Source organism: Pinus tabuliformis, chromosome J (assembly GCF_031772625.1).
Source record: "Pinus tabuliformis cultivar Carrire ecotype Pingquan chromosome J, CPIR1, whole genome shotgun sequence".
NCBI classification, from domain to species: domain Eukaryota; kingdom Viridiplantae; phylum Streptophyta; class Pinopsida; order Pinales; family Pinaceae; genus Pinus; species Pinus tabuliformis.
The window spans coordinates 407,178,268-407,250,356 of NC_142295.1; the positions used below are offsets into that span (position 1 = coordinate 407,178,268).

The 72,089-nt window shown below is 39.0% G+C and overlaps 1 protein-coding gene across 1 annotated transcript; it reads left to right on the top strand.

Annotated features, from left to right (window-relative positions):
- The first annotated feature begins 4,481 nt into the window (after positions 1-4,481).
- LOC149227547 (Outer membrane OMP85 family protein) lies at positions 4,482-43,988 on the top strand. Its single transcript, XM_089377814.1, has 4 exons — positions 4,482-5,235; positions 42,199-42,684; positions 43,052-43,567; positions 43,746-43,988. Exons 1-4 carry the CDS (start codon positions 4,792-4,794, stop codon positions 43,821-43,823), a joined length of 1,524 nt encoding a protein of 507 aa, XP_089233940.1. The 5' UTR covers positions 4,482-4,791; the 3' UTR covers positions 43,824-43,988.
- The last annotated feature ends 28,101 nt before the right edge of the window (positions 43,989-72,089 follow it).

Here is a 72,089-nt window from a genome sequence, read left to right on the forward strand (position 1 = left end):
TTTTTATTAATTTACCATACCTCTTTTACAAATGTGGTATTTTTACAAATATGGTATTTGGCCCATAGGATTCACTTAAATAAAACTTCTTTTTTGAGCGTTCATAAGTAGAAAGAGGGTTATGGACTAAATATAAAAAGAGGTTTTATTTATTTACCATAAGTCTAGTTTATTTATATTTTTATTTATTTACCATACCCTTTGAGTAAGTATAAAAAGACGTTTTATTTATTTACCATACCTCCACTTTATTTATATTTTTATTTGTTTACACCCATGCATGTATATAAGGTGACTTATGGAGTAAATATAAAAAATGTTTTATTTATTTGCCATACCTCTCATTTATTTATATTTTTATTAATTTACAATATGGTATTTGGCCCATAGGATTCACTTAAATAAAACCTATTCTTGAAAATTAGGGTGAATAGAAGGTTGTAACTCCTAATTTCAAGGGTTAAATTTACCTTTTTTACCCTCTCCCTTAAAATAAGGTGGGCTAACCTCCATACCTAATTTTTTTTATAAAATAAATTTGAGGTGATTGGTAAAAATGTACTATGATACAAAAATTTTCCATGCATGAATTGTGATTTTGAAAGGATGTGTGATGAGTGTGTCATGATATTCAAGTGGATACATAAATGTCCCAACATTTGAACTTAATTATACATCACTTTAGAGAGATCTTGACCAAAGAACTAATGTTAGAAACCATGGCTTCAATTTATTGGTGCTCAACGGGCATATCTTGGTTTCCCATGCTTTCCACGTTGTGAGTATGGAACCACCTAAGAGTTTTTCAAAATTATTCTCAATTCATCTCACTACAATCAATGGCTTGCAAGGAGTTTTTTTAGATGATCAACAAATATTGTATTGTTAGGTCCATGTGAAAAGGGTTATTAGACAGGTAGACCCATGCGATCAACACGATGCAAGGAACGTTTTGAGATAGGTATCTCATTATGGTGTTGTCATAACCAAACTATTATTTTATTATTATTATTATTATTTATTTAATTATTATTATTTTATTTATTTATACGTTGGTGGGAGTATTACCCCCTATTGAATATTATTATGTTGATAGATTTTCAAATTCATTCAGAATGTAAATATGTAGGAATTTTGTTGGAAACTACATCGGCTAGGGTTAGGGGAATGTCAAGTGCTATAGCTCTTTGATATATTGAAGGGTTTCCAACAATAGTATTTGGTGAGTCTTTCATGATACTCACTAAAAAAGGATTGAACGTACCCATCGTATTGTTAATCAATACCATGTTATTCAAGAGTGATCTTTCCAAGTGTTGTTCTCAATGTGCTATAGCAATAAGACAATTACAAGTTTATGTAAGGTTGGTTTTGGTTGTGCCTTAAGGGATTTTGATACACTTTGAGGTACATGTAAAACAAATCCATATATATGCGTTCTCTTATGCAATACTACTAGAAGGGATGTCAATAGAGGTTACAAGGGTGTCCATCTAGGTGACATGACTGGCATTTTTTATGTGTATTCTTCCTTAGCCATAATTTTACCTATTAAATGATAGATCAATATGTTATTTAAAGACATCAGAACATGTCCCTAGCCTAAAAAAAATTATGCTAAAATATGAACATGTGTTGGCTCAAGAAAGAGTTTTGATACCACTTGTACACTTCCTTAACCCTTAGCTTTGAAACACAACCCATGTATAGAGTGATTATGTATGTAGAAAACTAGATACAAGTGACAAATAATATCAAATATGGGGAATGTACCCTTGTATTATCATAGTCAAAATAAAGAAAGTGTTGTTCACTTTTAAGGTGGGATGACATTTCATTTAGCAAAGCTCCAATTAAAATAATACTCAATAAGACATTCCCTAGCTTCCTATCTCTTTATATATATATTTTCAATAGTAGAACCCTAACTACTTGTGGTCCCATAATTAATGAGTACAAACTACCTAGCGGGTCTTCTGAGGTGGACCCTTTTACATCAAATAATCATCCACTATTGTCTAATTGGTTTACTCAAAGAGGATGGTTGCATACATAAATTGACTAACTCTTAAGTAGCGGGAGATTAGGGTAGGGCCCTAACAAGCACACACATTATTTCACATTGTGCATGTTTACAATGCTTAGCAAAATAGGTACATAACCTCTAATGGACATAATAATCTCCAATGTTTTATCTTGCCAAATTGTATGTCTCCTAGTGATGCAGGCTTGACTTGCTGAATCAATCTCGCCTCCCAACCACATGTCTATATGTGCTAACATTTATATATCAAGATTCCTTGATAGTTATAGTGGCTACTATTGAAGTAACCAACACATATTTTTCTTCATGCTTTAGTGTATCCTTCTTCTATGTAACATTATGTGAATGCTTCTTTCTCTATTCTTGCCTATGGTTGAAACATTCTTTCATGTAATATCCCAACTTGTCAAAATAATAACAAATAACATATTTTTATGTAAGATTTTTTTTAATACTTTACTTATAACTATTTGGTTCACTTGTTTCATTTGTTCTCATATGATTTCACTATAAATGTTCAATATATATTCTTCTTCTATCTAACTTTATATATGCATTACTATTCTTGTAGTAGCATGCAACCAAACTCACTCTATGCCAATCTTGTCACTCCATCAATGATATCTGGATTTGGTCAAAAACATGTTGAAAAATTTCAACCAATCCATTGTTGGGTTACAACATGAGATCCTTAGCCTCTATATTGTTAATAATTCACACCTTGTATTTGTGTCGTATAATTATCGACATCTCATACAATTCATCTTTAGTGCATATGATTGATTCTTCAAATAGAGTATCTCTACTATTATCCTATTACAAGGGATTTCAAATATGCATGAACTAGTCAAAGCTCTAATAGGAGGAACAATATGATCAACAATACGGGAGTATAATGTTCATCTTCATCATATGTCTCAAGCTTAATCAACACAACAACATCAATGGGAGTTGTTTCTTTCATTTCCATAATCTTTAACGATTGTTTTATCCAACTTAATAGCAAGAAAATGGATGCTTAATGGAAAACCATCTCCCATGCATTGCAAGTTCCTTCAAAATTATATTAACATTACTTAAACCAAACACAAATTATTATATTATGCTAGATTCAAGATATTCAGGACCAAAACAACCATAACATTGTAAGTAATGAACTTGGTTATGATACCACATGATAAAGTGTTAATGAACCTAAAGTTCATTACTTGCACATTAAACTTTCGAGGGAAAAAGCATTCTACATGTAGATAAGCACACCCAAACTTTATTAGCTTGAATATCACTTTAGTATCAAGGAAACTCAAAAACCTTTTAAGTTAGCCAATATGACACACCATGCTCGTTTTTTAGAGAATAATAATAACATTGTTACATACTAGAGCCTAATAATCAATGCTCTAAAAATGACAACATTGCATTGTGGCACTGATTGTTTTAATTAAGTTCAAGATAATTTAAGATGATAAGAACAATAGTGCACGTAATGTAATGCTTAACAACTCTACAAAATTGATAGCTTTGGTAACATAGCAATTGCAATATACAATGAAGCTATATAGAATCACAACTTAGCCTTTAATGGCTTCAATATCAAATTATATGGCCTAAAGGTCCTACACAACAATAACTTACTATTTTAATGGTTCATCATGCTTCTATAATTTTAGCTTCTCACAACCTAGGGTTCACAAAACACAATCTTTTTACTCAACATATTGATCTTTCATGCTTTGATACAAGAAGTTTTAGAACCCTTTTACATTTTCTCATCCTTTTTTAAGAGATAATTGTAACAATGAAGGGTCATGTGTAATATTTAGGTATTTTACTAATCATTTTTTAATTAGTGACCATCCTTCATAATCGTGAATTTTGTGTTTGAAGATAATCACATAAACTCATTGAAATCTAATAATCAACTTTGTTTTGCCTGACGAACTTTGCAGTTAATTACGTCACTACTTTAATAACATCTTTATGTTTGAAGCTAATCACATTACTGCTTTAATAACATCCCTATCAACATAATATACTTATTTCTAGTATCACACCATATAAACCTATGTAGTTCAATACTGAGTACTCTTACTCTTCTTGCCTCTTAACTTCGTATTGCACAACCTTATCCGTATTATTAATTTTTCCAACAAAACTTGACATCCATCACTGTACCTCGCCTATAAGGAAGTCACATGGTCAAATATTCTCGAGACCCTTAGGATTAGGCCTTGCTAATTTGGCCAACAAGTAGATCCCTTCGAATCGATCCATTTTATACTCTATGTAAAAAGCAAATGCTCCCTTAAAAATCATTTTAATCAAATAAATAATATAATTAGAACTTCATAGCAAGCATTATCCATCATAGTGGTCTTCATGTACAAATGAATAAGGGTTCCAACCTACCCGTGCATAATTCCATGCAATTTCGAGCAACGTTCTTTAAGATTGTGCATGGTGCTAAGGGTTGCTGATTCCATGAACAGTGGGGAATAACCATGGATACATGCATAAATTTTTTAATTGGATGGGAAATGAGAAGACTGAGTAAATAAAAAAAAGCCTTTTTCGATAAATGTGTTTCTGCTATGCAATTTTTCTAGCAGTGAGTCGATGTTGCTCAATCGATTCACAGCAGCGTTTGATCGCTGGGAGATTGAATTGGACTTCGAGAAGAAGCAGAAGACTGAAAGCTAAAATCTAGGGCTTGTCTGCTTTTCATTTGTAATAGTCGTTCCTCCAAAATGCCTGGGAATCCTCCATTTTCCCAGCCGGATTCTGCAGAAGACCATGAAGAAGATGAGGAGGAGGAGGAAGAAATCAAAGACGAGAAAGTGCGGGAAGCAAAGGGGCAAATAAAGCAAGTGCAGAAGCTGGTCAAGCGTTTATCGGGCGAGCAAGTGCAGATACGCGTCCATGACGTGAAGATCAAAGGGAATACAAGAACGAAGGATTCGGTGATAGAAGCGGAGGTGGAAGAAGTGAAGGATGCAAAGACAATGCAGGAACTAGTGCAGGCCGCTGCCAAGGCCAATGCGCGTCTCCAGAGCTTGGGGATATTCGAGTCAGCCACCATTACTTTGGACGCTGGCCCTCCGGAGCTCCCAGACACTGCCAATGTCATCGTGGAGGTCCAAGAATCTGACAAACCCTTTTCTGGTGACATCGGCATTTTCTCAAAACCTGAGGTATAATAGTATGCTTATTTTCGTACTTAAAGTAAGTTCCAACATTTGTTCACTGATTTTGCACAGCCGATTCACTTTTGACTAAAGCATTCGCTTAATCTTAGACCATGTAATATTCTTTCGGGAATTTAACTAGAATTTCATGTCATATGCAGCGTATGTTAATTAGGGTTCATAATGCCTGATAACAGAGGCAAAACTATTTTTAGACATTACTAAAGTAAAAACAAAATATCTTTATTTAGTGTAGATAACGAGGCAGTGTAAGATACTGTCACAGACTGTAACTTTTTGTTCTCTAGTTTTCTTCTCAATACCAGTTCAGAGATAATTTCCCAGGGTGTGGGACAACATCACCCCTTTCACAATTAACTTTTAGGGCCATCGATCTGCTTCTTTTGCTGGCAGGAGGCGGAGACCATCTCATACCTTATCCTTAATTGCAGATATAAACTCATTTTGCAGATAATTTTTCATCCACTTTCCCATTCTGAAATTTCTCACATTTGAGTTTCTTCGATGTTCCTTGCCTTTACTTAAGGGATTCAAACAGCAAGCCAGGCTTGGGAAATTATCTGAACATCCTGCTTGAAACGTGTCTGACTAGAAATAAGCTCATATATCAAGGCAAGCAGTGTGATCCTCAGAATGTGGCAATCAAGGCCATCCGACTCAACTGTTTGCTGAGACATACACACCTCGATAAAGATGAAAAAAGGTGGCCCAATGGATGGTCTATTTCTATCTCTGAAGAAACATTGTTTTATCAAAATCTAATATTGAAGGCCACCTGAGTGGACACAGAATGGGTCTGCACTTTGCTTTGATGGAGCGTCTAAAGTGAATTTGGGAGCAACAGATGCCAGTGTAGTGATTTACAGACGAGGATATATAAGATAAGATAATTATATTAATGTCCAATGAATGACCACAAAAGTAGGTCAATGGATCTCAAAAGTACATCTAGATTAAAGAATGACCACAAAAGTAGGTCAATGGATCTCAAAAGTACACCTAGAGTAAATTTAAGAGAGAGGGAGCACAGAAGCATATCCTAATGCTATATTGTCAAAGAGTAGATGTTAAGGTGTGCTGAAATGATAAACAAAGGTTGAATGCGGGGAGAGAGAAGAATGCTCCTTAGCCTAGTCATCAGTCACTGGAAAGAGGCTGATGCACTATCTGTTGATGTTGCTTGGAGAATATCTTGGGCCAAGGGTTCTTGTGTAAGCCTGGGAGGAGCCATGAATTGAATAGGTCCATTTCTTTTAACATCCATTGCCAAAGGGAAAAACCTTAAATGGAAATTGGCTGTTCAAACAGACCTAGAGAATAGTGCTTTGTGTGAAACTAGCCCAACTTTAAGACCTCCAAGAGATGATTGTTTGCAAGTCTGTTAATGTTTCCCCTGGGGTCTACAACCAAAACTCCTTAGAAGTCCAATGGAGGTTGGTTGTCCTATTGGGGTGGGAGGCTCAAGAGGAGACCCAAGCTCTCATTGATATTAAATTTGAAATGGTGTGGGCCTCTACTTGTTGTTTGTTGCCTTGAGCAAATTGAACGACAAGGAACAAAAAGTTGTTCCTCTTGATTGTTAAATTTCCATGAAACTCTGCAACTACTTAGATGAATATCTGAAAATTGAAAACTAGTTTACTTTCACCAAGATACAGAGTCTCTTGACAATTCATAAGCAATGGAATAAAAACACAGAGATAAAAACACATGCACAAATTGACACAGTTATTTTCTCAGGAAAACCAATAGGGAAAACTTGTTTGCTTGATGGGGCTATTTTATTAATTGTTCTTTGTTAATTTTAGGTATGTTCTATGCGAAGAGCAAATTTACTTCAATTTTCCATATTAGCTCAATATCAATTCCAGATTAGCAATCACATTTAGCATGATGGTAAAATGCAGATAGAACATAAACATAAATCACAGAAAACAAGCCAAGACAAGAGGACACAAGATGTGGCGCTAGCAGGGACAAACCCCAATGTGGGGAAACCCTTGATGAATTCTTCTTATGTATTCTTCAATAGTTCAACAAAGAGAGAGATAGTACATATACATTAGAAGTCAACACTTTGACTTGACAAGATAAGAGCAAAGATCTTCACCATGAAGATAACATAATGAAGTAGCTGATCTGATCATAGGTGAAGACATACTGCTTCAATTGAACCTCCAAGGTGACTCCATCACCATGCTGCATCCATCACTGTGCTACACCTTATCATCATGTTGCACTTGACACTGTGCTGCACCCAATCACTGAGTTGCTCTCATCACTATGCTGCTCCCATCACTGAGCAGTACCACATCATCATGTTGTACTCATCATCAACTAGCTGCTGCAATGCATCGAGTTGCTGCTATATCTACATGCCCATCATCACCATGTTGTACCATTGTGCTGCACTGTACTGCATCCATGCTGCCCACAACAGTCACTGCATTTATCATGCTGCATCCATCCAAGTATGCTGCATCTAAACATACTGTCAATACAACCATGCTGATGTTGACAATACAACCATGTTGCATCTTATTACATCATGTGCTGCACCATACTGTCCATTGTGCTGCACTGTACTTCCATTGTGTTCAGTCCTCTATGCTGCTGGCTATGGCCTGCGGCCTAGCCCAACAGCAAGTAAGGTTGAGTTATCTTTACCCTTGAACAACAATGTCTTCCTCTTATTGCTGCACAGTCATGAGGGTTGAGACAGGCCTCTCCATGGACTGTGTTATGCCCCTTCTTTCTCTGCTGTTATGACACCACTAGGACAGTGTTTAGGCAACGTCTAGTTACACTCTTTGACAGCTAGAGATCCCCTAGGACTGCGGCCAATTCTTCTCATTATCTGCGGCTAGGTAAAGACTATGGTCCTCCCAATAGGACTGCAGCTAGGGCTTGCACTCACAACAGTTAGGGCACATGAAAAACCCTCCTCAAACTGCGGCCTAGAACAATGTATGAGGGATCTCTTTTAGGGCCTAGATAAGGCAACGTGTAGATATTTTATGGACAGCGTTTAGGTCTTCACCATGACTGTGTTTAGGTCTTCACCATGACTGTGTTTAGGACAGTTCACCATGACTGCGTTTAGGACAACTTCACCATGACTGCGTTTTAGGACAGCTCCATTAATTGCGTTTATTAGGGCAGCGTTAGAAGCCAGGTCATCTTCTTTTAGGGCTACGTAGATCATTCTTTCCTATGGCAGCTTTCAGATCTAGGGCATCTCTTCATTAGGGCAACGTTGTCTCCTAGTATTTCTCCTCCCACCAAAACCCAAAGACAAGTGGAGAGGAAGAGATCACAAGCAGATTGCGTTCAAATGACTAGCAAGCCACCTTTTTTTATACTAAAACGTTGAGCACAAATGGGGACAATTTGGTTGCTGGCCTACCTTGACGAATTGTCCCATAACACAAATAAATTCATATCTCCATGAATACTTATCGGAATCGGATGATCTTTAGATCAATCCTACATCTCTCGACGAGAGGAATCCAAGAAAAATACGAGCTGCCATGAATAAGTATACCCACATGGAGTTTGGCCCTAGTTGCCAATTTTAACATTCTTGAACACTTGGATCTATTACAAAGCAATCTGTCTCTTTGAGAAAACGTTCTGCTTCTCTCTCAAATCTTAGCTGATACAGTTGATCTTGGCTGTCCTTGATCCTTCCTGATCTTGACCCTTCTAGCACATAGTTGTTCCTCTACTGCCTCCTTGACTTGCTCTGCAAAACCTGCTCTCTTCTACTTAATATTTGTGCACTAGAGGCTTCTTAATCCTTGTGCACTAGATCCTTATTTCCTAGCACACTTGAGCCCCTATTCTCTAGCACAGATCAACTCCTATTTTATAGGTAAAATCCCAATTTCCTAGTGCACTTGGCAACCCTATTTCTTAGGAACCAACTCCTCTTCTCTGCGCACAACCAACTCTTAAATCCTAATGCACTTGTTCCTCCTATTTCTTAGGAAACAATTCTTGTGCTCGCCACAATCGAGGCTCTCTCACAAACTCATGAGCTTTGTCTTGTCACACGAACCTTTGTGCACAAAACAATTAATATTCCTTGTGCCTTTGTCCTTCCTTTATAGGCCCAATTTGAACATGCAAGGAGATCCAGTTCAAATTTATAACTCGAGTTCTGATTGTCAAGTTAACTGAGAGTCCAACTGATTCTCTCTCCAATCAACCTTGAAGTTCTTAATTCGTCCTTCAATCAAGACTAAAGACTAACTCGCTGTAACTGAAGTTCTAACTGCCACCTCTTTCTGTAGTCAAACTGATGAGAACTCCTCTTTAACTAAAGCTCCAACTCTACGCATGCTAACTTGATAATTATTCCAGTAAACTCGAAATAACTCATCCTAATTGAATTCTAACTCATGATGACTTTTTGAGGTCTTCACTGGCTAAGGTACAAGCCAAATGACCTTGTTCGCTACATCTTCAACATTGATAGGCTTTGGTTGGATTGGCCCATGCATGGTCTTGTCCTATGTTTGAAAATCTCCCTCATAAAAAGAGCTAGGGCTCTCTAGTATGGATCAAGATTAGTTGGGAGCGGGAAGCGACATTTTCAAAAGCTCCCCGGTCAGGAGCGAATCAGGAGCGACTTTTTTATAATATATATTTTTATATATTTTGATGAATATATGTCAACAAGATCATGTAGAATGATGAATTAGATATAAAAAGCATAAAAACATGGATTAAACCATATAACGTCAATCATCTAGAAGTTATAATTTTCATCAACCACGCCCACAAGTTACAAGTTCTCATTTATATAACATGTAATGGTGCACATAACCAAAACAACATCGAGTGCAATCCATCTCTAAACTGAAAATACATCAACAAATAGGCTCTAGATGGCCTATAACATCCAAAAAAATCATGCTATAACAAATAGCTACATATCATCAAAATCATTGCCTATCTTGGGATCTTTGTCATTAATATCACCCTCTAAGCAATTAACATAAAATAGAAAAAATGTAGCATTTCAAGTCAAGATTTTGTTTGAGCGATGGGCACATTTTTAGTAGGGTCATGATAGAGGAGTTCGACAACCAATGTCACTAACATCAAGGTACATAGAGGGCTTGGTGCTCTTGATTAAATACGAGTCCCATATCCTAGTACATGACAAGATCTAATGGAAAAATTGCAATCCCCCCAATCCTGAAAAACTGATAAGTTTGCTGGATTTTGAGTGAGATCTAAAATTCTACTTTTTTCCATATGAAATCTAACAAGTTCGAAACCACTGTCAAACATCCCGAGTCATTTCATGGTAATGTTAAAAATTTAAGTAAAAGGATGAAAATGAAAGATAAAGAAGAATGCCACTCTTGTTTCTTTGAAAAAAAATTGTGTTTGGAACATCTTTGTGACAATTTTTTTGTGAAAAAACAAGGGAGCGATTTTCTTTTTTTGCGGGGGTGCGTTCCCGATTCGCTCTCGCTTGGAGCGCGCTTCGAGTGGGGGGGGGCTGCTCCCCTGCAACCCTGGTATGGATAATAGAAAAATGTGGAGAGGGAGTCTTTCAAGTCCTAACAAAAGTACTAAAACCTTCCAATAACTTTATAGTAGATGGGACATTTGAAAATAAGGTGCTCCTTCTAGTTTTATCGGAATCGGTGGAACCAATTTTTTTTTAAATTTAATTAAATTTGGTGGGGTGGCCCACCTCTAAAACAACCGTAGGTCCCCCTAAAGCTCTTTAAAGGCACCTCCCTTCGTTTTCACTCGCAACTTGGAGCTTTTGAAATTCTTGAGTTGAGTTCTTGAGGGGGTTTGGAGAGATTTTGTAGGGCTGTTTTGAGGGAGTTCATGGGCAGATTTGGAGAGCTTTTGTGCTAAGTTTCTAAAGGAGATTTGAAGCTGCTTCAAGGGTTTTTCCCAAGGATCTTGGGCTATGTTTGAGTTGTTTTTGGAGGTGATTGAAGGGGCCATTTTCAGATTCTTGGGGACTGCTAGAGAACTGTTCTTCATTGTTTTGAGCTTCTCTTCTTCTCAACATTTGCAAAGCTTCTTAGAGTATGTCAAGGGATTCATTCTTCTTCTATTTTTCTCTATTTTTTTCCTAGAAATATAAATATTAAGGTTTTGTATGCAAATATTTATTTGTTGCTATAAAAGTTACCATGGCCCCTAAAAACAAGAATGATCCAACATGGGTTCATTACCATTTAGATGAACAAGGGGTAAAAATATGCAATTGTTGTGGGAGGCACGTTAAAGGTGGAGGGATCATAGGATTAAAGAATACCTAGCACATTGGCGAGGTCAAGTAAAACCTTGTAAACAAGTTTCAGATGAGTTTAAAGCAGAGATGCTAGGTTTCATTCAAGCCTTCCAAGCAAAGAAGGGCAAAAAGGTTGTGGGAGGCACGTTAAAGGTCGAGGGATTCATAGGATTAAAGAATACCTAGCACATTGGTGAGGTCAAGTAAAACCTTGTAAACAGGTTTCAGATGAGTTTAAAGCAGAGATGCTAGGTTTCATTGAAGCCTTCCAAGCAAAGAAGGGCAAAAAGGAGAATTAAAAAAGACATAGCCAAAAGTAAAAAGGATGATGCTTGTTTTAGTGACCTGGATTTTGAAGGATGTATGCTTAGTTTTGAAGAATCCTCTTGTTTTTTCATTAGAATTGGAGATGAACTTGCTTCTAGCTATAGTTCATCTAGTTTGAAGAGGGCACATAAAGTAATTGGCTCTTTCTTTGTGTCCCGCACCACTCCTGGTGCTTAACCCACTGTTGATGCTAAATGGAAGAAGATAGAGAAGGAAGTTGCATGGGAATGCATTGCTAGATGATGGTATGATGTAGACATGCCTTCCAATGCCACTAATTCTACATATTATCAATCTATGATTGATTTTATAGCTTCATGTGGTCTGGACTTGAAAGGCCCTAGTTTTCATGATATTAGGGTGCCACTCCTACAAAATGAGTTCCAAAGAATAGATGAGTACCTCATATAGTTCAAACAATCATGGACCGAAACAGGGTGCACAAATATGTGTGATGGATGGATTAATGGCAGATCTTGCATCATTTCAAATTTCTTAATTGCTTGCCCAAAAGGTATCGTGTTTTTCAAATCTGTGGATGCAACTAATTAGGTGAAGGATGCTAAAATTGGCAACTAGGGCCAAACTCCATGTGGGTCACCTTATTTATGACAACTGATATTTTTCTTGGATTCCTCTCTCCGAGAGATGTAGGATTGATCTAAAGATCATGCGATTTCGACATGTAAAAATAAAGATATGAATTTATTTGTTTTATTGACAAATTGTTAAGGTCGGCCAGCAAGCAAAACAAGCACTTTAACCTCCAGCTCATCCTCAACGTTGAATATAAATAGAGGAGACCTCAAATCATTTTAGGTGCACATCATCTCATGATCTCTCTCTCCACTTGTTTGGGTATGTCTTCTCAAAAGGAGGAATTGGTGGGGAGAAGGGTCTCAAGCCCTAGCTGCAGCAAAGGAGAAGCCCTATCCACAACAAGAAGGAGCCCTAAGACAACGTGAAAGGAGCCTAGAAGGACAACGTGGAAATCTCTGTGTGTTGTAGATGACAACGTGATGAATAAGGTAGTTCTAGGGCATGGATTAAGGACTGTTTGCAAGGCAGGGAAGTCACAACCACATGGAGCAACAATTCGTTGAAGACAGGTCAGCGTAGGGTTGGATATGCTTGCAGTTGGGTGTGGGCAAGTGCAATAAGCTAGGTCGAGTTCATGAGGAAGACAACGCTGCTGTTTGGGATTGTTTGGGTAACATTTATGAAGGTCGAAAGCTACAACAAGCTGTTGTGCTAGGCTGCAAGCCGTAACACACAACTGGAGGTTGTGTTAAGGGTTGTCATGGGTGGACAACACCTTTAGGAGGTAGCGTGGTATGAGAGGAGGGTCTCCAAGGTGAACCACAACCCTACAAGGGCTTGTTTGCTGATTGTGTGGTGGAACTAGGGCTGCAGGACATGGCCTAACCAGGAGTGCAGCAAACAACAATATTGCAGCAGTATTTTATGGAGGGCTGCTGGATTGATGAACTCCTCAAGGGTATGCCACAACTCTCTTAGGGACTGTTTGGAAATTGTCAAGGGAGTTTAGGGCTGTTGTAAGTGCCCTAACTAGAACAATAATCATTAGTGGAATGAAATCAGAATTATGAGCAGTGTTTGGGCTGATTGAGCTAACTGTTGGAGGCCGAAGTTCACTAGGTTTGATCGAGCTACTTAGAGGAGCGATTCTGCCCTGTTTGACCAGCGTTGACTTTTCTGGTCAAGGCTTTTACTGCTGCTGTCGTAAATTATCAGATTTGTAAATTTTGTACTATCTCTTTCTGCTGAACTATTGAATAATGTAAGAAGAATTGATCAAGGGTTTTCCCACATTGTGGTTTGTCCTTGGCTGGTGCCACAACTTGTGTCCTCTTGTCTTGGCTTGTCTTCTATTGTTTATGTTTATGTTCTTTCTGCATTTTACTATCATGCTGATGTGATTGCTGAACTGGATATTGATATTGGGCTAGTTAAGAAATTGAAGTAAATTTCTCTTAAGCATAGAACATACCAAATTTAACAAGTATGCACAATTATTATTTCATCTTTTGGATTAAGTGGTTGTGGTGGTAGGAGTAGATAATGTTGTATAGGTGATCATAGCTAATGCCTAACTATGTTGTAGTTGGAAGGATGTGGGAGGAAAAACACCCCACCATTTGGCAGATTCCATGTGCAACCCATTGTTTGTACCTCATGCTTGATGATATTGACAAAATTAAGTGGGTGAAGAAGTGTGTGGAAGAAGCAAAATCCATAACTAGGTACATCTACAACCACTCATGGATTTTGAATCTGTTGACGGTGCTGAATCCGCCAACATTCAGGGGATCTCCCCAGTATGAAGTCCCAACTAGACCTCACACCGTTTGGTGTAGGAGTTCCATCCGGTATGATGGCTTGGTTGCCATTATCTTAAATGTATGCCTCAGCTCTTGCTTGTTAGCGCATGAGAGTGGTTTACCTAGTCTTCGAACAACGAGGTTCGCGTGCTTGGTGAGTGCTTAGTGTCGCTTGTGTCAAGGTTTTTTCACTGCAGAGGGAGAGGGTGAAGGTGATTCTCAAGTCGAAAGGGAATAGTCCCAACTCTGTTAGAGACACACAACACAACATGACATCCGTAGCTTCTAGCGGAGTAGTCCACACATATGCAGCAGTCACAAACACAAAGTGAACAGATAACACGTACAACACCCAACAGAATAGTCCACACGAGTGCGACGGTTGTTATAACAAGATTACGAGAATGAATCTGTCGAGTGTTTGGCAGAATAATCCACATGGGCGAGACATCGTTAACAACTGATACAACACATTTCCAACAACATATGTACTAAAACAACTGAATTAGTTCAACTGTCTTAATACAGGTTAAAGCAACATGCATTACAAGTGTCCAAAGAATAGTCTTACAAACGAATACAATACATGCATGAAAACGTGTTGGCCTGTCAATAGGCTTCTGAATTAAGCGAAGGTTCCAAGACACATCCGTACACCATTACATCACTAACCACTACTCACTCCTCAAAGAAAAGATTACAGATTCTCTAGGCTATGTGGGAGGAGCCAAGGTGAAAAGTCCTTTGCATGTACAAATGAGGGGTATATATAGGCAAGGGTCAAATTGACCCTTGTGATTGTTCAACTTCCCTCATGACTGTTTGAATTACATGACTCTTCAACTTTACATGTGGGTCTCTTGGACTTCTACGTTACATTACATTGATTACAACAGTATGGCCCACAATAGTGATGTGGCTGAGATGACTTGACATGACAGTGCTGGTATGTTCTTGCTGATGGTGGTGTCCAGGTCGAGTTGCAATGCTGCTAAGTGATGAGTGTGCTCTTGGTGTATCATAGCTTCACCTCCGCATGGCAAGGTGTCCGGAGTCTTCGATGGTATTGGTGTTCCCTTGATGTGGCACGTGCATGTATCCCCTTGGTTGGTACTTGGCATGCTTCATGTGTTCATCCATTCGTGAACAAGCCTCCTAGCATGCGCTCCTTGTTCATCCCGTTCGTCGTCGCGCCATGTCTGGTCGATGTACCTGTATTTGCAATCACTCATGATAGATGACATCAAATCCAGAAATCTCCTAGTCTAACATGATGCATCATCTTTCGTTCTCGGTGCAGGTGACCGGGAGAGAGGACAAGGCTCTGAAACTGCGCAGAGCACATTTTAGGCTCGGATGCATGCTCCGGGGCACTGTCAAGGAAAATTGCGCAAAGGTCACTGGGAGGCTGGGATGAGCAGTTCGAAACAACAGTGACCATCTGCGGGATCTGGCTCGGCTGGAGGGCAGAATTGCACAAATTTTCCAGGGAGGTAGTGCAGGCAATAGGGAGGACACTGGCAGTGAAAACTGCATAGATTCTCCGGGGAGGCTGGCAGCGGGTTGCGAGAGCTTGCTGGCCAAAACCGCGCAGAATTGGGAGGCTGGCCTACAGGGCATTTTTGCGCAATTTCTGGGCTGAGCGGGGTGATGGGCAGCTGGAGAACAACCCAAGAAAATTGCGCAGTTTTCAGGAGGAGCAGTGGGCCGGCTAATAGGGGGATTGGCTGACAGAACTGTGCAAATTTCAGGGAGAGTGCAGTGACAGGCACCAGGTGCCTGTCCTTCATGTCTGCGCAATTTCTTCAGTCAGTGGAGGCGGGCATGTTGGCAACTTCTTGCAATTTTTTGGAGGAGTGAAGCTTGGGGTCACTGCCCGGTCAAACTCTTCGGTTGACCAACGGGAAGCTTGATAGATTGGCTTGCGGGCAACACAGATTGAGATGGCTTCTTGGGCAACTTCTGCGCTGTTCTGGGTGACAATCAGTTGGGTTAGTTCTAGGGTTGCGCAGTGTGGACTGCCTAGGAGGCAGCCTCAAGCTCTGCGCAATTCTGGGCAACAGTACTTGATCAATGAGGGCTGAGACTGCGCAGTGCAGCTCAGCGGAGGTTTGGTTGTTGGAGGGTGGTTCGGTCGAAAGAGTTCCAACGAAATGACTGTGTGTGAATGAGTGACTTCATGCATGCATGACCTTGTGAACACACTCAACATGACTCGACGATAAGACTCCTCGAACCAACAAGATCGTTGAATGACTGCGACAACACTTGCGCGACATTGCATACAACTTCATCTGTGAGTGTGACAGATGCTTACATAACGAATACAACTGGTACACACGAAGATGAACCGTGAACATAACTAGAACATGACTGCAAGCATGGCATTCTGACCAACATACTAAAAGATGTTTGATGAACGATCAAGCGAGGAGGGTGCAAAGACTCGACACAAGCTCATGGGATGAGCTCGAGTGCTTGCAAACATTAAGGAAAAACCCAAGGAAGGCTCCAAAATTGGATGTAGGCCATAATTTTGGAGGGTGTTGCAGCCGCTACAACAGAACCTTATGAGAAAGCACATTGAGGGTAAAGAGCTTGTTTAATCAACCATTACACAATTTGTAACAAACTTTCTTTTGTTGCAGTTTGTTGTTAAGTAGAAAGCCAACTCGAGGAAGATGTTTCCTTGTGATGATGGAACACATCTTAGTGGAAAATAAAGGCTGAAGGGAAACAGATGGTCAACCAAGTGTTTGGTAAATTTTTTGAATGAAAGCAAAAGAGATAGTGCTATTTAGTTAGCCTCTTTTGAGAGTGTTGTAGATGGTTGATGGTGATAAAACCCCCATGGGTTTTGTTTATGAGGCTATGGATTAGGCTAAAGAGCAAATACATTTAGTAGATGGGGATAAAAGACAAAAGTACATTTTTCTATGGAGAATCATTGGTGAAAGATGGAACAAACAACTCCTTAGACTTGTACATGTAGTTGGATATTATTTAAATCCGAGGCATTTTATTTCAATTTTCAAAGTTTACAAGTTTTGTTATTCATTAGAAAAACTTTTCCAAACTTTCATAATCAATTGATGAATATTTTGTTTTTGAGCTTGGAAGGTACCTTCACACTAAAGATTTTGAGGCAGATAGGGATGTAAAAGAGGGATTGTATAGATGCATTGAGCGTATGGTCTTAGATCCTAGGATTCAAGATGAGATACATAACATGAATTTCAATGAGAGTAGTGGTCTCTTTGGCTTGTCTATGGCTATAAGAAGTAGATTAAGGTATCCACTGGGTAAGAAATGTCATAGTTCTCAAATCATATTACTCATTGCAATACCTTGAATTCAAGTTTGCAAAGTCATTTGCTAATACTTCTTTGCCTTCAACCCTTTTTGCAGCCTATTGGTGGCAACAATTGGTAGCTAGTTCCCTGGTTTGCAAAACTCTGCAAATTGAATATTCAGCCAGGCATGTAATGCTTCGAGGTGTGAGTGGAATTAGAGTGTTTTTGAGTGTACACACACCAAAAAGAGGAGCCATTTGGAGCAAAAATGCTTGAACGACATGGTTTATATTCAATACAACCTTAGGCTGAGGTGTAACCAATCACTGAACAAAACCCCTTAATCAAGCAACATAGTTTTGGATGACTTTGATCCATCGCTAGAATGGGTTGTGGAGCATGAGGCACTGACATCTGACATTGAAGACCTTTCTTGGATGGACTTGGATGCATCTCCATAGGGAGAGATATCACAACTTTCAAGGCCAAGGGAATCAAGTTGGAATTCCACTATAGAATTAGAGGCTACTCATTTTGGGGATGGGGAGGATGATGACTTTGATGATTCTATAGCTTTTAGCACTAGTAGCTAGAGTATTATAGTACTATGCTTATTTTTGGACTGCAGAGGCCATTTAGAGTCTGTTTCTTGATGTATTTTGGTTTAGGGATGTATTGCACTATAGTGTCATAGTTTTAAAAACCGGATTTGGGCATCAAATCGATCACCTATCTAATTGTGATTCGAATCGGAACGAGATCAAACCAAATTCAATAAATCGTAATTGAAAAAAATACATAAAATATTTATTTTTTAATAAAAAAACTTATTTTTAAGATTCCAAACCATGATTCAAAACCATTAGAGACAAAGTATGAAAATTCTTCTCATCTGTATACCAAGGGTGCATATATCAACATGGTACTAAGTGCAATACATATCAATGATATCATCAACAAAATATATAACCACTGAGGCTCTAAATGGTCTCTAGAGTCCAAAAACAATGCTAAAACTCAAGCTAGTAGGCCACTAGCCTACTACAAATCATTGATCAACATGATCACTCATCAAACTCATCACCACTACTAGACATGGGATCATTAGCAGGAGCTACATAAACATCATTTGGCTTAGAGTCTGAGGACTCCTCACACTCCTCTCCAACCTCAATAGTAGTACTAGGCCTAGCAGAACTAGAAGCATGAGTTGCCAGAGCTGCACGACTACTGCTCCCCTCACCAATACCATGTGCCATGCTTGGTCTTGGTGGTTTGCTTCCTCGAGTTACTGATTCAACTATCGGATTTGCATTAGGATCAACACCCCCCAACTACATGGAATCAATATCAAAATTAACATAAAACTCAGTTGGATGAGTCTCCTCCACTCATTTTGAAGTTGGATCAATATCATCCAACACAATGGGATCAATATCAGGTCTTTTAAAATTTGTTCAACAATTGGTTGCGCCTTAGTCGAAGGTTGTATTGCACGAAGACAAGATCATTCAATCATTTTTGTTCCAAACGATTTCTCTTGTTCATGTGAATCTGTTAAAAAACAGGCCAATTGCGCTCACACCCATAAGCATTGCAAGTTTGGCTGAGAACTCTAACTGCAAACTTTTGCAGTTGAGAGCATTGACTTCCAAACAACTCCCACTAATGTGCTACAAAGACAAAAACTAGAGTTAGTTCATCGTTCAACAATTTAGATGGTAAGTTTGAACAATTTACAAAATACAAATTACAAATTCAATTTTAAACAATTGAAATTTACAAAACAAATAAAAATAAATTAGAATTGCTTCCCTGGTTGATCCACATCTCTTGCAATATTTGCCAAATGTGCTTGTGGCCCTAGAGAAAGCAATGAGTTGATGTATTTCCAACTGCTGCGACTCATCAGGTACCATGTGCTCCAAGCACTCATACAACCCATCTTTGACCTCCCCAGAATGATCTTCTCCTAACTTAGCTTTATAATGATACTTTGGGTTCAGGAAATACCTAGCTGCATGTATAGGACGATGGAGTTGATTGTTCCATCTGTTATCAATGATCTCCCAAATAGGCCCATATTTACCTACTCTTTCCTTGTAGGTTGCCTGTATTTGCTCCTATGCCTGATCCATAGCCTCATAGATGTAGTTCATGGCCAATTTTTCCCCATCCACCAATCCTAACACCTTAACAATGTACTCACCAATTTTCACAACCTCTGTTGCTTTTAAAAAAAAGTTTTGTCAAAAATTTCTTTTTGGTGTCTTTTCGATCTGCTTTGCAAGCCCATCGAGATGAATTCCAATCATCACTAGAAAATATTTTCTGTAAGTTTTGTTGTTGGGAAGTGAGAGATTGTAATGTGAGGAAGTGAGAGATTGTAATGTGAGGAAGTGAGTTGCAAATCTCGTGATGGCGGGCCTAACAAGCTCCTTGCCCCCAATGTTTTTCCTCATTAGGCTCAGTACACATGAGTGTTTGTAGATGTATTTTGTGATACTTTTGGCATGCTCTACAATGTTCTTCACCCACTCCACTTTTCCTATGTCCTCAAGCATGAGGTCTATGCAATGTGCAACACATGCGGTCCAAAATATGGTCTTATATTTGGCATCTAGCATCTTTCCAGCAAGAACATAGTTTGAGGCATTATTAATGATGACCCGCACAACATTTTGTTCCCCCACTATTGTAACAATCTCATCCAAAAGCCCAAATAATAGGTTGGCATCTTTTACCCTATCAGATCCATCAACCGATCTCAAAAACATGGTTCATTAAGGGCAAGAGACAAGGAAATTTATGATAGTGCAGTTTTTTCCATTAGTCCATCCATTTGACATTATGGACCAACTTGTTTGGTCAATGAATTTTTAAATTCATTCAAATATTCTCCAATGGATGCAATCTCTCTTTGCAAAAGAGTTCCCCTCAAGTCATGCATAGTAGGGCCTTTGAAGCCCTTTCCTGTAGCAATAGCAACATCCCACATAGCTTGGTAATAAGGTGAGCGAGCAACATTAAAGGGGATATCTGCATCATACCACCATTTGGCAATGTATTGAAAAGCAACATCCCACATAGCTTGGTAATAAGGTGAGCGAGCAATATTAAAGGGGATATCCACATCATACTACCATTTGGCAATGTATTCAAAAGCAACATCTCTGCATTGCTTTCTTCATCAACATCCAAGGTGGGTTGACTTAGACTTGGTTGGGAGGTAGTGGCACTAGCAGTAGCAGGGGCAGTGGTGGAAGAAGGTGTGAAATAACTCTTAATGTTAATCCTTTTTTTACCTTTGGCTTGGCCTTGAGGTTGAGAGTGAGACCTAAGAGGGGGAGGAACATAACGAAAGGGGTCATGGAGGATGGTGGAAGGGATATAGGAGGAGTCTTCAAGGTCAAAATCATCATATCCACTTGCTTCTCTCCTAGTCATAGCTATTGCAAGTTCCTTCTTCCTTGCAATTTCATCTTGTATAGCCTTTTCCCTAGCCTTTGCCTCCTGATACTTTTCAAACTTTTCAAGTTATTCTTTCTTAATAGGCCCTATCACTTTATCTGGTGCATCATAGGGGGTTACTTGGCTTCTAATTCCGGCCAAGTGTTGTTTCAACCTATAAATACCCCCTCCTCTTGTTGAAAACTGGGCAGCTATGGGACGACTTTTCCCATAGAAACCTAAAGATCCAAAGAAAAGCATATCTTGCCCCAAAGAGGATTTATATTTGTCAAAAGAGAAAATTTAAACTAGATAAAGAAATATTATTATTAATGGCACAAATTTATTTGAGTGGATAATTAAAAAGGCATATGTCAATTATATTTAAATGTTAATTGAATTTGAATTTTTATGTTTCCCTCCAAGATTTCAAGGTCGACCTCATACCTCATGTTGCCTCTCATATGAAAAGCCACGTCCCAAATCAAATATAAATAGTCATTGTGTGTGGCTCATTTTGGAGACAAGGAACTTGCTACGCTTCGAGGTTTGTAATCACATTATAGTGGCTCTATGCATCTTTACGGTGGCTTGCTATTAAATTGATTCGCATTTACATTGGCTCGTGTCCTACACCATGGCTTGTTGTCACAATGATTCACATTCTACACCGTAGCCCGCAACTCTATGGTAGGGTTCGCACATTATAGTGGCATTGTTTATATACAATGGTTGTGCCATCATCACTATTTCTCTTTGGTTTGTTGTGGCATCATCGTTGTGCTCTAAGTGGCATCGTGGCTCAAATATACATAGAGGTATCATATATAAAGTGACTCGGTTTTGATGGCTTGCATATGCATACGTAGTGGCTCACTCATATATACAATGACTATATTTCACTGTGGTCTGCATACCTTACATAATCTCTCTATATTTACTGTGACTCACATCTATACTCTCAATGGCTCGTATTATTCACAGTAGCATCGCTTGACTACATAGTAGCATTGCTTGACTATACAGTGGGTCTCACAATACAATTACAATTAGTCTCACATTATAATCTTAGTAAGGATCACATTATAACCTCAAGTAAGGATCACATTATAATGGTACACAATATTACTTGTGGTGATATGCACGCTTATTATGGCTCGCACCTTGTAGCTCTTGTATGATGTATGGACAATGAACTATATACGATGATACAAGATTCATATAACAATAATAACATGACTAAGTGATGATATCATATGACAGTAACCCCTTTACATGACAATGAACTTAGATATGACAATGATGTATATGACATGACTATAATTTATATGACGATGGCTTGAAGGCATGGCAGTGGTTCTTGATATAGAGAACAATAACCCTAACGATGACAATAACCCTTGTTGATGACTGACAGTGGCAGTATCAGTGATCTTGTTCCTTAATATCAGTGACATTGCTCCCTCATATCAATGACATTGCTATTAAGACAGTGACCTTGCTCTTATGATACATGACAATAATTGTTAATTTTTTATAACAATGGTATGTTCTATGCTTAAGAGCTATTTTACTTCAATTTTCTTATTAGCCCAATATCAATATCTAGTTTAGCAATCACATCAACATGATAGTAAAATGCAGATAGAACATAATCAATAACAGTAGGAGATAGGCCAAGATAAGAGAACACAAGATATGGCACCAGACAGGGACAAACCCCAATGTGGGGAAACCCTTGGTCAATTCTTCTTATTATTCTTCAAAAGTTCAGTAGAGAGAGAGAGAGTACAATATGCAATATTCACTTGCCCAATCAAAGTGAAATATGACCAGTCAAACAGCAGTAACAGAAAGCCCTAACCAGAAAGTCAACGCTGGTCAAATAGGGCAGATTTTGACCTCTAAAACAACTCGGTCAACTCAACCTCCAACAGCTAGTCAAATAAGCCCAAAAACAGTGCGAAAAAGTCCAGTCAAATTTGGTCAACGAAACTCAGTGCTACAGAAAACCCTTTTGCAGTCATTGCTGGTCAAACAGTGGTCAAACAACCTTGATTTTTGTGCCCAAAAATGTGGCGTACCCAAACAAAGATCCCCCACACAAAATCACAGTCAAAACAGGTCAATGCTGGTCAATGCAAGTCAAAACAACCTCTTGCAATTTCGATCAATGCTGGTCAACGGTTGGAACAAAAAAGTACAGTGATTCTTCGCATGTGTGGAGAGCTGCCTCTGAAATTCATACCCAATCAATGAAGGAGAGAGAAGAATGAGTGTGAGATGAGATGCCAAAATGAGGAGGAGGCTCCTTGTATTTATATGCAACGTTGTGGGCTTGAGGGTGCAAATTAGGTGGCTGGCCGACCTTGACAATTTGTCCATAATCAAAATAAATCCATAATTCCATTTGTACATGTCAGAATGGGATGATCTTTAGATCAATCCTACACCTCTCGGAGAAAGGAATCCAATAAAAATATTAGTTGCCTCATATGAGCTATCCAAGGTGATGTTTGGTCCTAGTTGCCAAATTTAACACTCCCTCTCAACTAGGGAGAACTTAACCTACCAAACTGTTTGACAGTCTATACCATCCCTGTCTTTGCTAAACCAAGAAGAAAGAAGAAATGATCGATAATGTATCATACCATTCTCCACTGACCCGAAGTCAGTCTCCAATAATAGAGAGTGTGTCATACCACTCTTAACTGACCCGAAGTTAGTTTCCATTGATCCCAGATCAATATCAACATCCTAGCATAGGGAGTACGATATTACACGATGTGTCCATCGATAGTACTATGGTCCCTATCCTCATTTCCCTACTCATTAGCCAGATGAGAGGTACTTCCCATGAGTCTCGAACTGCATGGGTAGGATGTGCCCACAGGAGAAGGTGAACCACTCATCTGGCTCATATGCCATAGGAGTAGGTGAACCACTCATCCTATGCATATGTCACCACGGGGTATCATAGGGGAAGGTTAACCTCTCATCCTATACATCGTGCACCATTAGTGGAAGGTGAAACACTCACCCTATGGCCACTCATCACTCCAAGAAGTACCCCAAGCCCCCCAGAGCTTCCAGAGCTCAACATCCATCTCATACGAGACCCTCATAAAAGGGTCTCTCCACGACTCCAAGTCGTTCACGAAAGGTTAAGAATTTGACCTTCCCCAGGGGCTTTGTAAGAATATCGGTGACCTGATCATTAGTCCCAATGTGTTGGAGCCTTATTGCTCCCCGTTGTATCATATCCCGGATAAAGTGGTACTTGATATCAATATGCTTGGAGCGGTCATGAAACACAAGATTCTCAGAAAGACAAATCCCACTCTGGTTGTCGCAGAAGATCACTGTGGTATCCAACACATGTCCAAATAGCGCACTAAAGAACTTCCTCAACCAATCATCTTCACAGGAGGCCAAACTAGTAGCAATGTATTTAGCCTCAACGGTGCTCAAAGCAACCGAATTCTGCTTCCTGCTCATCCAGGATATCGAAGCAAAACCTAGAGAAAAGCAACATCCAGATGTGCTTTCATGATCCACCACATTGCCAGCCCAGTTTGCATCAGAGTAACCATGGAGCCTCACATTCCATAAAGTGGAGCCTTACATTCCCGACAGTGTATCTTAGTCCATAACTGATTGTGCCTTGAAGATATCTCAAGATATTCTTGGCAGCAATCCAATGTATGTGATGAGGTTCAACCATAATTGGACTCAATGTATTCATTGCAAAACATATGTCCAGACGGGAGTTCACCAAGAACATCAGGGCCCCCATGAGTTGATGATACTCAAAGGGATTTCCCAAATCGGGCCCAACAACACTTCTGCATAACTTCTTGAAGTTAAGTTCGATCAGAGTAGTCATGGACTTGCAGTCCACCATCCCAAATATTTCAAGTATCTTCACAATATATTTTCCTTGAGAAAGAAAAATCACCCCTGGCTTTTGCCAGACCTCCAACCCTAGGAAGTAATGCATCAATCCTAGGTCCTTCATCTCAAATTCAGAAGCCAACTCCCTCTTACATTGATGAATAAGAGGGTCTGCACTTGTCAGAAAGAGATCATCCATATAGAGTACCAAGATGTCTATCATTCTCAACCTTAAAGTAAAGGTTCAGATCAATTTCACTTCTTGTAAATCCCAACTTCATTAGATAGCTATTAATCCTCTCATACCAAGCCCAGAGTGCTTGCTTCAACCCGTAGAGGGCTTTCTTCAACCTGCATACATATGTTTGACGATCTTGAACTTCAAACCCCTCAGGTTGTTCTATATAGACTTCCTCCTTAAGTGAACCATGCAAGAAGGCAACCTTGACATCCATTTGGTGTAGATTCCATCCTTACGAGGTAGCAAGGGCTATAATGGAACTGATGGTGGTGTAGCGGGCAATCGGTGCAAATATCTCATCATAATCTACACCTTCCTTTTGAGAGAAGCCTCGAGGAACGAATTTGGACTTGAACTTTTCAGCAGTTCCATCAGCGCCATGCTTGATCTTGTAGAGCCATTTCGAGGTGATAACGGATTTGTCCTTGGGTCTAGGGACCACATCCCAGACATCATTCTTCATAATCGACTCATACTCTTCGTTCATTGCATCCTTTCAAACTTGGTGCTTTGCAGCTTCTTCGAATGTGCATGGCTCAGATTGAACAATGGTGCTCATTGCAGTTAAGTACCTTTGGTACCTATTTGGCTTCTTGCTTTCACAAAGAGTCCCCCTAGGTGCAACATGTCTCTCGGCATCTTCGAGAGTCTCCCTAAGCCATGAGGGTCTCCTTTTTGAGGAGGAGGGCTCATGAGGGGGTGGATCAATGGGATCCATTGGTCCTTCAGCATCGGTCATCGACTCATCTTGCAGTTCTCCCTGCTTTCCTGAATTTGCGTCTTTGTCTTTCCTTGGAAGAGGAAGGTTACTAATCTTCCCAAGGGCGGCATCCTCATCGAAGGTGACATCTTGACTCATCTCCACTTCTCTTTGGCTAGGCACATAGATTCCTTAGAAGTTTCACTATAGCCCACAAATGTTCCTTTCTTCCCAGAAGCATCCAATTTGCTTCTCTTTTCTTTCGACGCATGAAAATATACGGGACTACCAAAAATTCTAAAGTGAGAAACATTAGGTTTCTTACCGGTGAAAACTTCTTCGGGAGTTTTGGAGTCCAACGCTTGATGAGGGCATCTATTTTGAACATACACGACGGTGTTTGCAGCTTCGGCCCATAAGAACTTCAGAAGGCTTTGATCATGAAGCATGGCACGAGTGGCTTCTACGATAGAACGGTTCTTCCTTTCAGCAACACCATTTTGCTCAGGAGTATATGTGGTAGTAGTCTCCCTCTTAATGCCAGCTTCTCTACAATAATTTTTGAACTCATTTGATTCATATTCGGTTCCATTATTGGTCCTCAATATTTTGATCTTCTTCCTGGTTTGATTTTCGACCAAAGCTTTGAAAGAACGGAACCATGAGAATACTTCGTCCTTCTTCTTTAAGAAATATATCCAAGTTTTGCGAGAGAAATCATCCATAAAGATAGTATAATATAAATATCCTCCCAATGAGTTCACATGAATCATACCAGATAGATCATAATGAACCAATTGCAATATGTCGGTAGTCTTGCTATCACTTGAGGGGAATGGTCCCCTTGTATGCTTTCCTTTGGCACACCCCTTGCCCTAAATTCGGGCATACCTGTCACCATCTTCCCCACATTGGGTAGAGCCTTATAATGTAGATGAGCAAACCTCCGGTGCCATAATTCAGATTGAAGTGATGTGTCGCAAGACATAGCTCCCAATGGACTTCCTCCAACTTGATAAAGGCTATCAACCATGAATCCAAGTGTAAATGCATCTTTGAAATTTTTATTCCACACACGTACCTTTCCATTGATGAATGCCACCTTGAATCCTTTGTCCACCATCGTTGAGATAGATACCCAGTGAAGTGCCTTGAGGCACCACTATCAATCAACCAATTTCCCCAAGTGTACGGAGGAGATGCAGTTGAGAGGGCAGATATAAGATAAAATTCTTTCTGCTTGTTATCAACAACATTAGATTCGTCATACCTGGTGTTTCTTGATCTCTTGGGAGGGCGACGATTTTCTTGATGAGCAGCGGGAGCATTCCTTTTCCCCTGGTTGTTGAAACTGCCATTCCGTTGATTGTTGTTGCCCTTGAAATTGTTGTTGTTGTGGTTGTCATCATCATGAAGTGTATCCCTTCTATTAGGACACTCCCTAGCATAGTGACCAAACTTGTTGCAAATGGAGCATCTTCCCTACCTTCCATTTTTGAAACCCGACCTTCCTTGATATTGCTTTTCTGAACTTGCATTGTTCTTCTTTTTAGAATGAGCGGAGAATGAAGTAGGATCATTCCTATTTGAAGATATGTAATTCCATCATCCTTGTTTCTTCTTGAGAACATCTAGTCAGCAATTCTTCAAAACTTTGAATCTTGTCGTTGTTAAGAATAATAGTGTTCAACATGTGCAATTCATGAGGGAGTCCTCCAAGGGCAATGAGAGTAAGCTCCCTATCAACAATAACTTCTCCAATTGAAAGAAGATCATTTTTGGTCTTCCCTTCTTTATATCTTCAACTTGTTCTTGAGGAAAAGAGTTTGGTTTGCATTGCTAGATTTGAACTTGCCAACCAACCTGTCATATATCTCCTTTGATGTGTTCAAATCAGAGATGTAAGCAACTATATGCTTATGAATAGAATCCCTGATGATCTTCTTGGCTTTGACTTTGCCCTTCTTGTACTTTGTCTTAGCAGCAACCGGTGCATTTGAAGGAGGTTCCGAAATCTTTCCCTGCACATAATCCATAACATCTTGCTTTTCTAATGTCAAATCAAGAGACATCTTCCATGCATGATAACAGAGTTATCATGAAGCTTGTCATCAAACTTGAAGTAGGATGTGGAGGCCATTGAATCTTGTCCTTGATTAGTGATTTCTCCTCTTAGTGATTGCTCTTCTCACTCTTGCTTGGGCTTTGTCTTCACCTCAGCTCTGATACCATGTTAATTTTTGATAACAATGGTATGTTCTATGCTTAATGGTAATTTTACTTCAATTTTCTTATTAGCTCAATATCAATATCTAGTTTAGCAATCACATCAACATGATAGTAAAATGTAGATAGAACATAATCAATAACAGTAGAAGACAAGCCAAGACAAAAGGACACAAGATATGGCACTAGCCAGGGACAAACTCCAATGTGGGGAAACCTTTGATCAATTCTTCTTATTATTCTTCAAAAGTTTAGTAGAGAGAGAGAGAGTATAATATGCAATATTCACTTGCTCAATCAAAGTGAAATCCGACCAGTCAAACAATAGTAACAAAAAGCCCTAACCAGAAAGTCAACACTAGTCAAACATGATAGATTTTGATCTCCAAAACAACTTGGTCAACTCGGCATCCAATAGCTAGTCAAATCAGCCCAAAAATAGTCCAAAAAAGTCCAGTCAAATATGGTCAACGAAAGTCAATGCTGCAACAAACCCTTCTGTAGTCAACACTGGTCAAATAGTGGTAAAACAACCTTGATCTATGTGCCCAAAAATGCGGCCTACCCAAACAGAGATCCCCCACAGAAAACTGCAGTAAAAATATTTCAACGTTGGTCAACGCAAGTCAAAACAGCCTCCTCCAATTTCGGTCGACATTGGGCAACGGATGGAACAAAAAAGTACAATACTTCTTCGCACGTTTGGAGAGTTGCCTTTGAAATTCGTACCCAATCAATGAAGGAGAGAGAAGAATGAGTGTGAGATGAGATGCCAAAATGAGGAGGAGGCTCCTTGTATTTATATGCAATGTTGTGGGCTTGAGGGTGCAAATTAGATGGCTGGCCAACCTTGACAATTTGTCCATAATCAAAATAAATTCATAATTCCATTTGTACATGTCAGAATGGGATAATGTTTAGATCAATCCTACACCTCTCGGAGAGAGGAATCCAATAAAAATATCAGCTGCCTCATATGAGCTTTCCAAGGTGAAGTTTGGCCCTAGTTGCCAAATTTAACAATAATGATGACACTTGACAATGATGATGTTTCTTCTAATATTGATGACACTTATTACAATGACATAGATGATGCTACTTGAGATAGTGATATGATAACAACTCTCTTGGACTTGTTTGATTACCAGATAGTTCAGTTCACAAATGTAGTTGTGAACTGAGTTGAGTTGGCCCTAGGAGGCCTGATGTGATTGATGTATATCATTCTTATTGTATTATGTATCTGAACTGAACAATTGATGAATATCTAATAGAAGAAGAATATGGTTGGGTTTTCCCCCTTGTGGGGTTTTGCCTTGGTCTTTGACCTAAATCCTGGTGTCTCTAATGTGTATACTTTTCTTATGTTGTTCCTTATTGTTTCGCTGCATTGTTGATGCTATTATTATCTCTATGTAACTACTAATGATGAAATGATGTTATAGGGTGAATGAAAGATGTAAAATGTTGAAAAGTATAAAAATGCAATTATCTACAGTAGAGAACAATCTAGCCCTAAAAATTAATACCTTCCAGTGGGTGCTTGCAATATTTGCACAACATTTTGCCATCAACGACATCATAGTGAATCCATGCAACGTCTTTGGCTTTTGGGGCCATAATGGATGCTGAAATTTCAGATTTTGAAGGAAAGAGATTTACAAATAAAATAGAAAAACGCAAAACATATGATCAACTACCATCCTTCTTCGTTGATGTTTTTTAACTTGAAAGTTGAACTTCAAACAGAAAAAAATATAAAAATAGAGACAACAATGAAATATAGAATTTTTTTAAAGGAAAAATCATACCTGGAAGTTTGGAAACGAAAACTAGTTGATGAAGCCTCCTCCCAAAGATGCCAACTCCACTAGAAAGCTCCTCCAAGATGACAAAGAACCTCTAAACTTGCTGCTGTTGCGGCTCTGTCCAAGCTCTCAAACTCTCACAAACACTAGAATCAATTGTGTGAGGCAAATGAGAGCTTGGACTTGCTTTTATAAGTTTAGGGGGGCAAATTTGGAGGGAAAGCCGCCCATGGTTTGTTCAAAACCACCCAAAAATACCACTTGTGGGCCCCATAAATTCGTCCAATAATAGTGCACCAACCGAACTAGACAGTTTGTGTCGGAATCGGCTGGTAAGGACCGGTTAGGTGTGAAATCGGACGTTTTGGCACCTAACCGTTCCTGACTGGCCTTCCAATCTAATTTGATGCACCAGTTCGGTCCAAAGCTTATCTAACTCGCCGGTTTGGCCAATTTCTGTTTTGAACCAACTGGTTTTTAAAACTATGTATAGTGTTATCTTGGTTATATGCACTCTTGCTATATAAATGAGAACTTTCGCATATTTGTGTATAAATGGTTTGGATTCATACAAATGCTCATGAATATATGTATTTCTTTAAAATATAAATATTTTATGTATTTTTTGGTTGATTGGTTTTTGGGTCTGATTTTTTTCGATTTTGGTCAAATTCTCGTTAAGGGGGTTTATTGGTTCAGTCATCGGTTTGGTTCTAATAACATTGTCGTACGTTCTTGTAGCGTATTGTACGATAGTGTGATGACCATTTTTGCTACTCCTCTTGTAAATGTCACTATGAATTGTAATTCATGTGAACAATGTGGAAATGTAAACATTGATCGGCTGGAGAAGTGGACATAGATTTAGAGGTTTGAGGAGATGTTGTTGGTAAACCCAAACCACTGCATTTATTTTACCACCTATCTCCCTGATGAATTAATGGCCTTGTTGGTGCAACCATTTGAAGAATTGTATGGGCAACCTACAATAAAGGACAAAAAGCCCATACAATCCATGTGCCAAGGGAATGTGTTGTAGAAATCAACACGTAAGGGGTAGACGAGAGGAAAAAGAAGGGCAAGGGAGTATGCGAGAGAAAAGGCATCATCCCGATAATTAATGTTATGGGAAGACATACAGATAGTGGTGGTGTGCGAAAGACACAAAGAATGGACACACTCTGAAGCTTAGACATATAGCGTGATATCAAAGTGAGAGGACTCGTTGATGAAAAGAAAGAGGATGCAGTGTATGCATAGGGTTAGAAGCACGTTGAGGAGTGTGGTGTAAAGAGAAGATGTTGGTGTTGAGAAGGTGGAGTCATGGTGGACCGTGGATTCTTGCCTAGTAGGTGGAGACATTGTGTACTCTGGTATCTCTTGTGGTGTTTTACAGGTGGATACCCTGAGTGTGGATTATGAATTCCCTTGGAAGCTTAACAGGTGGAGACATGGTGTGCTGTAGATTCCGTGGGACAACAGGTGGATACACTATGTGCTTAGGACTACTCTAGTGTGAATCAGGTGGAGACACCATGGGCTCTGGATCCCTGTAGTGGTTAATTGGTGGAGACACTATGTGTTCTGGATCCCTGCAGGGTTTTGCAGGTGCAACACTGTGTGCTCTTGATCCCTGATGTGTTTAGCAGGTGGAGACATTGTGTACTTTGGACTCCTGGTTGTCAGGTGGAGACACTTTGTGCTTTGGACTCTTGTGTGACCTGGTTGACTTGTATTGGTGTGAATTCCCTTGAGCACTTAACTCCTTAGAGTTTGAATCCGGCTTGGGGGTGATCAGTGGCAAGAAAGATGGCAGCGTAGTTGCACTATGGTTGGGTGGAGAGTTGAAGTCCCTTCCTCAGTTGCCAATCATTTAAGTTAATTAGATAAGTATACTTACTTGTACATATGTTGCACTATAAATGGTGAATGATATTGTTATGTGTTATAACAATGTATGTATCAACACTGATTGTAAAGGAATGTGTTATTCTTGGTTGTCTATAATGAGATGGTTATGTGAATGATTCTCATGGTTATGAGGGACTTGTAGGTCCTTGTGGTTTCTGATACTTTCTTGAGATGCAGAGGTATTTACATGGTCTTGCATGAATGCTTTATGTGCTCAGTTAACTATTATGGTGTGTGAATTCCATTATTTGACATGGTCATGGATCTTTGACTGTTTATGATTGTTGAGGTCTTTCCTGGTAAAGGGCTGAGAATGATACAATTTATGTTTTACCAGTGGATTTCACAGTATTGTGTGGGATTCATTCTGTCTGTTAATAGGCATGTTGATAGATTTATTTATTATATGATCATTATGAAAGATATCTGGATTGTTAGTATTGGAATGAGGGTTTCATTCCCGTAGGAGTCATCGTTCTTAGCTATATTAGGCTTCGAGGAAATCCTGGGCAAAGTCCTTGAAATCCCTTAGAATTTCTGAGTTTGAGTACTATAGAAATCGGACTTGTATCCGGGATCGGATGAGTCTCTTGTGGGGTTTTGCATTGGGGTTGAATGTGCTTTATGGTCGGTAGACGCGTTTGGGAGTTTGGGCATCCGACTAGTTTGCACCTGTGCGCTTGTGGGAAAAGCACCAGATTCGAAATGACCTAGATAACTTGTGGGAAAAGCAAGTGAAAGGGTTATATCCAGGGTGGGGCTTGTTTGGGTGCATGAAGGTGTGGAAGCTGAATTTACAAGCAAGCCAGATTTCTTATGAGGTCCGAAGTGGGGCCCGTTTGGAGAGGATTGGGCGTGAACCTGGAGTTCTTTGCGAATGGCAGATGTATTTGGGATTTCGAGACATCTTGGGGTGAGGATAAGGCGCGAATGTGTAAGGCCTTGGATGTGGGCCAAACCCGGATATGATTGTGGAGTTGTGGTGATCCAGATATATCTGGGGATTTGGGAGGTTTGCCACTGCACACAATTATGCACACTCGGATCTCCCCTGTAGCCAGTTATAAACGAGTTGTTTGTATCACGTGAATGGTTCGAGCTCTGTGAAACCCACGTGTTAAGATGAAGTGGCAAGTGCCACAGGTGAATGACTAAGGCTGTGTGAACGCCGTGTAGGTGTCATGGGTGGCATGGCAGGCTACATGGGCTACTTGTGGTTGCCACATGGCAATGACTTGCTGCTGTGGCAATGGTTAACTGGTAAATCTTTGAAAGAGCATAACTTTCAATCAGAGATTGGATTGGGGTAAAATTTATATTGCTGGAAAGCTCTTGACGAGCTAAATGCATTGGTGCTGAAAGAGAATTAGATACACTTGTAAAATTTGAATGACTTCGATGAAGAGGGAAAAGGAAGAAAAATAGTTATTGTAGATGTGGTAGGACTTGGGCTCTAGGTCATAGATGTACACCTAGTCACTCATATCATTGCAAAATTATAGATGGGAAGGAAGTGTAGGGTTCCATTGAAGAAGCATGTTAGAATTTGACATGGACGAAAACTCACCGAAGGTATTAGCAACATTCATGTGCACTAAGAAAACTCATTAAAAAGCAAGATCAAGAGTCCTTGATGAGGCTATAGGTTGAAAGGGAGAAGTGCAACTACCTATAATACGATATATTACACCTTATCTAAGGAACATGGTACTATCTGCGACAATCAAGATGAAAAACTGTTAATTTTAGGTATGTTCTAAACTTCTATGCTTAGAGCAATTTATTTCAATTTTCACAGTTAGCTCCACATCTTTTTTAGATTAGCAATCACATTAGCATTAAAGTAAACTGCAGATAGAACATAAACATAAATCGCAAAAGACAAGCCAAGACAAGAGGACACAAGATGTGGCTCTAGCCAGGGACAAACCCCAATGTGGGGAAAGTCTTGATGAATTCTTCTTATATGTTCTTCAATAGTTTGGCAGAGAGAGAGAGAGATAGTACGTTTACAACAGAAGTCAACACTTTGACTTATCTAGATAAGAGCATAGATCATCTCTAAGAAGATGATACATGAGATCAGTTGAAGACATGTTGCTTCAACTGATTCTCCAAGGTGACTCCACCTATCGTTGTGCTGCATTTCGTCATCATGTTGCACCTCACCACGCTGCGCCATGTTGCACCCATCATCACTACGCTGCATCTCCCTTGCTTATTGTCCCTTGCTTGCTTGTTGTCCCTAGCATGCTTGTCCTTAGCATGCTTGCTGTTGCATGCTAGTTGTCCCTTGCATGCTAGTTGTAACATTGCATGCTTGGTGTATTCGCTGCTAAGTAGCATACAATTGTCCCAATGTTAGTTAGGTGTCCCTTGCATGCTGCTCTCCTTTGGAGACAAATGCTCCGGCTATTCCGGTAGTTTCGGTAGTTCCCAACAGTTCCGACAGTTTCGGCAATTCCTGGTAGTTCCCGACAGTTCCCGACAGTTCTGGCTGTTTTGGTAGTTCCGACAGTTCTGGCAGTTCCCGGTAGTTTCAATAGTTCCTAGCAATTCCTATTGTTCCCGACAGTTCCTGGCAATTCCGACTTCTTCCCTCTAGATCAGGGCAGTGTTATCCCTTAGGATCTCTCCTCCTATGAAAACCCAAAGACAAGTAGAGAGAGGACGAGATCCCATGTGTGTTGAAATGACTTGAAGCCCACCTCTATTTATACTAAAACGTTGAGCACAAGTGGGGTTTATTTGGTTGCTGGCCGACCTTGACGAATTGTCCCATAACACAAATAAATTCATATCTCCACGAATACTTATCGGTATTGGATGATCTTTAGATCAATCCTACACCTCTCGATGAGAGGGATCCAAGAAAAATATTAGCTTCCATTAATAAGATGACCCACATGGAGTTTGGCCCTAGTTGCCAATTTTAACACTCCCTCTCAACTAGGGAGAACTCCATCCGCTGATCCATATGTCCGACTGTACTATCTCTGCCATCATTGCCCTGCACTGCTCTGCGCTGCTCTGATCTACTGAGATCTGCTTTGCTGAGCTCTACTTTGCTTTGCTGTGCTCCGTTCTGCTTTGCTGAGCTTTACTTTGCTTTGCTATGCTCTGCTTTGCTGAACCGTGAAGAAGAAGAATTGATCGAGAATGTCTCATACCATTCTCCACTGACCCGAAGTCAGTTTCATTTGAAGAGAGAGTGTCACATCACCCTTACTGACCCGAAGTCAGTTTTATTGATCCCTGATCAATATCACAAGAGAGTGTCTCAAACCACTCATACTGATCCCAGATTAGTTTCATTGATCCCAGATCAATGGAGGTCATCCTAGCATAGGGGGTATGGTAGATACAATGATGCGTCCATCGATAGTACTACTATGGTCCCTAACCCCATTTCCCTGCTCATTAATCAAATGAGAGGTACTTCCCATGAGTCCCAGACTGCATGGGTAGGATGCCTCGACAGGAGAACTAATCATCCTGTCCACAGGAGAACGAATCATCCTGCCCCACAGTCACCACGGGAGAACTAATCATCTCGGCCCACAGGAGAACTAATCATCCTGTTTCACAGTTGCCGCACGAGAACTAATCATCTCGGCCCACAGGAGAACTAATTATCGTGTTCCACAGTTGCCACTGGAGAACTAATCATCCCGGCCCACAGGAGAACTAATCATCCTGTTCCACAGTCGTCACGAGGTATCACAGGGGAAGGTTGAACCTGTCATCCTGTACATAGCGCACCACTAGGGGAGGGTGAGTCGCCCTGTGGTCGTATGTTGCTCCAATAAGTACCCTAAGCCCCCCAGAGCTCCCAGAGCTCAATGCATGAAAAATGCAGGACCCTTATAAGAAGGTCTCTCAACGACTCCAAGTCGTTCACGAAAGTCACAAATTTGACCTTTCCCCGGGGCTTTAACAAAATGTCTACGACCTATACATCAGTCTCAATGTGATGGAGCCTCCTCACTCATCGACTCACCATATCCCAGATAAGGCAGTATTTGATGTCTATCTGCTGGAGCAATCATCGAATACGGGATTCCTCAATAATGGAATCCCCCCTCTGGTTGTCACGGAGAATCACAGTGGTATTCATCATGTGTACAAACAACTCACTTAAGAGCTTTTGCAACCATGCAACTTCACACGAGATCATACTCATAGCTATGTATTTGGTTTTGGCGGTGCTTGTAGCAACCGACTTCTGCTTCCTGCTCATCCATGATATTGAAGCAGAATCCAAAGAGAACCAGCACTGAGAAGTGCTCTAGTGATCCTCCACACTGCCTGCCCAGTGAACATTCGAATAATCATGCAGTTTCATATTTCGACCAGTGTATTTGATCTGGAATTGATCTAAGACAAACAATTAAGGTAGTACAGACTCATGTGCATGGATGTGCGTATGTTATTTTATGCAACAGATCGATAAGATTGCGAAATACACAAACACTGAAGTAGTTAGAGAAAACATAACAGCCAAACATGTAAATACAACAAGTTTAATAAGGCGTTCACCCAATACTCCTGGGCTACGTCTCCCGGTCCAACGTTCAATGGTGGCCTCTCTATTATGTTTTCAAAAGCAGAGTTTTTACAACAGTGAGCTCAATTTGCGTCTCACACAGCAGATATGAATCAGCAAGACTGTACGTGGATCCCCCAAGTCTCTGGAGTACACAGACTCTACTTACTGAAACTTGACCTCTATTGGTCACAGTAGTATGAGCCCAAACTGAGACTCATACATGACAGGCATATACAAAGGAGTTCGCTTGAACCTCTCAAGCCTTCTCTGGAGTACACAGACTCTTTGACTCTCTCTGGCTCTGTCTGGCTTGATGCTGCCTTTGCTTCTGCAGGTCAGCTCGGCGCCCTCTTTCTGCTCTTAGCTTTGTGTGTCTAACTAACTCTCTTCTTCCTCTGTCAGTTCGTGGCTTTAAAGCCAATTTTGCTTTCTGACTGTTCGTTTCCGCTTCCCAGCTTTCCGGTTTCCCTGCCTTCGTCTGTCTGAATCCCTCTGTTCGGTGTAATCATCACTATATAACGCCTCACAGGGAGGTGGCCACCTATTCTGTAACGGATGAGTGTGTCAGGTTCACTGGAAATGTTTGAATGACCGTTTTGTCCGTTAACTCCAAGAATGCCTGCAAAATACGAATCTCCGCCAATGCATCGTCCATATCGAACTTCAAATCCTTTACAATTCTGCCTGTTGACCCTGTCAAATCTGGTCATCCATCGGAACGTGTCTTCGCCGTTGATTTGGGGGTCCCAGATCTTATGGTCATTGCTCATATCGGGTGGCTAAGTAGCACGATGGTTACTAGTCCGACGTGAGCAGTTTCCTCTCTCTTCCACCGGACGCATGGCACTCACTGTATGGCATCGGGTGGAACTCAGTTGAAACCGCTTACCACTCAAGGCCCTTCCGATATTTTGTCAGTTTTGTGCAATCTCGCTCTGTCGGAACCGAATTAATTACTTTTCCATATTTCATAATATTTCGGGTCCGAGTGTTCGGGGCTTCTCTTCACTGAGAGGTTTGCCCTCTTGTTGCTAATCGCATATCAGAAACCACCCCCGTTTCTTGAAAAGACCTTCTGTTTTTGCTAATTTGCGACAACGCACGTTACCATGGGCCGACAGTGTGCGTGCTTAACCGAGGGTCCTTGTTGCTCCGCGCTGATTACAAATTGCAACTGATACGAGGATATCTTTGATAAGCTTGACCTTTATAAGACTTTGAAACTTTGGCATGATTTTTAAGAATTCATAAAAACTTAGAGAGTGTTCTAGGATCCAATTCGGATCACGACCTTCCTACTGAAAAAGCTTTTGGACCACCAAAAGTTGGTTTTTAAGCATCAATCAAGTGAGGATATTGATTCCTCGCTTGTCCAATTTCTATCCATCTTGCACTGCTTGGTTTTGAACCTTTGAGCCCAATCCTGAGGTACTCAACATCCTCTCTGTGCGTTGTCCTTACCTTCCTGTCCAAAACTGTATCTTCCTGCAATTCATTGAGATATTCAGACAACAGATCATCAATAGAAGGCAATTGGCTCTACTCTTCGGGATCTTCAATCAATGAAGGTTCAAACAGTCTCAAGCTTTCTGCATTAACTATGGAATAGATGTGCATGTAAGCTGGCAAATCAAGGCGAAAAGCATTTTCACCAATTTTCTCAAGTATCTTGAAAGGTCCATACCTTATTGGCTTCAGCTTCTTACCTTCACATTGCATTCTGTCTTTGCTGATATACAGCCAGACTTGATCACCAACTTGGAAACTATGCTCAATCCGATGCTTATCATGCCTTGCCTTGTACTTGGCTTGGCTCTTTTCTAGTTGTTCCTGTACTGCCTGGTGAATCTCTTGGATTTGTTCAATGAACTTGGTTGCCTTGTCCACATCACTGTGTCCATCAACCGCTATGTCTTTACCAAAGAAAAATTCCAAGGGAGACCTTGGTTTTGAACCAAAACAGGTCTCAAAAGGAGATCTCTGTGTAGAAGAATGTTTAGCTCGGTTGTAAGCATGCTGCACATAGCATAGGTGTTCATCCCAAAGCTTGGGATGCTTGCTGCAATAGCCTTTGAGAAACTGGATCGCTGTCCTGTTGACCACTTTTGTTTGGCCATTTGTTTGTGGATGAAAGGCTGTGCTCTTCTTTAGTCTGGTGTCCATCAATTCCCACAGACTCGACCAAAATTCCCAACAAATCGGGAATCTCGATCCGATACAATGGAAGTGGGTAATCCAAAATGAACCCATACATGTTGAAAGAACAACTTTGCTGTTTTTCAGCTGTAATCTGTTTGTTACAAGGTATTAAAATACACATGTTGCTGAACCTATCCACAATAACATATAAATAGTCATGACCTTTTCTAGATTTAGGCAGTCCCCCAACAAAGTCCATGGAAACACTTTCCCAAGGATGAGAAAAAACTGGTAGTGGAGTGTACAAGCCTAGTTTTCTATTGCTGGGCTTGCTTTTAGCACACATGGTACACCCTCTTACATATCTAGAAACTGTTTCATGCATTTTTGGCCAATAACAAAATCTTTGCAGTTGTGCAACTGTTTTACTTACACCAAAGTGACCTGATATTAGAGAAGTGTGTGCTTCTCGAATTATCTTTACTCTTTCAGTTTGTGGAATGCATAACTTTCCACAATGACATAAGAGTTGGTCCTTAACATGATAATCCAATTCTTCTACTTGTTTGTCATGACTTAAGGTTGCATATACATCTTTAAAATCTATATCTTGAGCATATTGTTCAATGTAGCTTTCATGCAATACTGAATTATGCTTAAGTATAGTGGATGCATTTATGATTGGTCTAGATAACATATATGCAACTTTATTGTGTATGCCCTTTTTATATCTGATGACAAGATGAAATTGTTGTAGAAAACCCATCCACCTATAGTGTCTCGATTGCTGCAACTTAGATTGTGAGTGTAAATATTGAAGTGGTTGATGATCAGTATGTATAGTTGTCTCTTTGCCCATTAGATAATGTTTCCACTTTTTCTCACTCTGTACTAATGCATATAATTCCGTATCATATGTGGGATAATTAACTACTGCAGAATTAAATGTCTCAGAATGATAACATATGGGTTTATCGTGCTGCATCAACACTGCTCCCATGGCATAGTCACTGGCATCAGTTTCAATCTTGAATGGTCTTTGAAGAGAAGGCAATGCTAGTACTGGTGCTGTACTAATCTTTTCTTTTAAGGTGTCGAAGGCTTTCTGCTATTTGCCTCCCCACTGGAACACCTTGTTCAATCCTGTTAAAGCATGGAAGGGAGCTGCAATCAAGGAAAAGTTAGAAATAAACTTTCTCCAATACTGTGCTGCTCCTAGGAAGCTTCTAACTTTAGTAGCAGATTTGGGTTTAGGCCAGTTTACAATGAATGCAACCTTAGAGGGATCTATCTTCAATTCACCCCCTACAATATGACCCAGATAATTTGAAGATGTTTTGCCAAATTCACATTTTGAGAGCTTAACATAAAGATTTTCTCTTTTCAAAACATCTAGAGTCTGCTTTACATGCTTCAAGTGTTCTTCCCATGTTTTACTAAATATAAGAATGTCATCTAAATATACAATGACAAAATCATCAATAAAAGGCCTGAGTTATCATTCATTACTCTCATGAAAGTAGCAGGAGCATTAGTTAAGCCAAAAGGCATAACCAACCACTCATACAATCCCTGCTTTGTTTTGAAAGCAGTTTTCCATGCATCTTGCTCTGCAACTTTGACCTGATGGTAGCTACTATGCAAGTCCAATTTGGAAAAATAAACAGCTTCTTTCAACTGATCTAGTAGATCATCTATGCGAGGAAGGGGATAACGATATTTGATCGTCATTCGGTGCTCGATAATCAATGCACATTCTCCATGAGCCATTTTTTTTTCTCACCAAGACAATTGGAGATCCACATGGTGATGTGCTAGGTCTTATGAACCCTTTCGAGCAGCTCCTGTACCTGCTTCTTGATTTCTGCATTCTCTAAAGTGGACAACCTGTACATTTTGATGTTAGGCAATGGAGCATCTTGTTGCAAATTAATATCATGTAATATTTCCTTTTTGGGTGGCAGAGCTTTAGGTTCTTGAAATAGTATATCATATTCTGAAACAACTTTTTCTAAATCAGCTTGCTGTTTAGCATTACAGCCCTCAAATACATTGGTTTTATCAGGTTTCTTTTCCTTTACAACCATCAGTAAAAATTGTTTGCATGAATTTACAATTCTTTTCATCTACCTTGAGTTTATGAGAGTATAATTATCCTTGAGTTTATGAGCTCTTACAATATATTCAATTCCATCTTTAACGAGCTGATACTTGTTTTCTGCCCTATAGAAAATAGCTTTTCTATCATACAAGTAAGGACTTCCTAAAACAATTCCACATATATCCAAGGGAACAATATCTAACTTCAACCTCATCTACAAACGCTGACCCAAAAGAAAACCTAAGTTTACATTGTCTAATCACTTGTAGCTTTGCTTTGTCACATAACCAACTTAATGGATATGGTTTCTTGTGAGGTGTGGTTAGTAATCCCAACTTCTTTACAGTTGTTTCAGAAATTAAATTTACTTGTGAGCCACTATCAAACAGAGTATCAATCTTTTGATGCTTGGAAATAACTCTAATATGAAAAAGCTCATGTCTTTTCCTCTCATTTTCTTCATTATCAGTGGATTGTGCAGAATTACTAGTAGATGCTTCAGAATTTTTACCTTTTATACCTGTGGCTGTGATTGTTGTTTCATCCCCTGAGTCTGACCCCAAATCCTTCTGAATAGCTGCTACTATCTTCTTCTTTTTGCCATCGTACTTCTTGGGTTTCAGCTCTGGATGCAGAATCCAACAGTGTTCATCATCATGCCCATCCTTCTTGCAGATTGTGCATGAAGGTTTGGTCTTTTGTACAACATTTGCCTTCCTCTCTTTCCATTTCTGCTTTCTCTTTTCTTTATTCTTGCTTGCAGTGGGTTTTGATGATCCCCCAACTTTTGGGTTCACATTCTTGCCTCTAGCCTCTAGATGTGTAGCTTGAACAGATACCTCATTTATGCTAGTGGGATTAAACATGAGAATGGTGTGCTTTAAATAGCTGTGTAGACCCCTGTATACTTCAGCAAAGTTTCAGGTGAGTCTAAAGAAATTCCTAGAATCAACGCTCTTTTCCTAAATTCTTGGGTGTAACTTTGTACACTTTGCCCTTTCAATTGTCGAAGAGTTTGCCAACTCATCATGGCTTGCTGCATATAAGTTAGTGGATAAAACTGTTTTTTAATTGCAGAAACAAATTCACTCTAGACAGAAAGAATTTTACCATGCTTCTTCAGGTCAGCTTATGTCCTGCCTTCCCACCATACCAAGGGAGTGCCTCCAGACTGGAATAGAGAGCTGGAATTACTATCCTCTGCAGTGAAGAGGAACAGAGCTCGACATTAGCAAACAAGGAAATTCTCTGAAGCTGCAAAGCCAACAATGCATGTAACTATGCAAAATTCAAATAAAGCCGGTCAAATTTGGCTGATTGCTAGTGATTTCTATGAAGATGTAACCAATTCAGTTCCCATTCCTGACAGAATCTCTCCAGTTTCCTCCCTCCTTTTATTATTGGCAAGAATGAGCTTGAGTTTCTCTAAGAATTTCTGCTAGATAGCTTCTCTTTTAACAGTGTGTGCTTAATTAGTACTGGAGGAAATACAAGAGCTCCGTGATTATTTAGATTGGCTAACATGCCTATAATTAGACTCTGGGTAGGATGTTTGAAATTTGAAATTTTAAAGATGTGTTACATCTATAAGAAGCATGCAGTGTAGGCAGTGCTGTGTAGTAAACTCTGTGTTGAAATAGGAATTTAATTTTTGTATTTTTCTCTTGAACTTGTTATTCTCTGTAATGATGTGTAGGCACATGCTTGGACTGTTGAGGGATCCTTGAAGTCAAGAAATTGGCTTGGATATGGAGAAACATGGGATGGCACAGGGACCTATGGGTGGGACAAAACATCAGAAATGAGTGCTGGATTACACTATCCTAGGTTTAAGGGTTTGCCTGCTTCATTAATGGCTCGGTTATCCTTACTTACAGATGACTGGATAAAATATTCATCTTACAAAGAGCGAATTTTAGGACTTTCTGTTGGATTGGACAGTGATGAAAATCATTCCTTGAGTTACAGTCTTAAATGGCGATCCTTGACAGATCCTTCTCATGGGGCCTCGAGGGCAATACGGAGGCAGTTGGGTCATTCATTGATCTCTTCAGTGGCATCCTTTTACAAAATTGATAAAAGGGATTCTCAACTGAGACCAACACGGGGCTTCGCATTTGCTTCTAAATCAGAAATCGCTGGTATTGGACCAGACAGCCGACTTGTGAGGTTTGTACGCCAGGTGGGCTTCTTGTCCTTCTCTGTAATGCTTGCAGATTGATTTGTCTAAATTCATGTTTTTAGTTTGCATGCAAGGAAGTGCTATTCTATCAAATTCATCTATCACAAGTTCTTAAATCATTCATTTAGTTTAATCTGTGGCCTCTTTGATAAAATTAACGTCTAATGTTTTAATTTAGAAGTAATGCTGTTTCTTTTTTGAAAAAGGTTTCTCGATATTTGATGTGATATCAGACTTTTTTCTTCTTAAATCAGACATTATCTGCGATTTTTTCTCTCTAGAATTTAACTAAACTTCTATGACCTTTTAATCTTGATATTATCTCTTACCTGGCCTGCTGTGTTGTTTTATTGTCTTCTATGAAAAGGAGCTTGATTTTCGTTATGCTATTCCTTTGGGATTTTACAATGCGGCTTTGAATATTGGATTTTCTGCGGGGATTATATTACCATGGGGAAAAGGGTTCAAGGATCGATCAATACCTATTTCTGATCGATTTTTTATGGGGGGTCATTCTTCTCCAATATGCAATTTAAGGGGTCCTCTAAGCCTGTTGGGATTTAGGTCCAGAGGTGTTGGCCCGACCGAGGCCAGAAGGGCTAACAGTGACAGCTCAAAGACAGATGATGCATCTGACTCTTCTGTAAGGGACACACTGGGAGGGGATATTGCAGTCACTAGTTTTGCAGACCTCTCATTTGATCTTCCTCTCAAGGTATTCCGAGATTCAGGCATTCATGGGCACTGTTTTGTTTGTGCCGGGAATCTAGCTATCTTAACAGGTGACTATTATCGGCCTATTTCATTTCGGGAATTTGGATCTTCCTTCCGCAGTTCTGTAGGAGCTGGTATAGTCATTCCAACGAAGTTGGCTCGCATTGAGGTATGGTGTTTGACTTGGTCCTGAAATTTGTATTTATTCTAGAGTGGTTAAATTAGATAGGAAATGACATTATGAATTGAATGTATTAACAACTTATTTCAATTGTGAAATGAGTTTTTTTTACTAATTGAGACAATTGCTTTTCAAAGCTTTTTACTCACTTCCTTCTAATGTGCAGATCAACTATTGTCAAATTCTACGACAACTTGATCATGATCGAGCAAAAAGAGGCATACAGTTCAGCTTTTCCTCTTGATATAATGTTTGTCCTCTTAGATACCAGCATTCTATCACATTCATCTATCATTACCAGCATTTTTTTTTGTTTAAGGGGGTGCTTAGTCACCGTATTTCCCATTGTGGGGGAAAAATCCAAATTTGGTCAAATCTGAAATAATGGAAAATTTAGCAATGCGTTTAATTGGGTGAGTGAATTAATTTGGTAAAATTCTTAGACAATGTTAAGATTCTTTTTTGGTTAAACTTAAAATATATAGGAAAAAACCAGATATATAACCGGATTTTGAAAAGTAAATGACATTTTAATATTTTTTTCAGTCATGACAGTTAATTTGATATAATTTTGCGTTTTTGAAGTTTAAAAAACTGTATTTGATTTTTGTTTGAATATTTTGAAGTTGTTACGAAATCCAATTTTCTTCATCGAGCTTAATAGCAGGTTTTATCATATTTTTTGCACTGGCGATTTTTTTTTTCGAATTTAACAGTCCCCAATTTGAACATGAGCGCGAATACAGACCAGGTGACTTCTTGGGGGTGGGGGGAGTATTGAATGCAGAACCATATCTCATGTGTGACAGAAACTTGGTCAGTGTTCCATGCCTGCATGCCCCTTTGCACTATACTGTCTCTTTTATTTGTTATTATTTCCCATTCCTTGGTCTTCATTTTGCATCCTATAAAGTATAAGTGGCACAAACACGTGTTATGTATGCCAAAGTTTGGTAGGTTTTGACTTTTCTCTCACTGCATGTGATTTTGCTGTGACTTCTATTGTTAACATTTTCAGTTGTGGCTTTTCATTTTTTTGATAGTTTGGTCACTTTCTGCTGACATACTTTGGGTATTGTAAGTGCAGAAATATGTTGTCTGTATACCAGAAATTCGCTTAAGGTCCCTGTCTGCATTTGCTTCTCCAAGAGTTTGCATCTATGCCTTCTGATGTTTCTTTTGTGGTGTTAATTTTCTTGTCATCTTGCCTGAACTCAATCAACAGTTTTAAAATTTGAAAGAGAAGATATCTCTTTTCTTCTTCTTTTCAGATTGTGAGTTTCTGTTTGTGTGCTCCAAAGACTTCTATTCATTTGGGACCTTCTCTATGCACAGATCTCATATTTGTTTCAGCACGTTCTTCTTTCAACCTTCAGGGGATTCCAGCTGGAAGGAATCCCAGTATCATCATCACCTTCAATCAGTCCATCGGTGGGCTAAACTAAGTTGGCACTATAATGGTCATGCAGCTTTCATTAACAGTTTTTTCTCGACCTCAGATGCCAGGAGTAGATATTGATGGTTTAATTCAACTGACAGGGCTATTCATTTTTCTTGGGTTCCATATACTGTGTCTGGGTAGTATTCAGTGACTATCCTTATTCTCCTCCTTGTTTTCCATTTGTAGTGATGTTTGACACATCCCTCTATCTTGTTTCTATAGGTATAACTCTTCTTGTTCTCATTAACCAGTAGTGGTTATTTGTGGACATTGATAAAAAGAATAGGTGACCTAATTTAACTTGTTTGTGTTTCCTACATTTGAGTGTTTTTTTGGCCAGAAATTTTATGAATTGAAGTTTCTTTTGCAAATGCATAAATTTCACATCTTTAGAGATTCCATGGATCTAATTCCTGTGAATTATCAGCCTTATGGATGAACTGAAATATAAATTACAGCAGCAAGCAGTGGATTCACTTAACATCAATCCCAATATTTTAGACAATCCAAAATAGAAGTTAACAAATGTCTGCGGACAAGTTTCAGCCCTTGAATGCATATTTATTATTTTCATGCATAAATCAGACTGAAATCACTGCAATTGATGCAGTTTATGGCAGTAACTCTGTCTTGTTATCTTCAATATAAAATGTTAAATCCCTTAGTCATTTCAATTTTCAGCCTTAACTTATGTCAAATCAGCAAAACATATAAATACTGGAAATTACCAAACCATGAAGAAAATGATAGCTGAAAATCAAATGTGCAATAAGTCAATTTGGGATAGCGGAAAAATTCATATGTATAGATAGGAGATGAAGGTCAAGCACATACTCTAAATTAATCACACGAGGGTAATTTTTTGTCCTAGGGTTTCCAATTCCAGTTAGGGCTCCCAACAGAATAGCAATAGAAGTTCATGCATTCATACAGTAGCAGATATTTCTACACATAATGCTAGTTAACAATAGATCTGTAAGAATGATAGGAATGTGGTATTCCTCAATTCCACCACAAAGCAGTACTGACTGTCCAATTACTAGGGTTGTTTACAGCCAATAATTCAACACAACACGGTAGCAAGTGTACTGAACCAATTCCAACCATTTAACTGAATTTAACTAACAGCTTATTCTACCCTTCTAATCTACACAGCTTTTGATAATAACCTGGCTGCTTGTAGCTTAGAAATTCCTGTGACGGACAGCTGATTTGCTGTTTCAGATCCCAAATCCGGCCCTGTGGCTGCAGCTGCATTTCTGCGGCCTCTCAAAACCCAATTGTGTGTCTGCTGTTTGCTTGTTAATCCACTTCAGGCATACCGCAGAACATACTATTCTTGAGAGTGATTGGTAAGGAAATCACAGAAAATTGCTTCCTTATTGCCAAACCGAAACAGAGATGATTCAAAGCTATTGCTGTGCTAGAACAGAGTAAAATCTTCAATTCTTAAATCAAACCAGACTGCTCCATTGATCTGTGCCAGAACAAGAAGAAGGGTGACTAGGTAGGGTGGGAATCGGGATCACCTTCGCTGAAACTAGTCAAAGAAGAGAAAGGGGTCTTAAAACCCTCAAAGCCTCAGGCTCTCAAAGAAAAACAGAGATAAATCAATCGAATTCAACCATGATCAAAATGATTCTAACCCTCTTGTATTTAAAGATTTCCTTGTGGGTGTTTCTCCTCAATTAATTGATAGGGGTTCATGGCAACCCCCAACTTTGGGCATTTTGCCCCAGCTGCTCCAAAACTTACCCCTTGTTTCCCAAACATTGGGTAATTTGAGATTTTCCCCTTTATCAAAGACTATAGCCTACAGGGATTGTTAGGCTACTTTGTCCCTTGGTTCAATTAATCCATTGGGGACATTACAGTCCCCCCTTCCCGACATTGCTTGTCCCCAAGCAAAGACAGATCTGGGTGCTGCAAAACTTGCCCTTCCAAAAATGAAAACTCCTCTTCAATTTTTCGGCATCCTTCATGAGATTTTGTAGCCCGATAATTAACATGCTGGCGGGGAACATCATCCTACCATGGCCGCTGTTTCCATTTGTCACATCATAGGTGAATTCTGGGAAAAAGATACAGCTGTGTGCTGCTGTTGAGTTAAGTCCCATTACAGATGATGCTCCTCTAAGTATAGCAGCAGTCTTTAGAAAAATATTGTAGGTAGTTGATCCCCCCTTTGCTGCTGTCTTCTCTTCCTTTCAAGGTGACTTATTTCCATCTTTTAGAGTGCTGTCTCCTAGGCATGGCTGGCCATTGAAAAACTTCAGCTCTGTGTAGGTGAAAGGCTCATCAAACTGTGAGGGTTCAATGGCAATATATTTCCCTGCAATCTTGCAGCCGTTTGTCATTGATAGGAATGGTTTGGCAGCCTTCATAGTAACTTTCTGACTTCGAGGTGGCCTGAAAAACACCTTATTCCTACGGAACAGATTTTTCCTTGCTGTAATTTTGGTCAACCCAAGGTGCTTTGAAACAATATTGTGAGCATTAGATGTGGTGAAAGCTTTGTAACAGAACTTGGCACGTAGTCCAAGGGCATGAGGCCTTTCCAGAAAATCAGTAGCTTTTGCTGCCAAATAGTTGATTTTACATAAAACAACAAACTTTGCATTCTTTATAACACTGTTGCTTACCATTTTTGTTGCTATGTACCTTTTTTCATGCCCCTTGAAGTGCTCTTTATAACCAATATGACCTATGCTTCTTCCTTTCACATTTTTGGAGGAATTTGCTACCACAATCTGCCCTCTTTTGTAGCCCCTGTTTTCGCCAACTGTCTGTTCCATATACACTGTTGTGCAGTCTTTGAACTGAGGGTGAGTTTCCATAGTGACCTTAGCTGGTTTGTCATATGTAGTTCTAGTGATCTTCTCTGTGAGTGTAGATTCGGGGACAAATTATATCTCATCTTCATAGAAGATGATCTCTTTTTCCACCTTGTACCTGTCAGTACCTATCATTATGAATGAGTCCGTCCAATAATTCACAAGCACACTTATTCTTGGAGTACTCTACTAAGAGGTGGGCTCTCCAATCTCTCAAAAATGTGTCATATCTCGATTCATTAGATTGTGAGCTGTTACTTGTTCTTCTACAAGCTGTCATGCAAATTATTTCACCTTGTTTGGGTGTGACCTCCATTTGCCTGGTTGTTATGATTCGGGGACCCCCATTGGTCATGCCTCTTAGTGATACCTTGCCATTTGGGTCTTGGAATTCTATTTCCATTGCTTGGTAGTTCATTACGAATCTTCCCAGTGAGTACAACCATTGTACTCCAAGACAACATTAGTATCTTCCAATTCTATCACATAAAAATCATCAATAAGTGTATACATACCAAGTGTGATGCTCAAATGTGGAACTACCTGTGTGCATGTCATATGATACCCATCAGTTGCCCTCACTTAAGCCCTCAAATTCTTGGGCATGGATGCCCCTCCTTACCACCACAATTGCATCAATAAAGTTGTATGTCGCTCCACCATCTATCAATGCTATGATTCATTGCCCTTGTATAGCACCCTTGTTTTTGAAGGTGTGATAGTTAGGGAATCGTGAGAGAGGTGACAGTACCTCCAATTTTCGGATGTGGCTTCTTAGCCACTTTTAAGGATGGTGCTTCTTCGGAAATGCTAGGCTCCTTGCTTGGTGTTTGCGCTGTATCACTCTCATTGTCACTATTGGGAAATATTTCAATGTAGTGAATCTTTACCTTTCCAAAACTTTGGTTATTAGCCTCCCACGGTTCTTTACAAGTGAAACATAACTTCTTTCTTTTGAGCATGTTTCGAGTTTCTTCATCCATGTTAGGCCATGAGTGACTCTGAATTGATTTTTTTTTTTTCCCATTAAGATAGAATATGAATATATACAAGGAGAGGGAGACTATTGGGTTTCATCTCCCAAAGTCTCTTCTTCTTCTAACTTCCTTTATTTTTGCTATTTACAGTATTTACATAAGTTTTTCTAATCCCGAAGATTAGGTGTCAACATTCCCGCCCCCTTAATCTGAAGGGATTTGTTGAAAAATGTGTAACTAGGTTCGGTCTTCATAAAGATGAAATGTACTTTTGATTCTTGTAAAGTGTAAAATGAAAGAAAATTATTATTATTATTTTTGGAGCATCGATTTCATGCTCAAGGTATTTTATTTTATAGGTCAAGAACCCATTGAGTGCTTCTAGTGTTTGTCCTAGGTCAAGAAGTCAAAAGAGTCATTGCCATAAGTTGAAGACCCCATTGGGCACATTGTAACTTGTAAAGAAAATTATTTTTGTCTTAAAAAGTGTCTAGATACCCTCCAAGACCAAGTCGGCTTGGCAACTAGCAAGTCAGCCTAAAAGGAAGAGCCACGTCCACCTTGAAGACCCTATATATAGGAGGGAACTTGTCCTCCTTGAGACACATTCACTCATGTCTCATTCTAGCGAAGAAGAAGGAAGAAAAAGGCAGTGAAGAAGGAAGAAGACGAAGAAGATCTTTGTTCGGGCTATTTCTCACACGTGCTAAGGAGGACTAGGATTTTTGTAGCAAATCTACGGTTTCTATCTACAAGTTCGATTTTGGAGAAAAGAAGGCAAGTAGGTCAAGCAAAGGTCACCAAGGGTCATCCTCAAGCTCCAGAAGTGAGGGAAAGGCAAGCAAAGGCCAAAGGAAGGCTCAGAAGGCAGATCAAAGCTCACACATGTGGCAACAACAACTGCTGGGGGGGGGCGCGAAATTTCAGATATGCAATGGAGGTTGAAATTCTATAGCTGGAGGTCGAAGAAGTGCTACTGGAAGAGGTTTCATTGGTTTTGACTAGATCAAGGTTAACACATCCTCTAGAGAGGTTGGTCTTGGTCGTGGAGGGTATTGGAGTTAGTGTTAAGGTCTTGGAATTCGTCAATTGAAGAATCTATAAGGAAGAGAAAAGATTTGTGGGTTTTCCTTTCAAGTGGAGAGGTTTTGGCCCTGGCTTATAGCCTATATTCTGTGTTCTTGTTCTTCTTGTTTTTGGTCTCTGTTTGATGCATATAATAATAAGTAACAAAGCGAATAAGTAAAAAGACATTACAATCTGTTATCAAGTAAAGAGAAATCACTATAATCATTGCCTTTTTTATAGATTTCTCAATAGGATGTTGGTGAGTCCAAGCATCATTTTGAATCTTTCAATCTTTTCCCTTCCAAGTGCTTTGATGTCTGTAATCTGCTCATTTGTGGAACAATGACGTAGGTGGATTGTCTTGGCCTCAACATGATGTTGAATCAAATGGTATTTTGTGTTGATGTGCTTCGTTTGATCATGGAATTTTGGGATCCTGGCCAACTTTATTGCAGAAGTGTTGTTAATCAAGAGAGGAGTTGAATGCACTTGTTTCTCCTGCAAATGTTCCATAATTTTCTTGAGCCGCACAATTTCCTTTGTTGCTTCAGAAACTGCCACCTATCTTGCATCAGTTGTGGAATTTGCTGGAACTGATTGTTTGCGTGACCTTTAGGAGGAGGGAGACAATTCCTGATCCAAGACTCATAACATAACCCGAAGTAGTTACTCCATTTTCTTTATCTCCATCGAAATCTGAATCAATGTATCCAATCAAGATGAAGTCACCCACCTGTGTATACTTGAATCCAAAGTCTTGAGTTCCCTTCAAGTACTTTAGAACTCTTTTTGCAGCAGACCAATGACCCTCATAAGGCTTTTGCATAAATCTGGAGAGGGTTCCAACAACAAATGAAATGTTTGTTCTGATAGTAGTCTGGTAGTTGAGACTTCCTACGAGTTGTATGTATTTTGTTGTATCCTTAAATCCTTTTCCTTAAATGGATGTGAGCTTTAAGTTTTGTTCCATTGGAGTAGTCAAAGGATTGCACTCAACCATGACAAACATGTTTAACAAATATCCAATATATTTCTTCTGAGAGAGATATAAAATTCAGATGTTGGGTTACTTAAATACCAAGATAGTAGTGAAGATAGCCCAAATTTGTCATTTCAAAACCTTTCCTCAGTTCTTTCTTTATGGATGCAGTGTAGTTCTCATTGTTCCTTGTCATCAAAAGTTCATCTACATACACCACAAGATATACAACTGTTTTGCCAACTTTCTTGACAAACAAAGTTGCATCATCAAGATCATAATGTTTGAAATTGAGTTTAAGAAGATGCCCAGTCAATTTCTCGTACTTGGCTCGTAGTGCTTGTTTGAGGCCATACAAGGATGTGATAAGATTGCATACTTTGTGTTCCTGGCTCTTCACAACAAATCCTTCTAGTTGGGACATAAAAGCATTCTCTTTCAGATATCCATTCAAGAAAACATTTTTTACACCCATTGGATGGACTTTCTAACTGTTTTGAGCTACCATGGCAAAGAGTGGCTGGATGGTAGCCCATTTTGGCGTGGGGACAAAGGTTTCCTCATAATTGACCCCTTCCTTTTGTGCAAAACCTTTTGCCACAAGCTTGGCTTTATGCTTGTCAAGTGAACCATCTGCTTTATACCTGTTCTTAAAGACCCACTTGCAGCTTATTGGTTTGGTTCCCAATGGAGGATCAATTAGCTTCCAGGTGCCATTCTTTATGAAAGCATCATATTCTTTCTGCATCACTTCTTTCCATTCATCATGAGAAGCAACTTCTTTGAAGGAATTTGGTTCAAAGTTTGTAGACAAATTTAGTTCACAATCATAAGAAACACCATATCAACAGGTGAATCAAGATCGTCTACATCACCTCCATTCTGTCTGGTTTAGCTTCTTGTTCCTGTCTTTCAAACTTCATCAGGACTAACACTTTCAAGTGTCTTTGTTAGCCATTTTGGAGGACCTTTCTGAGATGGCTCGCGCTACTCAGTTGACGGAGATGGGGATGAATCAAGACTTAGCCTCCTAGTTCTGTCAAGCACATCACTCAAAGTGTCATCTTGATCAGTGGCTGAAGCTTCATGAGGGGGAGAGAGTGCTTCATAAGGAGATTCCATAGATTGATCTAGTATAGGGATCCCCCTTTCAAGATGTGGAGTCTCATTATCAAGCTCTTGAAAGGACCTTGCATGTACGAATCTATCCAAGCAACCAAGCTGCCACTCAACAAGATTATCAATCTTGGAACATCCAAGAAATATCTCATCTTTAGATATTATAAACTTCTTATTAACTTCATCATAGAGACGGTATGCTTTGGAGGTATTTGAGTACCCCAAGAAGATACATTTGCGACTTCTTGCACCAAGTTTGTTTCTTTGTTCCTTAGGTATCAAGGCATAACAGGTGGAACCAAAAACGCTAAGAGGCCTCATTGAAGAAATGTGGCCATACCTCATTTCATACGGAGTCTTGTTTTTGATAGCATGAGATGGACACCTATTCTTTATATACACAACACATAGAATTGCAAAAGCCCAAAACATCAATTTAACATTCTTGAAAAACATCATTGAACATACCATATTTAATATTGTCCTGTTCATTCTTTCAGCTACTTCGTTCTGTTGTGGATTATAAGACTCGATTGTTTGATGTTTGATCCCATGTTGGCGAAGATAGTTTTCAAATTCATTCGAAGTATATTCTTTTCCATTATCAGTGTGAATAGAGCCAATATGAGATTGTGCATCATTTTCAATCCATTCATGAAAGTGCTTGAATGTTTCAAAAACTCCAGATTTGTTCTTCAATAAATAAACCCAACACACACTGGTGTAGTCATCAATAAATATCATCGTATATTTACTACCATTTGCAAAAGGAACAAGCATTGGACCACATAAATCAGAATGAATGAGTTCAAGTTTTATATGTGCTCTGGAATGAGAATCTTGAAAACACTGTTTGCTGTGCTTTAAGATACAAGCATCACATTGCTTAAGTTTTCTAGGAATAGTTGGGAAACTAGTAACACCCAAACGAAGGCTGTCATAGTTCAAGTTTCCAAATCTAGCATGCCATAAAAGACTTGATGAAAGTGTACCTTCATCATAGTGAAAACTGTATGGAAAGTTTTGTGCATGAGCAGTGGTTCCTTGCAACTACAATAGTCTTTCTTCTTCTATTCTAGTGATGACAAGTGAGTGATCTGATGCTTTTCTGACCCCAACCTTGCCATCAAATATATGAATGGAGTGTCCTTGCTGGCGGATGTGAACCAAAGACATCAAGTTTTTCATCAACTTCGGGAGGTATAAAACATCATGTAGAAGAAAGTCTAGAACACTAGGCAATTTGAGCCCGATGGGTCTAAGCCCTAATGGCTTGAGTTTTGACTTGTCTGCAAATTAAACTGCTCCATCAACATTATTAGTGAATTCTTCAAAGAAATATCTTTTGAAAGTCACTTGGCAAGTTGCTCCTGAATCAAGCAACCAAACATCTTTCCATGAAGCAAGTGAAGCATTAAATAAGTCTTTAGTTACTCCAATGTTGCAATGTGCCACAACATAATGAGCGAACCCAGGTGATTTTCCTTTTCCTTTACCAGGTGTTTTACCCTTGTCTTCATTTCTTTCCTGCTCGATTCTGTCCCAAGGTAGCTTACATGTGGAAGCATCATGTCCTTTTCTATTGCATTGTATACAATGAAGATCAAACCTTTCTCCTTGGAAATGTCCGTCACCTCTACCTCTAAAATCCTTCCTTTCTCTTCTTCTTCGACCACATCTTCCTTTAAAAGAATCTTGTCTCTGATTCTTCTCTTTTTATGCAAGGCACACAACTTCTTCAAAAGACTGAGGAGCTGTCTTCTTTCCAAAATCCTACTCTCCTTCAAGAAACTTCTTCTCAAGGGAGTCAAAAGGAAATCTCCTTAAGTTTTCCACTTGCTTGCAATGACTCAAGATCATGTGAATAAGTGAGATATAGTGCCTTGACATACGCTGTGAGAGGAACATCTATTTCAACACTGATGGCTTTTATGTCATGCATATTGGATCTTATTTTTGAGGCTAAGGGAAGAGGGTCATCATTTTTTAACTCAAGATTGAACAAGTTGATCATCAATTGAACAACATCGAGTTCAGAGTGCGAGTCATATAATTCCTTCGACTTCTTTATGGCTTCTAAGGCATTTGAAAATGGGGAAATATAACGACTCACCTCTTCCTTTACGAACATTGCAATCAATGAATAGACCTTGCTATTCTTGTTTTCCCAAATGGCAAGCTCCTTGTTGGGTCCCTATAATACTAGTGATTACCACATTACTATTGTAGTTATACCCTTTATTTATATTGATGTACCCATGTAGTGCCCATATTGTTACTATTGTGCCACATAGAAGCTCACTATTGTTATTGTTGTGCCCTACAATATTATTGTTATGTAGGCTTTGATTGTATTGGGACCACTTAGACTCCTATATATAGAAAGGAGGTATTTTAATTTGTATCATCCAAGAATTGTTCATTTATGTAATGTAAAGGAGGTTGCCCCCTCGAAGAGGCTGAATTCTAAGGCGTTGATCTTTCTTTTCTATCTTTTCTTGAGCTGGTTTCATAACATTTGGTATCAAAGCTTTGGATTCTAGGGTTTCGCTGCTCCAAACAGGTCATCGTGGCATTTTCGCTATAACTTTTTTTCTGTGACGTTTCAGAAGTCGCAAAAAAAACCCATTTGAGAAGAATTGGCGCTGAACCTTGGGTCCGAATTTCAGAGATTTTCGCGCGATATTTTCGGAGATATGATCTAAGGAAGTTGGTCTTTTTGCAGACTCCTGAATTACATTCAAAACAGGTGACCTGGGGAAAATCGTCATAACTCTCTCTCTGAGGATCGGATTGAAATTTCGTAAAAAGGTGCAGAAAGAGGACGGACTGTAGTTTCTTGTATGTGTGTTTTAGATTCAAAGGTTGAAACAGTGGCTCGTGGCACGTCGTACAAGTTCGCTCTACTGAACCAGTCTAAAAGCAAGTCACTGTGGGAGATTTCACATAACTCTTCCTTGGAGAATCCAATTTGGCTCAGACTTGTGGCATTGGAAAGAGGACACAGAAGGCTACTGCAGGTAGCAATTTCAGAACTGGATGATTCGAAATTACAGAGACACATCAGATTCAATATCAGGCTTCTATAAAGTGAAAAAAAGGTGTGTTTTTTTTTTAAATTTTTGTGTAAGCTTGGTTTAAAGGAATTCAAAGGGCATAGTAAAGAATTATTAGCGGTAACTGATGCCCCGAGGAAAGAAAATGCAAACACCTAGTAAGGAACTTGAAAGCTCTAGCATGACTCATGAAGAAGAAGAAGAAATGCTACGTGATATATCAAAATTACAAGAACAAGTGCAACAAATGTCACGATCACAAAAGCTAACAGAAGCTAAGATAAGTGGCGTGGAATCTAAGATAAAGGGCATGGAAGCTAAGATGGATGATTCAAAGACAGATTTGAAGAGAGACATGGCAGATTTGAAGATAGATTTGAAGACAGATTTGAAGAGAGACATGGCAGATTTGAAGATAGATTTGAAGACAGATATGGAAGAATTGAAGAAGTTGCTACAAGAAAGTGTCACTAATGGTGAAAAGGTAGTAAAGGAAACTCATGATGAGAACAAAAGAAATGTTAATCATGATACCATAGACGCTAATGTTGGATCGAAGACTCATCATGTTCCAAAAATCGATATGAGGAAGTTTGATGGCAAGGATCCCGCCACATGGATATTACAGATGGAGCAATTCTTCGATCTCAATAATGTGCAAAACACACAAAAGGTACGTATGGCAACTTTATATTTGGAACCAAATCAGTTTGTATGGTATCAATGGCTTTGTTCTCGTAAACAATTTATCATTTGGGCAATTTTTACGGAAGAATTGATAGCACATTATGAGGATACAAAAAGCAACACTTTTTTTAGCCAATTGATGAATCTCAAACAAAAGGGTTCAATAATGGAGCACATTGAGGAGTTCCAAAAATTGAACATAAGGATAAAAGATATTCTAGAGGAGCATAGGATTGATGTGTTCATAGGGTCTTTAAAGGATAATATCCAACATGATGTGCGCCTTTGGGAACCTGATTCATTAGAGAAGGCATTCAGGTTAGCAAGAAAAATGGAAAGCAAAATTATGGCAACTAGGAAGCATACCATTCACAACTATAAAGACGGAAGTGTTGTTGCCCATAGTCTTCCACAACCTACAAGGTTGACACCGCAACAATTGGAAGAAAAAAGAGCAAAAGGGCTTTGTTACAATTGTGATAGCAAATACACAAAAGGTCATAAGTGTGCTGAGAAGAAATTATTCTACATAGATTGTGAAGAGGAAGAAGAAAATGAGCAAGAAAGGTCAAAAGAAGAGGATATATTCCAGGAACAAAGCCTATATGAAGAACAAATAAATCCGACCATATCTTGTAATGCATTGGCGGGAATTACCACTCCTCAAACCATCAAGATAGAAGGACAAATCAAGAAGAAAAAGGTGATAGTGTTGATTGATTCAGGAAGCACCCACAATTTTATTCATTGTAGGGTAGCAAAAGAATTGAATTGCTTCCTATATCCAGCACCAGAGTGTCAAGTGATGATTGCAAATGGAGGAACAATAAATTGCTCTGGAAAGTGCCATAATATCAAGCTATCCATGGGAGAATATGTATTGGCTAGCCCAATGCTTTCCATTCCAATGGGAGGTGCTGATGTTGTACTAGGAGTCCAATGGCTACAACCCTTGGGTACAATAGCTTTTAATTTTCAAGAACTTTTCATGAAATTTTCTGTGGAAGGAAAGGAAGTTGAATTAAGGGGTATTGCAGGGAAACCAGGAAAGATAATCAGCTCTAATGGTATGACAAAGCTTCTAAAAAATGAGCAAAGGGGTGTAATTGCACAATTATGTTCGCTAGATGTTTCCACATTAGAATCATCTATTTCTCCAGATCTGCGAAAAGTCCTGAACAATCATTCCAAGGTATTTGAGACTCCCAAAGGTCTCCCACCTATGCGTGATCATGATCATGCTATTCATCTGATTCCAGGAAGTGTTCCTCCAAACATCAGGCCGTACAGATATCCCTATGTCCAAAAAAGTGAAATTGAACGTATGGTTGCAGAAATGCTAGAGGCTAGTATAATTCAACCGAGTCAAAGTTCTTTCTCTGCTCCAGTAGTATTGGTGCACAAGAAGGATGGATCATGGCGCATGTGTCCGGATTATAGGGAGCTCAACAAGCTCACTATTAAAGATAAGTTCCCCATTCCTGTCATTGATGAATTACTGGATGAATTGCATGGATCAATTTACTTCACCAAGTTGGATCTTCGTTCAGGATATCATCAAATCAGAATGAAGATTGAAGACATTCCGAAAACGGCATTTAGAACTCATGAGGGTCATTATGAATTTTTGGTCATGCCTTTTGGCCTTACCAATGCACCGTCAACATTTCAAGGTTTGATGAATTCAATTTTCAAACCATTCCTTAGAAAATTTGTGTTAGTATTTTTTGATGATATACTTATCTACAGTAAGTCTTGGAAGGATCATGTTGAACATGTCGACAGGGTGCTACAACTATTGGAAGAGAAACAATTATATGCCAAAAGATCCAAATGTTTCTTTGGAGTCCAGGAGGTGGAATATTTGGGTCATATTGTATCTCATGAAGGAGTTAAGGTAGACCCTACCAAAATTTAAGCCATTAAGGAATGGAAAATCCCCACATCCATAAAGCATTTGCGCGTATTTCTTGGGTTGACAGGGTATTATCGCAAGTTTGTTAAGAATTATGGGAGAATAGCAGCACCTCTAACGACATTATTGAAGAAAGATGCATTTTCATGGACTCCGGAAGCAACAAAGGCCTTTGAACATCTTAAAGAGGCAATGTGCCAAGCACCGGTCTTAGCTACACCGGACTTCACAAAAACTTTTACTGTGGAATGTGATGCTTCAGGAAATGGAATTGGTGCTGTTCTAATGCAAGATGAAAGACCCATTGCCTTTGAAAGTCGTCCAATCAAGGGAAAGTTTATAAGAAAAGCTATTTATGAGAAGGAAATGTTGGCAATACTCCATGCACTTAAGAAATGGCGACCCTACCTAATGGGAAGACACTTCAAGGTAAAAACAGATCATGATAGCCTTAAATACTTTTTAGAACAAAGATTATCCTCTGAAGAGCAACAAAAGTGGGTCACAAAGATGTTGGGTTATGACTTTGAAATCATCTACAAAAAGGGGAAGCAAAATGTGGTGGCAGATGCACTCTCAAGGAAGGATGAGGATGTGGAAGCATTGTTGTGCGCTATTTCTATCATCCAACCAGATTGGATAAATGAAGCAAGGGAGGAATGGAAGAATGACGAAGAAGTATGGGCACTTATTCGAAAGCTACAACAAGATTCCAGTACGTCTGATACATTTAGCTGGAAAAATGATTCGTTATGGTACAAAGATCGCTTATACCTCTGTAAGAATTCCCAGCTAAAACAAAAGATTCTTATGGAATTGCACACTTCTCCCTTAGGAGGGCACTCAGGATTTTTAAAAACTTACCACAGGGTGAAGAAGGAATTTTTTTGGGATGGCCTTAAATCAGATATTCATAAGTTTGTGGCAGAATGTTTGGTTTGCCAGCAAAATAAAGTTGAAACAATTAAGACACCGGGTCTATTACAACCTTTATCCATTCCAAGCCAACGTTGGGAGGAGGTATCAATGGATTTTATCACAGGTTTACCCAAGTCTGAGGGAAAGAGTGTCATCATGGTGGTAGTTGACAGACTTACCAAGTATGCACACTTTTGTGCATTATCACATCCATTTAAAGCCAGTACAGTTTCTACTGCATTTATGGAAACAATTCAAAAGCTACATGGAAACCCAAAGATTATTGTAAGTGATAGAGATCCCATTTTCACTGGAAATTTTTGGACAAAATTATTTTCTTGTCTTGGTACTCAGTTAGCTCATAGCTCATCTTATCATCCTCAATCTGATGGGCAAACTGAGATAGTAAACAAATGTTTGGAAGGATACCTTCATTGCTTTGTATCTGATAAACAGACACAATGGGTCAAATGGTTGCCTCTGGCTGAATGGTGGTATAACACTTCCTTTCATACAGCAACAAAAATGACCCCATTTATGGCACTTTATGGGTATCAACCACCATCCATCACATCATATTTAAGAGAAAATTCTAAGGTTCAGGCAGTGGAACATCACATCGAACATCAACAACAAGTCCTCCAACTCTTAAAGGATAACCTTGTGTTGGCACATAATAGAATGAAACAACAGGCAGATCAGCATCGCAGTGAAAGAAGTTTGATGTAGGTGATTGGGTATTCCTACGGCTACAACCATATAAGCAAATGTCCCTCAAGCAAGCTAAGAAGGATAATAAATTATCACCAAAGTATTATGGCCCGTACAAGGTGTTGCAAAAGATTGGTACTATGGCATACAAATTGGAGCTTCCTGCAGCTTCTCGATTGCACCCAGTTTTCCATGTTTCATGCTTAAAGAAGGTTATAGGCGACAAGCTCCCAGTTCAAACAATATTGCCAGAACTTGACGAAGAAGGAAAAATTATATTGGAACCAGAAGCAGTTATAGAAACAAGAACTCGACAGCTACGAAATCGATCAATTTCAGAGTACCTTATCAAGTGGAAGAACTTATCCGCTGAAGATTCCACATGGGAGGACGAGAATTTTATGCAGAAGTATCCTGAACTACTCAAGCGTTGAGGACAACACTTTTTTGAAGGAGAGGGGCATGTTGGGTCCCTATAATACTAGTGATTACCCCATTACTATTGTAGTTATACCCCTTATTTATATTGATGTACCCATGTAGTGCCCATATTGTTACTATTGTGCCACATAGAAGCCCACTATTGTTATTGTTTTGCCCTACAATATTATTGTTATGTAGGCTTTGATTGTATTGGGACCACTTAGACTCCTATATATAGAAAGGAGGTATTTTCATTTGTATCATCCAAGAATTGTTCATTTATGTAATGTAAAGGAGGTTGCCCCCTCGAAGAGGCTGAATTCTAAGGCGTTGATCTTTCTTTTCTATATTTTCTTGAGCTGGTTTCATAACACTCCTTGTCTAAAGTAGGTTTTTTTTGATACATTGTCTCCTTCTCCACAAATTTCTTTCCAAAGTTCATTGAAAACGAAGATGTTCCTTTATTTTTCTGGACCACTCATGGTAGTTCTTTTGCTAGTGAGAACTACTCCCACTATGGAGATGAATGAATGCATCATCAAAAGAAATTATGTGCTTTTGGTTTCCAAAATAATTACAGCGTTATTAACTAGGTAAGAAATTGATTTGACATATTAGAAGCAAAGCTTTTAATGTAGGCATATATTCCAAGCATTTAGAATATCACCTCTTAATATTTCACCACTCACCACTCATAATATATCACTCCATACATGCTCATATTACTCCATACCATATATATGCCCCTTTTGAATTATATGACATCATATTCATATGGAACTCTCTTTATGGTGCTCCCTTTATTGTTTATTATATAACATATGGTACTCCTTTTATTGTATACGGATTCAATAAGAATTACCAAATATATGCCATAAAATTTTCAACGTGCCAAATAAAATGCCTTTCAACGCACATAAGAATTGAATGGGATATCACATATCACAACTTTTTAAAAGAACCAACACACATGCACCATCTTTAGAAAAACGACCAGTCAACATGTATTTGAATTTGCATGCCTCAGACCAATAGCAAAAATGGCATGACAAACTATATAGCACACAACAAAATGGGAGTCACGGCCTTCAAAGACAAGAGTTATGGATACCAACACGCTGTCTTCAAAAACTCAATGTGTAGAGGTGCTCGACATGTACAATGATGCTGGAGATTCTTCATTGTAGAAACACAATTTCCAGCAACAACCAAAACGACTAACACACCAAAAGATATATCAAAGCAAGATTTCTCTTACTACTCTGCAAGACGTTTGCGGCCTTGGTGCTTTGTGGAATGTCAGGCAGATAAGATGCAATTTCAGCCCTTAAACAATTAATCTCCTTCCCTGCTATAGGGTGGCAGACTCTACATTCTATAGGTATAGCGTCAGTGAAAAACCAATCTTTAAAAATATATATGTGCCATCACCATCTCACATCGCACGACATTCCAAACGCAAGATATATCATTTAACAATGTTTAACTCAACACTTGACTCACAAATCGCACGACATTCCAAACACGAGATATATAATTTAACAATGTTTAACACAACACTTAGCTCACAAATCGCACAACATTCATTTTCATTAATGCTTCAATAGTCAATGCATTTAGTGGACAAAGAACAGAGCAGGGAATCTAGCAGTGGATAGGAGTTAGAGGAGTAGAGAAACTAATTTTGGGAGCTAGCTCTGATACCATGTCAGGCTAGGAGTAACTCCGAATCAAATTGTTTTTTTCATTAAGAGAGAATATGACTATATATAAGGAGAGGGAGACTATTGGGTTTCATCTCCCAATGTCTCTTCGTCTTCCAACTTCCTTTATTTTTGCTATTTACAATATTTACATAAGTTTTCATAATCCCAAAGATTAGGTGTCAACAATCCAATCGATCCTTCTTAGCTTCATCCTTTAGAGATGTCTTCTTGTCCTAATCTTTTGGAGGGATTTGTGGTATGGGTGGATTCTTTACCTTTGGTGTTGCACTGTCCATCCCTCGAGTCTTGGTGATGGCCTCTTGTAATGTGGTAGGTTTGAAGGCCTTGACCCATCCGTGTAATGGCTTAGCTAGACCTTCTATGAAGAGCATGACCCGTCTCTGCTCCCAGAGGTTTGTTACCATGACCGCTATTCATTTGAATTTCACAATGTACTCATTTAGTGCCCCTGTCTGTTTGATTTGTGCCAATTCTATAAAAAGTATATCAGGATCCTTCCGGTCACGTTGTATCAGCCTTTGGTTGAAGTCTATGTAAGGGGTTATGTTGGAGTGTCCCAAGGTGATCAATCCATGGTACCAAAATTCATGTGCTTCCCCTTTAAATGTAAAGTGGCAAATTGGATAGTGTCTACTTCCTGCATGGGTCTAAGTTGGAAATAGGTGTCCAACTTTTTTACCCAAGCCCTTGCTAAGCATTTTGATGACCCATAAAAAGAGGGGATGGGCAACTTTTCTGTCTTGCGCATCAAATCTTGATATTGTTGTTCCCTGAGTTATTTTGGTATTTGATGTTGCTGTATTCTTGGAAAGATAGAGCTGCTGGTGTATTTTCTTCTAGTGTTGCTTACTCCCGATAGTACTCATTAAAGAGTCCATCTTGCTCTGCTGCTCCTTGGGTTGCGACCAACTGATTGTCCAAAAATCAAGGAAGTAAGGGTCTAGGGTTACTTCCATTGGTTGCCTTGGTGTTAGAATGTGCAAAAGTATTGATGGGGCGAGGATTATGGCTATTGCTATGTTCAATACTAGTCCTATTACCCACATTCAAGCCATTAGTCATATTGTTACCAAGATTGTTTATGGCCTACAAGAGTTGTGTCATTTGTTGTTGTCCCTGTTGCTGTCCTTGTATTAACAAATTAGTTATTTTTGTCTAATGATGAATTAGTACATGCAAGAGTTCATTAATATCCAGTCCTCTTTGTCCTTCTCTATCCCCCATGGCTGTACTATGGGCGATCGTCTTTCTTCTTACTGTAACGTTTCTTGTATCTTCAGGAAGCATTTAAGGCTATACACTCACAACTGGCAGAATGCACAACTCTAATACAATTGCAGTATCCTAGGGTTTCCAATTCCAGTTAGGGCTCCCAACATAATAACAATAGAAGTTCATGCATTCATACAATAACAAATATTTCTACACATAATGCTAGTTAACAATAGATCTATAAGAATGATAACAATTTGGTATTCCTCAATTCCAACATAAAATAATACTGACTATCCAATTACTAGGGCTGTTTATAGCCAATACTTCAACACAACATAGTAGCAAATGCACTGAACCAATTCCAACCATTTAACTGGATTTAACTAACAACTTATTCTATCTTTATAATCTACATATAATCTGAAAATAACTTTACTACTTGTAGCTTAGAAATTCCTATGATGGACCGTTGATTCGCTGTTTCAGATCCCACCTTTGGCCCTGCGATTGCGGCGTTGTGGCTCGGCCTCGTGGTTGCGGCTTGACCCCGTGGTTGTGGCTCCATGACCTCTCAAAAACCCAATTGCATGTCTGCTATTTGCTTGTTAATCCACTTCATGCATGCCACAAAACATATTAGTATTGAAATTGCTTGGTAAAGAAATCACAAGAAATTGCTTCCTTCTTGCCAAACTGAAACTGAGATGCTTCAAAGCTATTGTTGTGCTAGAGCATAGTAAAATCTTAAATTCTTAAACCAAACTAGATTGCTCCAATGACTTGTGCTAGAACAAGAAGAAGGGTGACTAGTTAGGGTGGGATCACCTCGCATTGAAACGAGTCAATGAAGAGAAAGGGGTCTTAAAACCCTTAGAGCCTCAGGCTCAAATAAAAACAAAGACAAATCAGTGCGATTCAACCATGATCAAAATGATTCTAACCCTCTTGTATTTATAGATTTCCTTGAGGGTGTTTCTCCTCAACTAATTGAGAAGAGTTCGTGGCAATCCCCAACTTTGGGATTTTTGCCCCAGCTGCCCCAAAACTTTCCCCATGTTGCCCAAATATTGGGTAATTTGGGGTCTTCCCCTTTATCAAAGACTATATCCTATGGGGATTGATAGGTTAGTTCGTCCCTTGGTGCAATTAATCCATTGGGGACATTACAAAACCCCTAGCTAGCGAAAACGAAGAAAAATCCTAGCTCCTCCAAAGACTCTCCACCAAGCTACAATAAGCACTAGCAAGTCCTCCTTGGCCTTGTGCGAGGCATCTCTTTTGCTCTTCCTCCTCAACAAGTGCAACTTAGGTTTATTACCAACCTTAACTGCAATGCTTCCTTGGGACCATGAAACCTTATTCCTAGACTTCAAGAATGCTCCAAAAACCTCGAGTACCTTAAGATCGAGAGAGAAAGTACAAATAATGTTGAACACTAGAGAGAGAGAGGGAAAGAGAGAGAGAGAGAGAGAGAATAGTGTTCCTCTCCTTAGGTTTCTAACCCAAGTTTATAGAAGAAATAAAGTACAAGTGCATGATCAATTATGATAATCATTTTCTCCTTCCTATATTAAAGGTAAGGGAGGTCTACTAGTGAATGTACTTGTCCACTACTAACAAACTAGAAGACATAAGTCAGTTCACCTATGCGAAGTGCTCTACTCCAAGTGAGACATTTCAAGCCCCAATGTAATAATGATTAACTAATAAGGCACAAAGGCATGGGCTACTCCCCAAGGTTTGACACTCCTCCAAGGCTCCAAAGCTCTAATGCATCTCCAAAGTCATGTGCCTTCTTAGGGAGGACCACACCTACATGTCCACTCCTCCATCCCAAGTGTCCTCAAGTCAAGTGTAAGCCTTCATGCAATTTACCATGCAACCCCATGCTATCTAGGGCTTAATGCCTTTCTTTGGAATGTTAAATGCTCCTTCTATAGTGCAAGGTGCCCTCCAAGCAAGCAACCTCCCTTCATGTTCTAGCTACATGAAGAAGACACCATTCTCCATAGGGTTCGAACCTATGTTCCACTAAGTTTTCTAGGATGGGGGAGCATGGGAGTGGGGAGGCATACATGGAAGATGTGTGGGGGCACACCTAAAATTTAGGGAAATTCATGGGGGATGGGAGGACGTAAGGGTCCCTAACATAGTGGTGTTTGTCTTTAAAATTAAAAATAATAATAATAATAATAAAGTCCCAACAATAACAATTCATACCATGTAAACTCATCATTGTGCAATCTAGTGGAAATACTATAATCTTGCATGTTACACACCCATATACATGGGTAACCACAGGGGAATTTTTTTCTCTTATGATGAAGATTTCTAGCCAACAACCTCATATTCACTTTCGCTGCAACCCCTCAGATTCCTCTTACTCATAATTCATGAGCTCATTCACTTGATTAACATACTCATCCAATGATGGTGGTTCAACACATGTGAGATACATTAGCCTTTGTTTCATACAAAGTGTTTACATTTAATTTATTAGGTGTTTAAAGAAGGATCATGGGTTGAAGTCAGAGAATGAATCCATGATGCTTGGAAGTGTTGGAAAATGTAACTAGTTTCGGCCTTCATAATTGTCAATGTACTCAAATCATTATGCATATTTTATGTTACAAGAAAAAGAAGAAAGAAAAATATTATTTTTGAGCATGGGTTTCATGCTCCAGTTTGATGGTCATCTAGGTAAAGTTTGTTCTTCATGCTTCTAGGGTTTGTCATGTGAAAGAGTATTTTTCTTGAGTCAAAAGAGTCATTATATTTTGTACATGACCCTATTGGGAAGTTGTAACATGTAAAAGTTATTGATTTTGAGTCTAGAAAGTCCCATGACCCTCCAAGTACAAGTCAACCCTAGTCAAGGACAAGTCGGCCTAGAGAGGGCTATTCGACCTCTTGGAAAGGCTATATATAGATGGAACTTTGACCTCATTTGGCACTCACTCACATACAAATTTGATTTGCAATAAGGAAGACAAAGTAAGAGCGAAGAAAACAAGATAGAAAGAGAGAAGCAGGAAGATTTTGTTTTTGGGCTAATTGTCTTTCACACATGCGAGTTAAGGCTTCTTTTTTTGCTGTAGGGAGGCTGAAATTCTGAAGCTACTGCAGGTCTGAATTTCTGAACTAAAGGGCAAAAATCTATGATTGAAGTAGGATTGAAGAGGGTTGACTCTTGTTGACTAGAAGCTGATTTTGTCATCTTGAAAGGGCTTTGTTGGAGGGCTGACTTAGTACTTGGAGGAGGGCTTGGTCTAGGGTTTGGGTCTTGGTTTTCTCATTTGAAGCAGATTCTATAAGAAGAGATTTTCTGGGTTTTCCCCTTGGGGGGGTTTTGCTCTAGCTTGGAGCCTAATTTTTGTGTCCATTGTCCTTATTGTTTTGATCTTGATATTTGTTTGATGAAAAAAATTTAATAAAGAAACACAAGAAGATAAATGTTCACAAGCAAATATTAAGGAATAATGAGAAATTGAATTAAATAGCTGCCATATTGCATTCTCCAACACGGTATCAGAGCTTAGGTAAGCGCAAGAAGGCAACTCGAAGGACACAAAGAAGGGTTTGCTTGTTAAGGGGAGTCATTTGTAGAAGGACACAAGGAAAAAAGAATAAGACCGATTGATCTAGAAGGAGGGTTTCCACATTAGCTTTTATTAAAGAAGAAGGCCTCATCATCAAGGTCTCATGAAAGGAAGGAAGGACAAGTCCTTATTAAAGAATCTCTAGTGCATCATCTTGAAGTGGAGGAAGCATCAAGGGATCTTGATATCATTATTCACTCTTTGAAGCTATCACTGTTGAAGGTGTTGAGAAATCTAGGGCATGAATAGTTAAAAGATTTCTTTGCTTGATAATTGCTTGTGATATACTTTTACTTCTTAGCTTATAGTCTTTTCTTCATTATGTTATTATTGTGTTCTTTTCATCAAGACAATTACCAATATGCACAATAAAAGACAAGTGACACAGTATGTAGGCTTGTTAGCCAGGGCCAAAACCTCTCACCTCTTGAGAGGAAAACCCAATCAAAATTCTTCTTCTAGATCTTCAATTGATGAGTACCAAGACCATGACAAAGACCCTTGACTCTAGTATCCTCCCAAGAACCTTGTCACTAACCTTGATGCTCTGCCTCTTCCCTTTCTCGACTTTCTTCTTGATCTCGAATTGCTCTCCTCGACTCCTTCTAGAGAAACTCGGTCTCTATCCTTCACAATGCTTCTTCTTAACTTCCTTTAGAGAGACTCGGTCTCTATGATCTCACTGGCTTCCTCTAGAGTCTCTCTGTCTCTAGATCTCTATCTCTATCACCCAGAACAAGTACCCCATAAGAACCCTTCCTTTGTTGACCCCAGAAGAATCCTTTCTTCGCTATCCCAGAAGAAACTTCTCCTTCGCTTGCCCAGAAGAAACTCTCGTTTGTTGACCCCAAAAGAAACCTTCTTCGCTATGCCCAGAAGAATCTTCCTTCGCTATGCCCAGAAGAATCCTATCTTCGTTGTTTCCTTTTACCCTCTTCATCGCACTACTTCTTCACCTCTTCTTCACACCTCTGCTTGTCGAGTTACTTTCCTTTAAGTGAGGGCGAGTGTGACTATATATAAACTTCATCACATGTCCTTTGGGCCGATACGATCACAAGTTGTTAGGCTGACTTCTTTTAGCATGTTCTTCCATTGTTGTAGGCCGGCTTGAAGAGGATAAGTGACAATGTCTTGGATGATACTTTACATAGACAAGATTGACCTTTTACAAAGTGTAACATGACTTCATTACATGACAATGACTCTATCATTTTATGACTAGATGACAAATAATTCCTAAAGGCTCTCAATGGGAGTCTTGACTTAAAAAAAAAATCTCTTGCTCATGAAACCCATGAAGCAGACAATACAATAAATTTATTTTTCTTCTTTACATCTCATTACATAAATCATAATTACATGTCATTATGAAGACCGAACCTAGTTACACTTTTCAACAGAAGGCATTCTAGAAGACATCTTTCTAGGGCATTTTTGAAGTCTCCTTAAATGTCTTGAACACATCAAGATAGTCAGAGGAATTATCAAGAAGGAAGACGTTTGATTGACAAATAAGTGGTATATTGTTTTCTCTATCTCAATCTACAAATAACATGGCTACATTTTGCAAGGAAAGCAACAAGCTTGTTGGATCAACAAACTGCTGAGCTTGGAAGAAAAGGATTGACTTGGCACTCACAGAGAATGAATTCATGGAGTATGTCCTTGGAGAAGTAGCTGAACCTAGCAAAGAGAAGACTCAAGAGTTATCAAAATGCAAGAAGGGAGAAGTAAGAACACAAAGAATCATTGTGGAATTGATAAAAGATCATCTTGTTCCCTTTGTTGTTGATTTGAAGATATCAAAGGCTTTGTATGATAAGTTGGTAAAGTTGTACTCCATAAGTACACACGGTCAAAAGATTTCCTTGAGAAATCAATTGTAAAGAATAAAGAAATCCAAGGATGAAGACATGGTCACCTATCCGATGAAGCTCTCACAAGCGCTTGGGGAGATTGTTTCCGAATTTGAAATGACTCTTTGTGTACTAAATTCTTTACGACCTGATTGGAGTAGTTTTGCAACTAGCATCTACTCAAAGAAAGGTACTCCATTGTTTGATGAATTGTGGGCTCAATGCATTTTGTAAGAATTTAGGATCAAGGCAAAGGATAATATTGAATTAAATGAAACGTCTCGAGCCTTCATTGCAAGAACCAAGAAATTGAGGAAAGGAAAGTTTGAGAAGTCCAAGAAGAAGACAAACATGTCCAAGATTCAATGCTTTGGATGCAATGAGTATGGACACTATAAAAGGGATTGTCCAAATATTAAAGTGAACAACAAAAGGAAGGAAAGAAGTAAAGCTCTCATAGCTGAGGAAAGGGGAGAACTTGAGAAGAAGCCGAAAGGAGAAGATCCCAAGTATCTCTATTATTGAAGAAAGTCTCATCTCTATTAGGTTCTTTGTGAAATTTTGTCTTTATTTTATTAAGTAGAAAATAGAGTAGCATGCATTATTACTTTGGAAGAGTCTTGGTTTTGTAAAAGGCATGGCATCATAGATAGAAACACATGATAGTAGAAATATTAGAATCTACTTGTTTAATTTGCTATGGGAAAGATCATCTAGTTTAAAGAGAATGAGAAGATTAGAACCGTATTACATATTATTGTTCATCTGAGTAGTTTTCTAACATCATGTTAGAGGTAGTCATTTTGCAAAAAGGGATCATCAAGATCCTATAAGAATCATCATTTTGGAAGATTCTTGGAAGCAACACTATGACTAGTATATATTCCATTAGTATGAAATTAATATATCTAAGGGATGAAGGAATGCTAATGGTTGAGTTATAGTATGAAATGCATAATTAAAGTTTCTCTTGGAAAAGGAAACTTATCTTTGATAGGTATAAGAAGGAAGCTTGATCAAAGGATGGCTAGATGATTATATTAAAGCAAGTTATTCTTCCCTAGAGCATGATTCATATCTACAAGAATCATGAAGGAAGAGTTAGTTATGAATGTGCTTGGTAAGTCTTCCATATGGCTGCATGATGCTCGAAAGAAGAAATTTGACATACTTTGGAATGAATGGAGATCAAGACTCTCTCACAAAATTGCATGGCATATAACAATGTTGATCAACATCAAGTATAGTCTCTGGAAGAAGGAAAGGGAGTTAACTATGACAACTCCAAGGAAGATATTGTAGCTTGGTAATCAAGCCTCGATCCATGGGCATTCTGATTAAAATGAATGCATAGAAGGTTTCTTGCATGATATAGAGATGGATCATATGAAAGAATGTTGATCTCGAAGAACTCAAGTAAGCTGATGCTTTAATGAGAAAGGCCATCATGACAAGGTAAGTCTGATATTTAATATTTTGATATTGGTTATTTGGTTAACATATTGTTTTGCTACCTGGTAGGATATTGCAGGAATGCATGATGACAATTGAGTCAAGTTCAACTGTGGGTGTTGAACTCAATTCAATGAACATATGAATTGAGTATGTGGTTTTGGCAATTAAGAAGTCAAGGTGTTTACATTATAGCCTTGGGATTGAAAGGTAGCAATGCAAGAAGATAACATGAGGATCATGTTCCTACATATCAACAAGGAACACTTTCATGTTTAAGAGGGAGCTCTGGCTAGCTTGAAGTTTGAGAAGGCTCATTGATGATAATTGGAGGAAAGTGACGTGCAAAGTTGATGGTCTGAACCCTGACACAAGATTGAAGAAGAAGATGGCTCCTTGATATCCAGGAAGGAAGAAAGGTCAATATAATAAGATGCAAAGGAAAGAGGGAGCCATGCAATTATCTCCATGAAAAGCTAATAATTGATAAATGTATGAATACAAGCTATAAAGCTTGTGGTGATGACTTCCCAAATTGGAAGGAAGTCGAGGATATCCTCTATAGTTGAGAGGGAGACTCCTCCTTAAATAGGAGCAAGGATCTATTCCCTAATCAAGAGGGATTGGGGATATACTCTTTGGTTGAGAGGGAGTGATGATGAACATCACATTTGTATTCTCGTCTTCATGTGTCATGCACTTGACTAGGATTAACAACCATAAGTATAAGTCAAGGCCATGGAGGGAGAATGGAGAATGAAGGATTCAATAAGCATCTATGATTTCCTCGAGGATAGAAAAATCCAAGATAGGAAATGGATCGACACTCTTTGAGGTTTGGACAAGTATCAAAGACAAGAGTGGTTGAAGAGGACTGATTTTCCTTAAGGATTGGGAATCCAAGATAAGAATAGTCTTAAAAGTACATACTTAGTGAACATCCGGATGGGGTATGTGCCTTGTAGAGGTAGTCTGGTATTTCACGTAAAGCTTTCTAGCATTATGCTCTTTTATAAGAAAGAGCTTGTCAAAGTTAAGGTCTTACTATGTTGACAATGTTGGTCATGAACAATGTAAACTTTGAAACGTGAACTATAAACTCAAAACAGGAACTTTGGCAAAAAAACATAAAAAACAGTGCTAAAAACGAAAAGTGTGTATACTGGAACGATGGGGTTTTTTTTAGGGAAAATTTTGAACATGTTTTAAAAATGACAGTGAAAACAAAATTTTCGTGCAAAATACAGCTTGAAAACGAAAAAGTGATTATACTAGAACGATGATTTTTTTTTTAGGGTCAATCTTCAAAATTTAAAAAAATTGCTAGTAAAATGATCCAACAACATAAAAATGACTCATAACTTCTCATTTAACACCATATGGAAATCAAAAATTTTATTTCAAGATACGATGCATACATTAGTTAGATAAACTGTCTTAAACAATTATTCAAAATCACTCATATTTTCTTACACACCATCAGAATTCACATCTTCAGATGAGTGACTGGATGCTGACGAAGATGTTCCATATTCTTCTCTTTCATTAACTAGTGCCCCATTTGAGTCCACATGCATGCCCATCATTTCAGGTTTCAAAATTCGATTGGTTTCAACAGACTCCCATCTCAATACTGTTCCTTCTGGTAACAACCTTTTCAGAATCTCTATCGTCTTGAAGCGAAGAGTTCCTCTCTTTGTTAAATTGAAGTCATAAACAAGTATGTCAACATCCTCCAATTTCAATATGTCTGTGCGGCGACGATTTATATTCGTACCCTTTCTTTTTCTCTTTCCGCCATTTTTTTTGTCAACTACCATCTCTGGCTTATACACACCATTGAATGGGTGTGTATTTGTGGCATACCAATGTACTTCAACACTTGTAACATCCTCATTTTCTGTAAAGACCTTTATAACTTTAGCAACTCAGAATGGATAGCCATTGGGATCTCCATCTACTAGCACTGCGATCATGCAACCTTCCTTAATATCTTGTACTGAACGCCTGTAAAGGTCTTCCATGGCTTCACGTTGTGCACGCGATCTTCTTGAACCAATATACATCTCTCTTTCCTCTCCCTGTGAAGAATTAATAATACATTGAGATTGTTGCTGTTCAACAATGTTTATTTCCTCATGTGCATTCGACACATTTTGTGGCCAAATAAATGGATTTTTCAAAGGTATATTTTCATTTGTTGTTGTTGAAATGATATCAATTTGATTATTGAAAAATGACTCCCACCAAAGTGAATCAGCAATGTCAAAGTACTCATGTATATCTAAAACATTTTTTAATTTCTTCTAGTCAATTAGAATAATTTATATCTCTATTTTGTTTGCGTGCATTATGAACTTCACCAACTGATTGTAATAAAAATTCTTTTGATGCGAATATTGGATGATCTGGAATGAACTTCAAAAATTGCAAACCTGATGATGGTGTCCATTCTGCAGTAGTTGAATACTTCTTGCCCCATATTAGTGTTTTTCCATCAATTTTTTTGATACAAAATTGATGTTGGAAG

Bases quoted from the DNA above. Each gene is read 5' to 3' on its own strand.
- LOC149227547 (XM_089377814.1), top strand. From the start codon at position 4,792: ATGCCTGGGAATCCTCCATTTTCCCAGCCGGATTCTGCAGAAGACCAT. The intron at 42,685-43,051 runs GTGGGCTTCTTG...TTCTATGAAAAG, and splicing joins TTGTGAGGTTTGTACGCCAG to GAGCTTGATTTTCGTTATGC. The intron at 43,568-43,745 runs GTATGGTGTTTG...TCTAATGTGCAG, and splicing joins CGAAGTTGGCTCGCATTGAG to ATCAACTATTGTCAAATTCT.